Source organism: Phyllopteryx taeniolatus, chromosome 12, assembly GCF_024500385.1.
Source record: "Phyllopteryx taeniolatus isolate TA_2022b chromosome 12, UOR_Ptae_1.2, whole genome shotgun sequence".
NCBI lineage: Eukaryota > Metazoa > Chordata > Actinopteri > Syngnathiformes > Syngnathidae > Phyllopteryx > Phyllopteryx taeniolatus.
In genome coordinates this window covers 18,769,034-18,829,981 of record NC_084513.1, presented here as the reverse complement: position 1 = coordinate 18,829,981, position 60,948 = coordinate 18,769,034, and the positions used below count along the sequence as shown (strand labels likewise).

Genomic DNA, 60,948 nt, shown 5'->3' with positions numbered 1-60,948 from the left:
TAATGGCTTGTTCATAGACATTTTGAGAAATGGGCACCTAGCAAAAATATTTGGTTGTGTGATTTCACGCTTGATGAGTCGGCAGATGCTCCAGACACCCAACCGTTCGTATCCAAGCAATTAAAAAGTCACTTCTCACAATAAGACACCGTTAAGGTGTGAGTGTAGGCCTGAAGCGCTGTGGTTTGTTGCACGATGCTCGTCTTCACGCTTCCTCGGGGCACCTTTGTTTTAACTGACTCAATGAATCAGACTTATCGGTGTGCCTTAATTATGACAATGGGAAAAGCTTTGAGCCGCTCGGAGTGTAGAAATAGACATTCAATGTGTCATTTTCCTCCTGGGATTAATTAATTAAAACTGACATGTTAAAGTCCCATATATACATGGTGCCAATGGAGAAAAAAAAGAGAATAATTACCCCTCCCACCCCCTGAAATGTTTACAATTGACTTTGATAATTCTAAACCATAACTATACCACACAGTTTGATCCCAAACAGTTTCATTTCAAACTCATTTTACAAGATTACCTTTTAAAATAAATGGCTTACCGCTTATTTGATTTAAACAAAAATTTTTTTTTAAAATGCACCTAAAGTGCGAAGGCTTTCCGTGACAACCCAGGCTGCACTTGGCTCCTCTCCAACATACTTCTTTCAGTTGAAATGTATCGCTTCAACATACTTCCTTGCATTACAGTAGTTGCATGTATAGTCCAGTCAGTTGACAAGTGCGACCTTCCCAGCAAGATAGAGAAACGAATGTGGGCTGATTTCTTCTCTTTTCTCCCTGTAAATGGAACATACATTCCTCTCGTCTCAAGTGCAGCAGGCATCTTGTGTCTCTGCATGTGCAACAAGCACCGGCCTTCACGTCAGCCTTTCTATCAAACGCCCTCTTCTCCTGCCAGAAGAAGGGCCCTATCATTTGTCTGGCTCGCTCACCGCCCCAGCGGCTCAATGCAAGGAAGCATGATCACACGTGCCCATGAACTATCCCTCAACCACAGCCCTCCTTATTTTCTCCCGAATTGATTTTTACATTTGAGTTTGCTGTTATTTCCTGATAGATTGCTGTCTTTGGGGGGGCTGACAGAGCTGCAGGCGAGATTATTTGGGTTGCAACTCTGAGAAATGAGATTCCCAATCACTGCTGCAGCCCGCACACACACACACACACACACACACACACACACACACGGGCTTTTACAGTGACGGAGATGAGAAAGGCCTTTGCTGCCATTTCCAGACTTCACAGGCACTTTGGACTATATAAATGCGACGTGACACTGAAGACGCAATCAGGGAATGGTGGCCGTGCGCGTCGTTTCCCTTTTGATCTTTCGTGTCTTTTTTGGGCCACGGAGAGAAATAATTAAGCAGGTGGCAGATGTGCTCGTCCTGAGTGGCGAAAGTGTGGCAGGCGAGAGTGGCCCCCGCACACCGAAAAGCGATGACATGGCGATGTGTGACAGCTGAGATAGGGGGTCTGCTCCACCCACTTCGATCTATAATCCAGCATGTCCATTAAATCCGCCGAGACCGCAATCAAGCATGAGCAAGAATATCTCCTCCTGGCCAGCTCCACGTCCACGTATCGATGCCTCGTGGAGAAGAGGAACGTATCAACGAGATTTTATTGGGCGAGCTGACAAATTTAAAGAGTCGACACATGATTTTCAACTCAGGAGGCTTGTGTCAAAATAGCTGGGGGTGTTTATTTGACAGGAGCAAAACCACACAGTGGACTTCCTGTGCTCTGCGCTGACCTATCAAATCACTGCAGCCACCTCCTGCGGCTAAGTAAATACAGTCCAACATTTGGATTCCTAGGTTGGAGTTATACTGCAGGTAAAAGTCAACAATTACTGTCTATATATGATGTTTTTACATGTAAGTTGTGTGGAAATGATATTGACCTTGATATGAACATTTCAAATCATGGTTACAAGTGACCAAAAAACAACATTGCTAAAAGAAATGTCTTGAAATTGTAAATGGCTACAGCTGAAATGAATTTGCATAGACCACACAAATTCAACTTGAAATTACCAAGATTGCCCCTTTCGCGCTTGACTTTTTGGATTCCCTTCGTTCATGGTAATTATCTTGAATACATTTTTCATCTGCAGTCTTACAAATGCCAAAATGCGCCCACACTGCTTTAGTCCTCTTAAAGGAAAAAATATCGCCGCATCACCTTTCTGTCATGTAGACTGAAAACATTTGGCTTTGACATCAAAAGATGATTATGAGACGTGACGAGCTTTTTTTAAATTGTATTTTTGAATGTAAAGTGCCGTGGAAAAGTATTGGCCCCCTTCTCAAATTCTTAGATTTTTGCAAAGTTTCCCTTAGTGATTTAATTTATGAAGGAAAACATATAATCAAAGTTAACTGGACATGTGAAAAAGTAACTACCTCCTTGTCAAATCATGAATTAATTGTGAGTAATCACAACTTTTGGTTGATTTTCACTGATCACACCCAAGCCAGAATACCTTCAGACCTGTTCAATCAAGAAATCACTTTAAAAAAAAAACCTGTCCCGACAATATAAAGTCGAACAAAAGATCTAAAAAAGCTGCAACAAAATGACACAATCTACAGGAATTCCAAAACAGTCGTGAAATAAAGTAATTCCAGCAAATCATAGGGAGATTTTTTGCACAATTTGCTGACTGGCTCACTAATCATTATTTACGTAACACATGATGGAAGCGGCAAAACAAACTCTTAAAAGCCTACATAAAACCTTGTCTGCCAGTTTTACGAAAGATGCAACAAAAACTGATTGGTGATTGATGCAGCAAGATAATGACCCTCAACACAAATGAAACTAAAACAAATGAGTTGATCAGGGGTGAGAAGTTCTAAACTGGCCAAGTCAATCTCCAGACTAAAACCCTACAGAACATTTTAGCTACTGCACACTGCCTAAGGAACAAAAAAGTTTGTCAAGGGAAAGAAATGCAGTTTTTTAGTTAATACCCAGAATGAAACCCCCACAGCATTTATTTTAATGACTGAATGAAATGAAAGAGCTGCTGCGAAAAGTCTGAAAATGTAAATGTTTAAAAAAAAAAAAAAAAAAAAAGTTTGGCAATTAACACAGCATTGATGCAGTTATTGCGAGCAAAGTCTTTGCAACAAAAATATGAAGTCTTATTCACCTTCATCTATTTTAAGTCTGTGTCCAAGATTAAAGACAGTAAATCTGTTTCATTGCTTTTGCTGACCTAAAAATGTTTTATTACAAACAATGCTATCTCGTAAATTCCAATCCAGATGTAAATAGCTGGGAATAAAACGTCGAATGGTTCATCTTTTGACATCAAACCCAAATGTATTAAATCTACAGCCGAACTAAAGGATTTTCAAATACTTTGAAGGGGATCTTATTTTCTTCAGGCATTACATTTGTGTGTTGTACTTTTTATTGTTTGAATGGTAAAGCAGAGAATCATTTTCCAGGCATCCCTTCTGCTTTTGACACTCCGTCCTCCCGAGTTATTTTGGTCTATGTCACGAGACAAACGGGGCATAAATTGTAAGGATCAGGGAGAACGTGAGGAGCTCCGTGATCACGTTCCCTTGCACTGTCAACACGGATAGAAACACTGATGTATGCGCGGATGATCTCTTCCCACATCTTCTGCTGTGGGACGCTTGGCGAGGCTTTCATTGAAAATGAATGACTACCAGCTGCTTCTGTCGCTTGCGAATGTTTGCATGCGCAGTAAACATTGTGGAGGGGTGGGGACATGAATTTATGCGGCTGAATGTGATATTCTTTAGGGGGTGTTGTGGTATTTAAACATGTATTAAGGCTGTGGAACTAGAACTGACAGAAGGGCTGAGGGTTCCAAAAGTTACCAAGTTTGGAGTTTGACATCAGAACACACAAGCCTGCAAAGCCCCTCTGTGGACCTCATTTGAGCCAGCATCAAAGGATCAACTACGTACTGTACATGTCTTTTGCCTCTTCCTTTGGCTTTGTGTGACAGTTATTCCAAAAAGAGAGAACCCATCCACTGGAAGTTACCATGAAGTAAGGGACTCCCATTCTTTGTAGAAACTTGCAGTGTCCAAGTACTTTTGTCCAAGCAGTGTTTTATCCATCTTGAGCTTATTCAGGGTCGGGTCGCGGGAAGCAGGGGAGCCCAAACTTTCCCTCTCCCCAGCCACTTCGTCCAGCACTTCCGGGGGTATCCCGAGGCATTCTCGGGCCAGCTGGGAGATATAGTCCCCTCAACGTGTCCTGGGTCGTTTTCGGGGCGGTGGGACGTGCCGGGATGGATAAGAACAAGATGCCCGAGCCACCTCATCTGGCTCCTCTCAATGCGGAGGAGCAGGGGCTCAACTCTGAGCCCCTCCCGATTGACTCAGTTTCCCACCCTATCTCTAAGGTGGAGCTGTCTGTCACTTAAAACTAAAATTTGAGCTACAAGACAGTTCTAGAGAGGGCTTATTTCTTTCACAGATCATTTTACTAATGTGATGCTGTCAGGTTTATACTGACAGTTTTAATAAATATGACAAAAAGTGATGGTGTTTTATTATATATAAAAAGTTCAATTAAATAATTTCCCGAGGCACACCTGATGGTCTCTCATGAGTCACGAGGCACTAATGTTCTGAGGGTCGGTGGTTGGAAATCTCCGATTGGGGCTCAAATTCGAAGTTGCAGGAAGAAAAAAAGAAAGAAATCCCTCGTTGCAGTTTGTCAAAGAACGAGCACTGGAATTTGCTTAAAATGACTGCATCAAACCAAAATAAACATCTTCATCTTCAATTTTGGGCATGGGTCCTTGAGACTTTCTTGCTTCGGTTCATGAGAGATGTACTGGCCTAATTTTGTGTGGATTTGTGAAAGTGGTGCAATTATTTCTTTCTTTCTTGATTTCTACTCAATCAATCAGTCACGCTTAATGCCTCTGGTTAACTGCGTCCTCTTTCTCCTTCCTTGATGCTGTCGTGTGTGGGAGGGGACAGACAGCATGTTGGTGCCTCATTAAAACATGTTAAACGACGCAAACAAATCATGTCAAACCGCTGACCCAGTAAACAGCGGACGCTTTTGTGGTCGGCTGAGCGTGACGGTTTGAACCAGCGACATAATGAGAGTCGAAGACAAGTGCGTGCACGTGGACAAGTTCCCTCCACTCATTTTAAGCGGTGAACAAGCTACCGTTGTCTCTTTAGGGCCATCATGCAGCAAACATCATAAATGTGGTTAAAACGCAAACGAGAGATTTAAGCGGAACAATTCAGGTCAATGATAAAAACACTTTAAAGGCTTAATGTGGAATCGCAGGGGATTATTTTATTCTTCTTTATTACTCTTTCAGACAGGAAAATGTTCCTCGCAGCTTTGTTTTTTTTCTCTTTTTTTTTTAATAGGCCATGAAGTGTCTTGGCGCTCTCCAGTGACCTATATAGAGAAACACTCGCAATAACATTGTATGTCAGCCGCCTAACTGAGAATATTCTTCGTGTGCTCGCGCAGTCCACTCAAGCAATTCTTCTGCCTTAATCGCTTGTTTTCGTGGACGCGCGCCAACACATTCCTAGCCAAGGTCATTCCTCGCCGGCCAAGTACAAGTCGGAGTTTTCAAAAGAGAGCCGGATGCAATTAACAATGGACTGCTTCTGCTCGCTGTGTGTCTATTGTTCCTCGGGGTGCTTCAGCTTGTCTGCCGTGGCGCAGCTAGCAACCTACGGTGCACTCACACACTACAACATTACCTACACCTACACAATCCAATAACATCCAATCCAAGAACTGTGTGAAGAAAAACTACACGTGCGTGATGGTAGATGACCGCGGCGAGCAACTGACAATTGCTTGTGGCAGTACTGTAACATCCCACCACTGTGAAATTATCCAATTAAAAATAATTGGTCCAAAGATTACAACCTATTTACTACAAATAACATATCTCTGTTCATCTATCTATGCCAGTGATGTATAGTGACAAGCAGAGCAAGTAACTGCTCTTCCACTAGATGGCAGAAGGTACAGTTAACCTGTGCATCTGCCGCCATTCATACAACAGAATAACAGCTTTGTGTTCAACTAAACAAGGCTGCATTCCACACTAAAAGCGGCAGAGAGCACAATGCACTTAAATAGAGCGGCTTCAAGATCCAGAAATGCGCACCAGGAGTATCTTTGACCCCAGCTAGCTGCGGTTTGTTACTTGGAGCATTTGGTGCGAAAATTGGAAAGTTTGAAGATCAAGATAAAAGACTTTGGAAGTAACTAAAGTATCTAGAACAGGGATCACCAACTTCTTTGAAACTACAAATTACTTATATTTACATTTTTTCGACACAGTTGGCAACGCAGTCCCCCCCCCCCCCCCCCCCCCCCCACGCACTATTCCAAAAATTTCAAAGCAAATTTGTACATCAAATACCAGCAAAATTAAACTCAGACACCACATTAAAGTTTTACTATAGTCCTTGTAAAAGGAGACAGGCCTACTGGGAGTAGCTGAAGTTATTATTATTATATTTTTTTTGTACCAAAATGTTATTTTCCGAGTAAATACATTTTATAGAGGAAATACTTATTTTGTGATAAAAAATATGCCCTGGTCAGAAAACAATGTAACTCTTTAACCATTCTTACAGACCAAAATACGTAGATTTTTATTCTCGCACACCCTCCACAATCATAACCCTGATCTAGAGGACTGTTGCTTTCCAAAAGGCTTGCATAATTTAAAAGTTTTTGCCATTGACACAAGGACAAGGAATTATGTACGACTAAATTCTTGTTGTTTAACTTAATGTAGATAACCGAAGCAGTGAATAAAATGAGCCCATTCAAGACTGCAACACATTGATTCAGGTGTGGTGTCTTCCATGGATCTGGTGTCCACCTTAAAACAATCTTAATTGACATTTTAATTATCGCCTCCAACAGAAGAAGCTCTAGTCGATCTTATGCTGACAACCTGCGGAACAGCCGTAGCCTGCGGTGTGGTTCGGTTCACTTTAAAGACAAACATTTGAGAGTTTTTCATGACTTCTCAGCTGGTCGAAAGGCTATTGTATAAAATAAGTTCATCACACAATACAGTGGTTTTTCGAGATACGATCTTTTTTTTTTTTGCTTTGACTTACGAGCAAAACTTTGACGTACTAGCGCTGTATGGTGGCAGTGAACGCAACTCGCTTCACAACAAGCAGAAGTTTGGCAGATGGTGAACGATTCTTCAAGAAAGAGGCTTCAAGTTGTTTATTGCCACTCCCAGTTCAAGTTTACTGTCAAACTAAACACAAAACAAAGCAAATGACATGCTTATTTAAAACAGCTTTGCCTTAGTAAAGTCCGTTTAGCTTAATGCTAACAAACAAAGCAAAACGCCATAGCCGGGCTAATGGATAGCATAGGTGTTGCGGTGTTATAACCCTTCGAGCAATGGATATTTGAGCAACGGTGGAGCAACACATCAAGACAGGGAGTATAACAATACTCACAGACATATATTCTTTGTCTTCTGCGATGAATGACTAATATTTCTGTAGCTTACTGAAGAATTATGACCATCTACATGTATAGTGATTTCCTGAGGATTGCTATCATTTTAGCCCTGGTCTGTGTCTCTGGTCCGTGGTCCAGCTCCCGTTTACATTTGAGCTGATCTAACCTCTTCAAGCAGTTGCAAAGGGGCTCGTTTGGTATGCAGCAGAGTTCTGATGACGGTGTTGACACTTGGATCAAAACAAAGGAACTGCAGCCTGTGAAGTGTAAACACTAAGTGAGTTCACTATTTTAGTATTTCCGGATGTTTGCATGTGATGTGATGAGGGTATCCACTCTAGCCAGATGAAAGTGTTTCCATAAGATTCCGTGATGTTGCCATTTGTGAAGGTTGAGACATATTACTACTGTAGTAAGCCAGAACATGTTCTCACTCTTAACAACAGACACTTGGACGGCGTCCTTTTACCGAGGGCGATTCATCATAGGTGGTAATTACAGTCACCGGTGACACATTGATGGATAATGACGACAGCGGCACCTTCGTCTATAAAAATCTTCCGACCGCTGAGCTGCAATATTTACTGCAGGCTCTCACAAGGCGACTTTGCTCCCAGCCGTATTGTGCGGCATTTCCGATCAAAAGGTAAGCTGGGACAATTCATTTTATAATTGCCTTGTGATCACCGGAGCAAGTTTCTTTGCTCCCAAACTCCCCGACGCTCTGATGCTAATTACTCCCGTTCCTAACCCAGCGCTGGCAAACGCATCTGAAGGCCGTAGACAATGTGGGCCATCGCGCTACTTCTTTGTCTGGGAAATGTTCTCATTAGCGGCGAGGCCGGTGATCAACATTCTCAGCCTGCCGCTGGTGTACAACTCTCCGAGATGGACAAACACAGATCCAAGAGCTGTGCGAGACCCCCTCCTATGTGCGCCCACTCGGCGGGAATCCGGGATACCTTCAAGTACCTCAATACGGCCATCTCTTTAGTGGTTTTTGTGCTGGGAATTGTGGGAAATTCGCTTCTGCTGAGCATCATTCACAGGAACAAATGCATGAGGAGCTGTGGTGATGCCCTGATTGCAAGTCTAGCTCTAGGAGACCTCCTCCATATTGTGGTGGACGTCCCAGTCAACACCTACAGGGTGAGTTATTCGCCTCACGACATGCAATTACAAGGCCGACATAATGCGACGCCTTATCGGCCTTCTCCGCACACGTTCTATTCATCCCAGGCTTATCTCAAATTGATTGTTATTACAGCGAACACATATTGTGTGCTCTTTTTTTTTTTCTCTCTCCCATATGTAGCTCATGGCAAAAGATTGGCCCTTTGGCTCGGTGCTGTGCAAGCTGGTGCCCTTCATCCAGAACACCTCAGTTGGGGTTATCGTGTTGAGTTTGTGTGCGCTGAGTGCTGACAGGTGAGGAGATAAGAATGTGCTGTGGTTAGGGTTGATAAAAAAATCATGTTTAAAAAAAAAAAAAAAAAGTTTTAATTCAAGTTCATTCGGTAATGTCAATGAATTAGTCAATGGAATTCCTGTGCAGTTTTACTAGTATATATACAGTACTACATACCAGAACGAGTTGTAATACAAGCAGTGGCGTGCAGAGAGGAGGGGCATCCAATCAGGCAGGTAAACAAAATACTGTTTTCCAAATTCCAGCGTAGATCATGAAATCAATTTTGGGAGGCTCACCACACAACCGAGCCAGTGGTTAGCCAATTCTGTCCAGAGAAAATGGTATCTTCCAATTAGGGATGTAGAAGTATTTCTACTCTATATTATTCAGCTGTGAGAAGTTTATTTCATGCTGCTGTAATGTTTGGTGAACTATTCACACCACCGGAAGTAGTCGGGTAAAAAAATCATAGACTGTGACCAGGCAGGAATAAACCCCGATGAAGTGTGCAAAGAATTTATCATTGATCATTTATAGCACAAGATTGAATGTATTTTATCACAATGGCTGCTACCACCGTTGAAGTGGATAAGTGACCGCTTTTGCAATGTATAAACGAGCAACGTTCAGCACCATCGACTCCGTGATTGCCTTCGACTGGGCTCCTTTCTTGTCACAAGGAAAACTGTGAAATAATTCTAATAAATTGTCTGTGTCTTAGCGAGAATTTTTCCTTCTGTGCTACTCGCTTTGGTTTCAACAATCTTGCAACATACTTTGCAGCGGAATGTCTGTTGCTATTTGTCGGACACTGCAAACCCAAACCAATTCCAAATGACTGACCAAACTGTGCCTCTTTCGTATACATGTACTAACTAACCCCTCTCTTTTTGCCGCCATGTCTTCAGTGTAAAAAGTGCGCGGAGAATCCATTTTTACAAAAATTAAAAACCATTTATCAAAGAAATCGATTCATCGGCCAGCGCTTCGTCACACTACATTTTGCTAGTTTTTAATGCAATATGTCCGTGGGAACGCATAACTTTCCAATCCATACAGGCCTACTAATAATGTGCAGGTCAATTGCACGGAATTACCGGTGGGAATCAGTGTAAAATACTTTCATGATATGAAGATGTAACAGAAATGAAATATGGTTTATCCATCTGTCACCGGGCTTGGGATCATATTACATCATACGTGTCCTTTGCTTGCTTTTTGGTCACGACTGTACTTGGATGTGCCTCCGTCAGTCTTTACTCTGTATTTCCGTTAACGTTGTCAGCCAAATTGAACGATAGTGACTGTATACAGGATGCTATTGTACGGACTAAAATCACTAAATACAACTGAAATATTGTGATATTATTATGAGGCCATACTACTGAGCCCAAATCACAACATCGGATGTGCTTTCAACCTCTAAATTGTTGGTAGTGTATAAAGTTGGAAGAAACCACATTAAATGTCTTTTTTTCATTTCGCAAGTTGTGAAAGGTCATTTTCAAAAGCGAAACTAATAAAAACGTATCTGAGGTCTTCAATGTCACAGGAGCAACTCACCAACCTGGATTTAATAAGCACTGAAAAAGAATTTCTTACCGTTGTGGAAATTGGAAATCACAGTTGAAGTGACAGGAGAAAGTATCATTTGGATTTAAGAACCTAATCAAACGTAATTGAATGATATTTAAGTTGAATAACTTGTTTATTTAAAGGTTCATCTTTTCTCATATTTCTCAAGAGATAGGCACCAAGCCCTGCAAACAAGTAGCAGCAATATGTGTTTATCATTTATGCCCACACAAACATGTTTGTAAATGCCTTTAGATGCCAAAAGGTGGCAGTAAAACAGTTTTTTTCTTCTTCTTTCGATTAGACAAGGTCAGGGCCTGAACAAAAATAAGCTTCTCCCCTCGATGTAACATTGTTGCTCGGCACCAAGATGACATCAGATGATGCCAGAGGAATATTTTCATTATAGACATGTTTTTGGCCTGAGCATAAAAACAGCGAATAGCTGAATATAGGTTGCCCCCCCCCCTACAAAATCATGAATTTGCGACTGCCGAAACACGATATACTGTACTTCGCTATATGAGTCTACGGGCTGTTCAAACGAGCTTTGACGTATCACTGAACATGTTATCAAACGTTATAAGGCCTTCCCCTAAAAGGGCTGAAAGCAGAAAAATGCGTGTCGTAGGTACTTCGCTATTGTTTGTCGGCAACGGCTCAAAGACCCCCGAGCGTACGTGTGGACGTCCCTCATATGGCTCCCCTCCATCACGCTGGCCGCACCCGAGCTTGTTGGCTTCGGCGTGATAAATGTGGACTACAAAGAGCGACATCTGAGGATTTGCCTGCTCCATCCGGTGCAGAGCACACCGTTTATGCAGGTGACCTGATGCAAGCCGCCAGTAACAAGCCGCCTTTGATGTTACTTCCTAATCCATTCATGTACTACATTACTGTGAAAAACCACTGGCTTTGCTTTTTTAATGATACTTCTCACAGCAGGTATTTGGTCAATAGTAACAGTAACTAGCAACATTTATTTCCCCTGTTTAAATCAAAAGCAAACAAAACGTCCCATTTCACAGTTTTAAGATATACGTAGGAGATGTAATTAAAAAAAAGCATTTACTTGGTTCAAGCACTGCACACAACTCTGAAAAGTAAAATTTGCACTTCAATAGATCCTTAACTTATGTGATTTATGGTGCTGATGGCAATGGCACAGCTGTTATTTTCCTTATGAAATCATTTAATTATTCTTTACTCTGTTCAAGCCATGCACAAAACTCTGAACAGTAACAGGAGCACAAGTGCTATTGTAAACCTTAACTTAAGCACACAATCCAGAAAAGTAAAAGTAGCATAAACCAAATACTGGTATGCTGACTGGTCTACCAATATTTGAAATCCTTGGATTAGGTGATTTAGGGCCACTATTTTAGGAATACTTAAACAATGTGGTTTATAGCCACTGACAATTGCAGAGCTGTTATGCTCTTTATTATAAGCACTTCCGGCCCGTTTTCCTGCAGGTTAAATAAAGTACAGCACGCAACTCTGAACAGTAATGTTAGCACAACTGGTAGTGCTCCGGGGAACATTTACTTTCTTAAGTTAGGTGATTTATGGTCACTTTGGGAATGGCCTAACTATTATTCTCCTGATCATAAACACATCAACGCAAGTGCTAAGTGGTAAGATGGCCTGTCCTGGCTGGTCCACTGATATTATGCATCTCAGTTCTCCTCGTTTCAAACTTTCCCGTTCACGCAATAGACACAAGTCTGAACGGTGACATTAGTACAACTACTCGTGCTGACATGAGGCTTGGCATCGCTTTTCTGGAGCCTTCCTTACATTATGTGATTTATAGTCACTATAGGAAACGCAAGTCTGCCTTCGTCCTCACTAGAAGCAAAAATACTTCAGCAATATGATTATATGATACCGTTTCTAGTTAAAGTATAACATGTTTGATCTTCACTGCTCGAGTATGCTCATTTCCTGCCTCGTTTGATGAGCAGTTGTATAAAGCTGTGAAGGACTGGTGGCTCTTCAGCTTCTACTTCTGCATGCCACTGGCTTTGACCGCCATCTTCTACGTGCTAATGGCCCGGACGATGCTGAAAAACAAAGACAAAGCATTGATACACGGGTATGTGCGTATTTACTCCTGTCAACTTTACTATCGATTCTTAAAAAAAAAAAAGTTGTGTTTTCAGAGGCGAGGCGTGTCAAGGACCGTTTTGTGCTTGGTTCTTATGTTTGCCGTCTGCTGGTTGCCACTCTACCTCAGCAGAATCTTGACGTCAAGCATATACGATGAGAACGATCCAAACAGGTGCCAGCTACTAAGGTGAGTTTAAACCAGATACCATTTTATATCGTGATCGTTGGCTATACTGTACTCTGAATCTTCACTGTTTCAGTGTCTTTCTTGTGCTGAATTATGTTGGCATCAATCTGGCGTCCCTCAACTCATGCCTCACCCCCGTGGCCTTGTTCGTAGTCCGCGAAAGATTTCAAACCTGTTTTAAGGTGACATACTATCTTCTTCCTCCAACTGATGTGCCTGGAAAGATTTCTTTCTACGTAGACTGCAACAAAAAACAAAACAAAACAAAAAACCACTGGGGGAAAAACAGTCAAAAATGTATTGCACTTTTGGTTAAATTAAATATGGTTTTTATTAGCTTGCAACTCTTTTCTTGGAATGTTTTATTAGTACTATTGATTTGGCAGAATTTTTTTTCATATTTTTCATAATACTGCATAAAGACTTTATTCTAAAAAAAAGTCCAACTTTACCCTTTTAGTGTTACAACTATTATATATTCGCATTTTATTTTCACAGTAGGCTTATAAGACTTCATTCTTGTAAAATTGCTACTTTGTCATATACAACTTTGTGCTCATAACATTAAAATCTTTTTCTCATAATATTGCAACTTTATTCCGTTAAGGCATTATTGTTGTAAAATCACAATTTTATTTTGATAAAATGAAAACTTTTTCTGAGTGAAATTGTTACTTTAATTTCATAATGTTATTACTTTTTGTGAATTTCAACTTTTTTTCTTGTGCTATTACCACATTCATTTTGAGACTTCATTCTGAAAATGTTTTTATTCTTCTTAGATTATTCTTGTAAAAGTTATTCTAAAAATTACAACTTTTTTTCTGATTAAATTATTTATTCTTATCATATTATGACTTCTTTCCCTTTGTAAAATAATCTGCTTAAGTGATTGATTCATTGATTTATTTATTCTCATTTCATAAGTAATACACACACACACACACACACACACACATACATATACTGTGTGTGTATATATTCTTATAATTAAGACTATTTTCGTAGTGTTAATATTTTAACTGCAACTTTATTGATTTTAGAATATTACTTTATTCTCAAAGAAATGGCAGCTTTATTCTTCTATGACAATTTATATCAGAATATTACATAATTTTTGTAATATTAAGCCTTTAAAAATAGCAATATCATTCTTCAAATTCTATGTCTATTTGTTGCACTTTTAATTGGAATATTTTGTCAATTAAATGGTTCTAATTGATCCCAAAATGTCTTTAAATATCTGAGAGATGTTTAGTGTTTCTCAGCATCGTGAAAGGAAAAACATTTGTTGCTAGGGAACATAAATTCTGTCTGATTCTTTGCGCGCTGTCGTTCAATGTCAGCCATGTTTCTGTGTGCTTCTTTGTATCTTTGTTTGGATCGGATTTATAAGGCCTTTTTTATATGGCGCTGTGATATAAAACTGCTTTTGATTTATGCAGCTTTTTCGCACAAAGAAGTCCGGCAAGCATTAAAAGTGCTTTGAAAATGTGAAATGCAGCACTTTGGATTGTAAATCCAGTGTGAACTGTCGTCGCCTTTTGCCTTTATTTGATATTTGATTCATGGATGTTTACCATCGGAGTAGAACAGAAACGCATCACACCGAGGGTCGTTTCTGATATGTTGTCCTAAATAAGGTGAGAAAAATAATACAAACACATTTGTTGTAGTGCAGCACTAAACCTGTGCATCAGTTTCATACATCCTCTGTATTGTACTAGCTCTCATTAGACAGCCCAGACGTGCCTGAAGAAGTGGCCGCTGAGTGTACATTCCTCCTCTCAGCCTGTACACATTGAGTCATGTCCATAAAATGGACTGCAGACAGCAGTGAGCAAGCACCCAGGGGTGCAATAAGTGAAAATGGTCTGGAAAACCATTGTGAGAGGGAAGATGAAAAAAAACATCAGCAGATAGCCTCACAGCAATTTTCAAGGGACATATTTTCAAAGCTTTTATTTTATATAGCTTTAAAAAAAAAAAAAAGGAAAAAGGAATTCACGTGTTATGATACTTTTTACTGGCTGAAGATGCTCGCTTCCTGCTAGTAGTCTCCAATGATGTACACTCAACATTAGGTGTACATTATAAACACCTCTCAGTATTAAGTAGTGCAAAATACAAACTGGATTTACTCTGCAGGTCCAAGTGCCCAATTCCTATATCCAACATATTTTACTTTATAATTATGACTCTGTATTTCCATGTCTATTTTAAGTGTCACAAATGCAATACAACTGCATGTGTACACCCCTTACTGCACGGAAGTACCTTCTCAAGCGTCAACAGCAGGCTCGGACAACATGGGCATGCTAATGGAAGTTGCTCGACACACCATGGGCACTTCATTCAAAATGATTTTCTTTTGTGTCTCCTCTTCCTTCGTCTCATCAGATTTCCTCTTGTTTCTTTTCTTTCGACATCAGCAAAAAGTGAATGGACCAATGAGCAAACACTGCGTGAAGGCAGTGCTCGTGGGAGTTTTAGTGTTGTTTTGTCAAGCCCTGGTTGATATTAAAAGTGGTGAACTTCTTTTACACTAAAGAATGCTTTTAAGAAATGTGTTGGACATTGGACTCACAGTGCGAAACAAAAGATAAATGTTCCACCACAGCCAATTCGATTAGCTTTGCATTACGACGATTTTGTCAAAGCGCCTTCATGAGACTCAGACTTGGAATGATTCAATCAGCAATCATTCCTCACTCAGCTATGGAAGGGCCTCAGCTCTATGTCATTTCTATCTGCAATCATGGAAGAAGATTATTGGCCATGTCATCAACCATAGGCTGGCATTCCGGGAGGCTGCCAGTATCACCGTGTGCGCCGGCATTTCCAACGACGAGGTCCACTGTACATCTCCGTCATTGGTCCCTACAACACGCAAAGCCTCATCAGCTTCCTAAATTCACTGCGGCACAGGCTGATTCCACCTAGAGAGTATTTCATCATTTGGGGCAATGTTGCATTCCACTGTTCCCGCCTTGTGAACAAATGGTCCATCCAGTATGACATTGCAGTTGCTGCCTGCATTCACCTCTTTCCCGAATCCCATTGAAGAATTCTTCTCACCACTATCCTTACCAGGAGATCTCTCTGCTGGCTGCAAAAAAAAAATGCAGGTTGTCTGACAATAGATGCGGAAGCCTGTCGGGGATGGATAAGACATGCCAGAAGAGTCTTTCCAAGGCGGATCGGAAAAGAGGACATCCAATGCGATGTGGATAAAAACCTGTAGCATCACGCTCAGTTGCTGGTGGGCTAGTTGTTGTTTAGTTTTTCTACTGGATATTTCCAGCCATAGCTTGGTTTTGATTTTATGTTTGATTGTTTTTAATTTACAGTTTTGCATTTGTGAGTTGGAGTTTGCCAAAAGCAAGCAATAAATATACAGTACTTGCTATCAAAAATGTGTTTCTGTGTCTGGATTCCATTTTCCACATTACAGTATTACCTCGTTTATTGCGGCGGGTTAGGTTACGGACCAAGTCCAAACCTTAGGCAGTGGTCCTCAGTCGGAAAAGGGTGGAGTGTCCTGTCCAGGTCGGCCAGGAGATTCTGTCCCAAGTGGAGGAGTTGATGTATCTCGGGGTCTTGAAAATGGTGGGAGATTGACACATGTATTGCTGCGCTCTGCATTGTGGTGTGTTGTGGTAAAGAAGGAGCTAAACTGAAAAGCGAATGTCTGAATTTGTTTTTCAATCCATGTTCCCACCCTCACACAAGAAGAAAATAACAGATAGTGTACAAGCGGCCAAAATGAGATTCCTCCACTCGGAGTAGCGCCACTGCTCCTCCACATCGAGAGAAGCCAGAAGCGGTGCCTCAGGCATCAGGTTAGGGTGCCCCCTGACCGCCTCCCTAGCGAGGTGTTTCGGGCATGTCTCACTGGGATTAGACCCCGGTGACGACCCAGGACGTCTCCTGGCCGGCCTGGGAACGCCTCGGGAGGCGGGAAGTCCGGGTTTCCCTGCTTAGACTGCTGCCCCCTGTGATCCTACCACGGATAAGCGGAAGACAATTGATAGATGGAAATATATTTGGTATATTATTTGATTGTTAAAATGAACTATTTTACATACATCATTAACCTCATTTACACGGATCATGCCCATGTTTGTCTGTTTTAAAAACAAATTTGTTTTTGTCGCGTGTGGTTCTCCAGGCGTGCCTTTGTAGCTGGCGTCAGCCTCTGGACGAAGTTCTTCCTGACGACCCTCGGAAAAGTCTGAGGGATCGAACCGCCGAGTAGAGCGGCTGATTGCCTGGCCGAGAGGACGCCTCGCTGTGCCAACAACTCGCACAAGACACTGCAAGCGGGCATCGCGTGTACTCTCGTATTCCTCTCAGTATACGGAGGCTATTCAAGGCATTTATCAGGGCTGCGTTGCAAATTTATGGATGACAGCTACAACTACAACTGTCTGGGCTATCTTGATACCATCAGATACCATCGAAATCATTAGGGCACTCGCAATCCAAGAGTGGAATAAAATGGAATCTGAAAAAAAAGTTTATTACAAGACCAAAGTCTGCGATTGGCTGGCAACCAGTTCAGGGTGTACCCCGCCTCCTGCCCGATGACGGCTGGGATAGTCTCCAGCACGCCCGCGACCCTAGTGAGGAAAAGCGGCTCAGAAAATGGATGGATGGATGGATGGATGGATGGACAAGACCAAAGTTTGCAATTTCACAAGAATAAAATAGATTTTCTCTCTCTCTCTCTCTCTCTCTCTCTCTCTCTCTCTCTCTCTTGAGAGAGAATAACGTCCTACGTTTAGGTAATAAGTCACAATTCTTAATGAGAATGGTTGTAGTTAAGAAAGATTAAAAAATGTGATATAACAAGAATAGGTTTGTTATTCGGAGAAAAAGGTTGTAATTTTAAAAGAATAAAGTTGTAATATTACCAGAAAAAAATGCAATTTTAGAATAGCTCTTCCTTTTTCTATAGAATAGTAATAGTTGTAATATGCAAAAAAAATAGTAATAGGTTTGTGAGGAATTATTTTAGTAGTTTCAGTGGCTACAAAAAAGTCGTCACACCCCTGTTCAAATGCCATTTTTTTGTGATCTAAAAAATAAGGCGGCACGGTGTACGACTGGTTAGAGCGTCTGCCTCACAGTTCTGAGGTCCGGGGTTCAATCCCCGGCCCCGCCTGTGTGGAGTTTGCATGTTCTCCCCGTGCCTGCGTGGGTTTTCTCCGGGCACTCCGGTTTCCTCCCACATCCCAAAAACATGCATGCTAGGTTAATTGAAGACTCTAAATTGCCCGTAGGTGTGAAGGTGAGTACGAATGGTTGTTTGTTTCTATGTGCCCTGCGATTGGCTGGTAACCAGTTTGGGTGTACCCGCCTGCTGCCCGATGATAGCTGGGATAGGCTGCAGCTCGCTCGCGACCCTTGTGAGGATAAGCGGCTCAGAAAATGGATGGATGGAAAAAAATAATAAGATAAATAATTTCAAAACCTTTTTCCACCAATAATGAGACCTTTAATCTGTACAACTTCATTGGAGGGGAAGCATCATTTTGAAGGGGAAATGAAAAACAAATAAACAACTGAGATGCAGTTGCACAAGTGTGCACGCCCTCTTGTTACTGGGGAATGTCGCCATGTTCAGAATTAGCCGATCACATTCAAACTCATGTTAGATGGTAGTCAGCACACGCCTGCCGCCATTTATCGTGTTTCTCATGAACCCTAAATGAAGTTCAGATGTTCTAGTAGGCGTTTCCTTACATTTCTGTTGTCATGGTTTACAGTTCACGCCGTTTTGCAGAGAACTACCACAACATCGTCATCAGTCAGAAAAAGGATACGAGATAATTATCGAGGCCTTAAATAAAGACAGTCATCATTGAGGGGGGGAAAAGTAAATAAAATACATTTGGAATATTTATTTATTTATTTTTAGGGAAGGTTATTAGAATTCAATATGACCTCAGCTTCCTGGTCCATCTTATGTCAGACACCATCCAAAGTCAATCGTTGACTTGCTTTCCTCCCTGAGAGTTTGCCAATAACCCTCTAAATGCAAAGACTGGGCATTCACGAAAAGTGTCAGCTGTGGCAGGGAGGATAAATGAGAGCATTTTGCAGCATTGATACAATACAGGGCAAACAATAACAGAAAACACGGCGCGATTAGAATCAGCAATTTAATTCTCCTTCCCTTTTGTCGACTCCTGGCGAGCACGCTGGCGGAATGCGAGAATCTTTTCAAAGGGCTCAACTTTTAATTGCCGTGGTGACTGACTGACACAGCATTAACGCTCTTATTTGCGCTCACCCCGTCTGTGACAGCGAGACCTATCAGGTGCTGACGTCTAACCCCCCCACCTACCCATCCTCAAACCCCCCTGCACACATCCATCTCTGCTCCTGACCTCATTCTGTCATCTGCGCTCTCCCTCCCCCCTTTCCACTCGCAGGTCTTTCATAAAGTGTCTCCCAGCATTACACATTTAACAATGCATTAAAAATAGGACGCCATCAATCAGTCATTGCGCGGCGGGCGGAGACGCCATCGACTTGTGCGGCACAACAACGTGAAGGGGCCGTCAGGGACATAATTCAGGATTTCCTGTCTTGCATACTACTGAAACGCTCCCATACACTACTGAAACGCCTTAATAAACACAACTGAAATGCTCTCATATACACTTCTGAAACGCTTTCACACACGACTGAAATGCTTGTACACACCCTACTGAATTTTTGTGCTCACATACACAATTGAAACACTCATGCACACTACTGAGAATTTCTTATACACATTACGTACATTAAGTATAAAGTATATTGATATGAGTGTGAGCATTTCAGGACATGTGTGAGAATGTTAGCGTGTAAGTGAGTGAAAAAAAAAATCAGTTTATGCCCGTGAGAGCTTTTCAGTTGTGTGGGTGAGGAAAAAAAATCAGTAGGTTGTGAGAGCATTTCATTAGTATTTATAATATTGTTTCAGTAGTGTATGATAGTGTTTCAATAGTGTGTGAGAGCATTTCAGTAGTGTGTTAGCGCAAAAAAAAAAAAAAGTAGCGTAGCGTATATCAGGGCATTTCAGTCCTGTTATGGGAGCATTTTAACTCTTTATGTGTGCACAAAATATACAAAAAAAAAGGTGTGTGTGAACGGCAATCCTGAATTATGCCTCTAACGACCCCTCATAACAACGCATGCTCTTGCCCTTGCATCGCCACGTACATAAAGCAGGAATAATATTCACATAGGTGGTCGAGGGCGTGACGAGATTAACGGTGATGGGTGCCAGGCTAACGTCGCGGCCAAACGAGTGATATGAGAGTCGTGGCGCCTGATATACGATTGAGACTCGCTCCGATATGATATAATGGCTGCAAGTGAGTCGAGGGCCAACGTCAGGGCACGCCGTGTGAACACCGATTCCAGGTTGCTCGCTGCCAAAGCACGTCGCCGTATAAGAAAGACTGCCTATTTGACATTGTTATTGTGTGTGGGAGCTGGATGCATGCTTAATACGGAATAATGGCTAGCTACATGGATACAAGAGGTAGTGAATGAACGACTGCTTTTACCATTTTACATGCATCAATCCTATATACAGTAGAACCTTGACTTATGATTTTAATATGTTCCATGATTAAGCCGGTAACTGAATTTCTAATCAATCAATCCTTAATGTTTGACTGTCTTTGCTGGATGGATCACAGAATCGGCTTGATTCTTGATCTTTTGGTGAATTAAGAAGCGAAAATAGATGTGCGCCATAAAAATGTGTAATTGAATGTTGCTAACCTCCCTGCTGGTGCCAAATGAAAGCGTCTACTGTTGTTGTTTGTGAATGCAGCCCAATGGGGGGCACAAGCCAATGCAAACTGTAGGCCGGTCCCAAGCCCGGATAAATGCAGAGGGTTGCGTCAGGAAGAGCATCCGGCTTAAAACTTTGCCAAACAAATATGAGCATTCATCCAAAGAATTCCATACCGGATCGGTCATGGCCCGGGTTAACAATGTCCGCCACCGGCGGCGTCAACCTGCAGGGCGCTGGTGGAAATTCAGCTACTGTGGGTCAAAGTCGAAGAAGAAGAGGTGGAAAGCGGGTTCTTCGTCAGAAAGAGAAGAGGAAAGCACAGATCCTAGAACTGAATGTGGGGATTTTGAATGTTGGGACTATGACAGGAAACTCTCGGGCGTTGGTTGACATGATGATTAGGAGAGAGGTTGATATATTGTGTGTCCAGGAGACCAGGTGGAAAGGCAGTAAGGCTAGACGTTTATGGGCGGGGTTTAAATTATTTTACCATGGTGTAGATTGGAAGAGAAATGGAGTCGGGGTTATTTTAAAAGAAGAGTTGGCTAAGAATGTCTTGGAGGTGAAAAGAGTATCAGATCGAGTGATGAGGCTGAAACTTGAAATTGAGGGTGTTATGTATCATGTGAGTAGTGGTTATGCCCCACAGGTAGGATGTGACCTAGAGGTGAAAGAGAAATTCTGGAAGGAGCAAGACGAAGTAGTTCTGAGCATCGAGAGAGTCGTGATTGGTGCAGATTGTAATGGACATGTTGGTGAAGGAAATAGGGGTGATGAAGAAGTGATCCAAGAAGTACGGCATCCAGGAAAGGAACTTGGAGGGACAGATGGTGGGAGACTTTGCAAAAAGGATGAAAATGGCTGTAGTGAATGCTTTTTTCCAGAAGAGGCAGGAACATAGGGTGACCTACAAGAGCGGAGGTAGAAGCACGCAGGTGGATTACATCTTGTGCAGACGATGTAATCTGAAGGAGGTTACCAACTGTAAGGTAGTGGTAGGGGAGAGTGTGGCTAGACAGCATAGGATGGTGGTGTGTAAGATGACTCTGGTGGTGGGGAGGAAAATTAGGAAGACAAAGGCAGAGCAGAGAACCATGTGGTGGAAGCTGAGACAGGATGAGTGTTGTGCGGCTTTTTGCGTGAGACAGGCTCTCGGTGGACAGGAGGAGCTTCCAGAAGACTGGACCACTGCAGCCAAGGTGATCAGAGAGGCAGGCAGGAGAGTACTTGGTGGTGGCAGGAAAGGAGAGAAGGAGACTTGGTGGTGGAAGCTCACAGTACAGGAAATCATTCAAGGAAAAAGGTTAGCTAAGAACAAGTGGGACACTGAGAGGACCAAGGAGAGGCGAAAGGAATACATTGAGATGCGACATAGGGCAAAGGTAGAGGTGGCAAAGGCCAAACAAGAGGCATATGATGACATGTATGCCAGGTTGGACAATAAAGAAGGAGAAAATGATCTATACAGGTTGGCCAGACAGAGGGATGGAGATGGGAAGGATGTGTAGCAGGTTAGGGTGATTAAGGATAGAGATGGAAATATGTTGACTGGTGCCAGTAGTGTGCTAGATAGATGGAAAGAATACTTCAAGGAGTTGATGAATGAGGAAAATGAGAGAGAAGGGAGAGTAGAAGAGGCAAGTGTGGTGGACCAAGAAGTGGCAATGATTAGTAAGGGGGAAGTTAGAAAGCCATTAAAGAGGATGAAAAATGGAAAGGCAGTTGGTCCTGATGACATTCCTGTGGAGGTATGGAAGCATCTAGGAGAGGTGGCTGTGGAGTTTTTGACCAGCTTGTTCAATATAATTCTAGCGCGTGAGAAGATCCCTGAGGAGGGATGGGGTGATGTGCAGAGCTGTGGGAACTATAGAGGAATAAAGTTGATGAGCCACACAATGAAGTTATGGGAAAGAGTAGTGGAGGCTAGACTCAGGACACAAGTGAGTACTTGCGAGCAACAGTATGGCTTCATGCCTGGAAAGAGTACCACAGATGCATTATTTGCCTTGAGGATGTTGATGGAAAAGTACAGAGAAGGTCAGAAGCAGCTACATTGTGTCTTTGTAGATCTAGAGAAAGCCTATGACAGAGTACCCAGAGAGGAACTGTGGTACTGCATGCAGAAGTCTGGAGTGGCAGAGAAGTATGTTAGAATAATGCAGGACATGTACGAGGGCAGCAGAACAGTGGTGAGGTGTGCTGTAAGTGTGATGGACGAATTTAAGGTGGAGGTGGGACTGCATCAGGGATCATCCTTGAGCCCTTCCTGTTTGCAGTGGTGATGGATAGGCTGACAGATGAGGTTAGACTGGAATCCCCGTGGACGTTGATGTTTGCAGATGACATTGTGATCTGCAGTGAAAGCAGGGAGCAGGTGGAGGAACAGTTAGAACGATGGATGAATGAAGATTAGCCAAAGTAAGACAATATATGTGCATGAATGAGAGGGGTGGTGGGGGAAGAGTGAGGCTACAGGGAGAAGAGAAAGCAAGGGTGGAGGACTTTACATACTTGGGGTTAACCGTCCAGAGCAATGGTGAGTGTGGTCAGGAAGTGAAGAAACGTGTCCAAGCAGGTTGGAACGGGTGGAGGAAGGTGTGAGGTGTGTTATGTGACAGAAGAGTCTCTGCTAGGATGAAGGGCAAAGTTTATAAAACAGTGGTGAGGCCAGCCATGATGTACGGATTAGAGACAGTGGCACTGAAGAGACAACAGGAAGTAGAGGTGAAGGTGGCGGAAATGAAGATGTTGAGGTTTGCTCTCGGAGTGACCAGGTTGGATAAAATTAGAAATGAGCTCATCAGTGGGACAGCCAAGGTTCGATGTTTTGTAGACAAAGTGAGAGAGACCAGACTTGGATGATTTGGACACGTCCAGAGGAGAAATAGTGAGTATACTGGTAGAAGGATGATGAGGATGGAGCTGCCAGGCAAGAGAGCTAGAGGAAGACCAAAAAGAAGGTTGATGGATGTCGTGACGGAAGACATGAGGGCAGTTGGTGTGGGACAACCCCAAAGGAAAAGAAGAAGACTGTTGTTGTTTGTGATTTAAAGATCCAAAAATATGTTCCAAAAATCCGTTTCAAGAGAACAGAGACAGTGCATCGCACATTGCGGCCCACACACGCGTCTTTCCCGCTGCGCCACAAAAGGCGCGCACCTCGTTGCTGTCTACAAGGCACGACATCACTGCGACTTTGAGCCTTTGACTCAACAAAATCGGCGGGCGTAATAGTGACTTCTATTGTCTCGTTCACTTTGATGTCAGTTTGTGCCACTGAACATGAGGATTGTTTTACAAGCATATCTGTCAATCATGGACTTACAAATAGATAGCATAATACACACACAAAACAACTGAAGTTGAAAGAATTGTTTTCATAGGTTAAACATCAGATAATGTTAGAAGTAGCTCTGAAATACTCACAGCAAACGACACACTAGCCCAGGGGTCCATAACATGTGGCTCCAGAGCCACAATTCTAAATTTGAAGGGGGGGGGGGGGGGGGGGGGGGGTGTTCAAAATATGCGCCCATGTGCAACAACTAGTGCCAAGATTTGAGCTATTCGACCTCCAGTAGGCAAACCATTGATAAAGCCAAGTAAAGAAAAGTTTCTGAAGAAAACACGTTTAATGCTTCGTGCAACATGAACGCTAGTAAAAACAAACGTCGCTCACGCCTCAAGGGTAACAATTTATACTCAATCGTGTGTGAAAATGAAGATGACTACAAACCCTGACGTGCCGATGCAGTACACTGGGGTTCAGGAGTAAAAAATAGCATGGTAAAACCAGGTAAAACTAATGTTTTAATTGGCTATTATTGTGAAAATATATTTTTTGTATTGTTAGCCTCAGGTAAATAGTCCTTTTTTTTAAATACAAGTTGAAGAACTATAAAAGAATCAGGTGCCATTCTTGTTTTGCATTTTTGCTTGGATAATTTAAGTTTGCTTTTATTTTCATGAATATGAGAAGGACTCAAATAGACATTGACTTTTTTTTTTTTAAGTTAGCTTTAACCATGTCTTTTTTTCAGCGTTCCAAAAGGTTTTGTTACATGAAGAAATAAAATTTCAAATTCTCTTTAGCAGTTATTTGGTTTCATAAATGCAGCACACTATCGTGTTTTATACATACAGGAAACGCAACTAAATATGCAGTGTTATCCTGACTTTAAATGTCAAAAGGGTTTTGTGGCTCCTGTGCTAGAGCTGCTGCGAACAATGCCCAAGCCATTCAACCTGTAGCTAACAATTACAGCTAACAGTAGCATTGCCACTAAAAATACTCAATCGAGCAACTAATAACGTGATATCCAGCTAACCTCCATTACTTTCACAGGCAAAAACACACTAGACAGTACACCTGTGGCTAGCCCTGGGTGCTAATTTTAGCGGTGGGACCAAAATACTAATTATGAACTAGCCAGTCAGCTTTTGCTAGACACACTGCAATACACTGCAACATAGCGTCGCTGTTTACCTGTTTACTATTGCTAGCTGCTAACTGTAGCATTGACACTAAAATACTCAGTTCTCACAACTAATGAGAAACTCGCCAGTCAATTTATGCCAGCCCTTGTGTCATAAGCTAAACAGTGTTGAATGACGTTAAACATTGCACATGCTAATGTACTGTAAATGCAGGCAGATAAGCTTCAAACGGCAGTGACACAATGATGCTGCAGTGACGTATAGCGCACCACTGTGGGGAGGGCGCGACAGTCTCAGACCCCCTTTGGTAATCTGGAGGCTCCCCTACGGTGCTGCCCAGACTGTGGATTTAATTAAACAGTGTGAAATTAATTAATCAGCAGGGTGTCAGGTAAAAGAACTCATCACTGAAACGGCTCGCAAAAGCGCGACAAGCATTTAAAGTGTGCTGACGGTTATTAATTTGCAGCACGCGTCGTATGATAGTTTTCCTATAGTGAGATTAAAATGCTTGGTGGGGGGGAAAAAAATAGTCCACCATAAAAATCAAAGTGTAAACCTGTGTTTGATCTGTTCTATCAATTAATTAAAAAATGGGGAGTTGTGTATAATAATGTGGTGCAAATGAGATGGAGATGAGATAAAATATTCATTTTGTTATCAGGGAATCAGCCTGCAGGGATTTTTTTTTGGCTCCACTCCTGCTCAAAATGGTGTCCATATGGCAATGTTGTACGTATAGTTTTTGCAGGGAGATTGGTGCGATGCCTCGTGGCGTTGGAGGAGGCTGCCTGGCTGTGACAAACTGTTGCAGGGATGTGACGTGAGATAATGAGGCTGTTGTAAGCCTTAAGAATGGAGCCGGCCCCCGGGGCGACCCATCTACAAGTAAGCGCCCGAGCTTGCTCACTATATATTTATATTAAAAAAAAACAATTAAATGCATTGACTTCACAAACTCCATCACAACTTTTGCTTTCATGTGACAAAACCTCTTGACATTGCTTCCCACCCCTTCTCCACGAAACTTTTGCAGTTGTGTCGTCTCAAGGCAGCTCCACTTTGAGGTATTTGTAGCCTCTTCCAAGCACCCCACTGGAGGATCATGTGATCTTGGGTTCTGACGGCGTATTTGATGGCGAACCTGTGCTGCACTTCCTGTAGCGACGCCGAGGTCTTTGGAAAATAAATTAATGGAAATGCACAGGGAGGTTTTTCCTCTTTTTTTTTTAATCGTTTCATGCCAATGATCTTGTGGTGCTTTGTTAATACTGTAAAAAAAAAAAAAAAAAAAGTGGTCTAGTTATACTAAAACCCGAAATGAATCATTCCCTGGACACATTTTGAGTTACAAAAGACTATGAGGACCACGCTAAAATAAATTTTACTGCTACAATAAAATCATGAGGTTCAAATCCTATCCTATGTTAATTTTGGCCAATTTCACATTTTTTCACTAATTGATGCTGTTGGTAGGTCAGTCCTCACGGGTTCTGTTATTTTGACCAGTTTAAAATGTTAAATGGCTTGGTCTATTTGCAATGTTATCGGCTCAACAAACATGGTGGTTTTTTTTTTGGTTTCCTGAAAAGTGATGGTCTTGGAGACGCAAGGATTTCTGAGACCAGCAGTATGTTCCTGTGGCGTGGCGTCTTTGCGCCGAAATGCACAAGTGCAGTCAGTGAAAGAGGTGATCAATCTTTGCCGGAAACCTCTCAAAATGTCCACACTCAATTTCACTTATGTCTATAATTATCTTCACGGCAATTACTGTAGCCTCTTCCTAGACAATCACACCATGTTTTTGTGGTTCAATTAAAAAATAAATAAATAAATACAGTACTGTGTAACGTATGTGGAGCCACAAAATCCAATACAGGTTCTCAGGTACTCATTTGCTTGGTGTGCTTCCTTTCGCTCAACGTCAGCTGGGATAGGCACAAGCTCACCCATGACCCAAATGAGAACAAGCGCTATAGAAAATGGATAGAAGGATTGTACGTTGACATCTGCCGTTGTTTGGCTGAAGCCTCTGCCACTTTACTCAATGAAAAGCATGTGTTAAAAAAAAAAAAAAAACTTTGCACGTCCAATGTAGAGCAACAGCACACTACACATTTTCTATTTATGTGGAGCTGATTGGAGCACATGAAGCAAAACAATCCCGCTGTGGCTGCTGCACACAGAGAATTGCTATAATGTTTCATTACACAGGGAGCGTAATCCCACTACCACTACTCCGACTACTGCTAATGCCACAGTTTAATTGGAGAGCGCTTTGTGTTTGTTTGCATGTTGCCAACGTGCTTGATGATTTTTGGCGCGGATACTCATACTGCGACCTCTCGGGCAATTATTTTTGGAAGGCAACCTTTCTTTCTCTCTGTCTTTGCCCTCAAACAAATATGCCAAACAATAAGTTTACCTGACATTTATACTGCTGTAGCATACAAGATTTTATGTAATAGTTGCAAAATTATCAGAATCAGAATCATCTTTATTTGCCAAGTATGTCCAAAACACACAAGGAATTTGTCTCCGGTAGTTGGAGCCGCTCTAGTACAACAGTACTAGAGCACTCCGGCTCCCACCTTTCAATTTACAGAACACTTTGGAGACATAAAGACATTGACAAAAAACAACAACAAACAACAATTGTGCAAAAAGATGCAGAGTCCTCTAGCACTTAGAGCAGTTCGAATGGCTAATATCGCAATAGTCCGGTGCAATGACCATTGTGCAAAGGGCACTGAGACTTCAAGGAGTGTATGCGGTTTAAAGTGACGAGTAGTGCGATAATCTGGGACAATGGTTGTGCAAATGTTACAGATACTCCTCAATCAGTGTGCAAATGGAGCAGATGCTATATGAAACCTTTGGAATTTTGATCTAAGTCACAACAACAGACAAACAGTCTGCTAAAATCACACAAACAATTTTATTTTTCATTGGACAAACTACGTCAACATTCAGAGTGCAAGGTAGAAAAATGTGAACCCCTGGGCCAGTGTCTCCCAACCTTTATTGAGCCAAGGCAATCATTTCACATTTGGGAAAAACTTACAACTCCCCACCAAACCAAAATGTCACAAAAAGTATAGATATTGAAAGAATGATGAACTCATCTCTCACAAATGTACTTACATTGTGTCCTGTTTAATTGAATGCTGATAGAATTGCAAGAAGCCACGACTCATTCTTTTGTGTGAATGGCAACAGTAGACACAGAAGTTTATTGAACCTTTTGCCATTTCATGGAAGAGCATTTTCTGCCTGTCACTATACATCGCCAGTAGAGATAGATGAACAAAAATGTTTGCAATTAATAATGATTTTCAGACAAATCTATTCAATTTGGCTAGTTTCCTGTGGTACCGCCAATGCTCTCTCACGACACAATAATCTGCCACGGAAGCCTGGTTAGTAAAAACTGGCTTTGGTTTTTTGGACTTCTTTAACAGCTAATGAAAGTCAGGAGTCAGCCAAACTAGAGTCCAATCAATGTGACAAGATTGCAGGTGCTGGTTAAAGTCACACTGCCCTATAAAAAATATGCACAAGGAGGGAAGAGTGCTTAAACGAAAGACATTTTCAAAGTTTGGGATCATTTCACACAAAATAAAAGTGGCTAACGGCTTAGCCAGTTAACAGCCAGCCAACACCCTCAACAGACGAGGCACCGCCTTTTAAAGACACATGCAATCAGTCAAAGTTGGCAACAGATACTACAATACTGTAGAACGTGAGGATGGTGAGCCAAAGTGGACAAAAATATGACCTGTATGAGCGGCCATTAGGGACATTATTCAGGATTAGCTCTCACACTTACTATTCAAATGGTTTCACACACACACAAACTACTGAAAGGCTCTCATAAACACAACTCAAACACTCTCATACGCACGGGTCCTGCCCTCATAAGGACTACTCAAACACTCTCATTAACACTACTCAAACACTCTCATTAACACTACTCATATGCGTTCACACAAGCACGTCAATCACTTTCTCGCACACATCACTGGCATTCACGAGGTCATGTCAATCATGCTCACACACACGTCGATTATGCTCAGACATGAATAGTGTGAATCTTTTATTAGGTAGTTCAATTCAAAAAGTGAAATTATAGAGATGAACTGCACACTGCACACACTCAGAGTGAAGTATTTTGATGATTATAGCGCATAGCAAATAAAAAAAATCCCCCCCAAATTGAGAAACTAAAATGTAACGTCAAACGAAATAGTGAATTAATTCAAGAAATAAAGTCATTTTTAAGTTAGAAATTAGGCTGGAATTTGTCCTCTGAAAAGTACTTCAGTGTTTAATCACTCTATGAGTACTGAAGAAAAACTTTTCAACTATATTCTAATTTATTGAGATGTACCTATATTAAAAAAAGTTATGAAATATTTGACTCTGAGTGTGTGTAGTCTGGAGTGCATATCTATGACACGAGTTTCACTACGACAATTAAATTCCTTCATTCCCTTTGGCCACCTCATTAGGTACACCGGCGCAGGGGATCTTAAACGCGACAATCTGGCTATCCTGCCTGCAATGAACTGTATACGTTTCAGATTGTAAAACAGCGGTGTTGAAACTCTGTCTTGAGTCCAGGAGTAAACTGTTGTACTTTATGGCTGTTGGTCAATGCCATATTTTATTTTGAAACCACTTCCTTTTCAACTCCTATAAATACACGCTCACATATATATGTCAAACGTCTGCACACATACAGCTCAAATAAACTCGCATAAACCTGTCAAATCTATTCACATACCATCCTCAAATCCATTCATAAAATATGCTCAGATCCTTTCACATTTCCATCTCAAATGTTCGCATACATGCTTGTGAAAAAAACAAATCTTGGGAGATTTAATTTAAGATAGATAGATAGACAGACAGACAGATAGATAGGTAGATAGATAGACAGACAGACAGACAGACAGACAGATAGACAGATAGATGGATAGATAGATAGATAGATAGATAGATAGATAGATAGATAGATAGATAGGATAAGCAGTATATAAATTGGATGGATACAACCAGCTGATATTTATAATGGGTTAAATAGTACATATTATTATTACTGTATAGTAATTGGTTAAAGTACATTATGCTTAGAAGAGCACAAAGTGCTTCCAACTCAATAAGACATTCACCTTGATGTAAAGCAGTCTTCCAGTATGTACAAGGAAGTCTTGTCTGTGACAAGAAGAATTAAGAATTAATCTATCTATCTCTCTATCTCTCTATCTATCTATCTATCTATCTATCTATCTATCTATCTATCTATCTATCTATCTATCTATCAAATCTTAAAATAAATCTCCCAAGATTTTTTTTTTTTCCCACAAGCATGTATGCGAACATTTGAGATGGAAATGTGAAAGGATCTGAGTATATTTTATGAATGGATTTGAGGATGGTATGTGAATAGATTTGACATGTTTATGCGAGCTTATTTGAGCTGTATGTGTGCAGACGTTTGACATGAGTATGTCAGCGTGTATTTATAGGAGTTGAAAAGGAAGTGGTTTCAAAATAAATTATGGCATTGACCAACAGCCATAAAGTACAATAGTAAGCCTAACTTAAGCAGTAGCATTACATAGCATTATACTGTATAGTCCATACATATATATTTTTAATGTATATATGTCATATACTTGTTGATTATTGTGTTACAATAACGCTTTTCCTCATTGATTTAAAATTGCTGCTTTTAATGTGTAAGTGCTGTAGGATATGACATAATGGTCGGCCAATCAGAAGCCGTGTCGTGTATGATTTAGGGCTAGGCTGGCTCGTCTATCAAGAGCGAGACGCCATTAATTGGACGCGGATGCTGCCGAACAAATGGGCCTTTCAGGCTAAAGCGCAGTGGACGTGTGTTTAATCCTGGACTCAAGACAGAGGTTCAACACCGCTGCGTTACAATCTGAAACGTACACGGTTCGTTGCAGGCAGGTTGGCCGGATAGTCGCGTTTAAGATCCTCTGCACCGGTATACCTAATGAGGTGGCCAAAGGCAATGAAGGAATTTAATTGTCGTAATCAAACTCGTGTCATAGATATGCACTCCAGACTACACACACTCAGTGTCAAATATTTCATGACTTTTTTAAATATAGGTTCATCTCAATAAATTAGAATATAGTTGAAAAGTTTTTCTTCAGTACTTATAGTGATTAAACACTGTGAAGTACTTTTCAGAGCGCAAATTCCAGCCTAATTTGTACATTAAAAAGCACTTTATTTCTTGAATTAATTCACTATTTCATTTGACGTTATATTTTAGTTTCTCAATATGGGGATTTTTAAAAAACTTGCTATGTACTATAATCATCAAAATAATACATGCTTTAAATATGAAATACTTCACTCTGAGTGTGTGCAGTGTGCAGTTCAGCTCTATAATTTCCCTTTTTGAATTGAACTACCTAATAAAAGACTTACACTATTCACGAGTGAGCATAATCGACGTGTGCGTGAGCATGATTGACATGAACTTGTGAATGCCAGTGATGTGTGCGAGAATGTGATTGACGTGCTCGCGTGAACACATTTGAGGAGTGTTAATGAAAGTGTTTGAGTAGTCCTTATGAGAGCAAGATTCGTGCGTATGGGAGTGTTTGAGCAGTGTTAATGAGAGTGTTTGAGCAGTGTTAATGAGAGTATTTGAGTAGTGTTAATAAGAGTGTTTGAGTTGTCCTTATGAGAGCAAGACTTGTGCATATGAGAGTGTTTGAGTTGTGTTTTATGTTTAAGTAGTTTGTGTGTGTGTGAAAGCATTTGAATGGTAAGTGTGATAGCTAATCCTGAATAATGTCCCTAACAGCCCCTCATAACCTGCACCTCACATGCATATACAGTATTTTGCTACTACCTGTATATACATGAAGCTTAAAACATAAAATAATAATAAATAATTTAACAAATATATGGTTGCTACTTTGCGGCTTTTGTTTATCATTGGGGTGATCTGGAACGTAACCCTCACGATAAAGGATGGCTAACTGTAACTGTAAACAATTGCATTGTTTGTCGTAGTGAGGCGGCTCAGTGTTAAGCATTAGCGTGACAGCAGTTGTCACACAGGACCTTGTATACTGCACTCCGTGCTTTTGCTGTGTGCAATTTCTCTTGCAAGGTTAAAGAACACTTTTTGTGTTTCCCACTAATGTTGAAAAACATTGAGACAACAGTGCACTTAAACTGTATTTGCACATGCGACAAAAACAATCATATAGCATATACAACCTGTACATACAGTGTATATATTGTATAATCTATAATCCTGTATGAATGTGTATGCCGCATTATACCCAAGGTGCAGATGTATACTGTATATCCAGGCAACAATTGTGTTACGTGGCTGAGCAGCATTATTGCCTTCACCGCGTGAAGAAGACATTATTGACACTTGGCTCCAACGTGCCCAAAAGTTTGCATACTAATTGTCGAGCATGAGAGAAAACTGAAGGGAGGAAAGGGGAGAATGAGAGTCTCGAGTGGGCTCTGCTGCAGATGTTCTCGAAAGTACAAAGAGCTGCAAATGTCAGACTCATTGGCTGGGCGGCAAGCGGTCACTCAACCATGGGATTAAAAGCATTTAAGCCTTGTATCACCCCCATCTCCTTTTTTTTCATTTTGGCCCATTCAGGGGAGAAGGAAATGGAACAATCACTCGTGTTTGGGTGTTTATTGGTGGTGCATGCGCGTGTGCATGCGTGTGTGTGTGTTGCCGGCATCTCTGAATGTACCGCAGAGCTTTCTTGCAAAAAAAGATAACATAATGAGAAAAGCCTAAAAGGGTTTCTGTGTTGTAGTTAAGGTGCAAAATGGACTGTCAGTAGTGTTTTTTTTTTCCATTCATGTCTGGATGTAATGGAAAACATGCAATCAAATGTCGTCCGTCGTGACTAGCAGAGTGCTTCACTTCACACTTCTAATGCCTCCTGGTCAACAGCAGGCATATTTATGGGCAGCTATTGACGTTTTTATGGGGACCTCAAGGGAGCGTAGGGGGACCTTGATTAGAGCGTGGCACAAAATAAATCCAGCACAAGAGGCATTCCGAGTGGCTTTTTAATTCAGTTGTCACAGCGGCAGCGTCCCCCGCCTGCGTTTTCTTGTTTCACAGTGATGAAAACGCAGGTGGAGAGTTGAGCAAATTCCGCCCGCCGCCACAGACTATTTTTCCTTTTTTTCTTTTTTTTTTTTTTGCTTCTGCTCAATTCGCACACAAGTGGAGGTTTGCAGTGTGGCCGCTGGGCACAGTGGGTCAGTGCTCACAAAGCTCTGTTTGTTCGGCGGGCCTGCGGGGCTGCCTGGGTAAGCTTGGCTCCAGAGGGAAGCACCGTCTCACACGCTGAGCACGCTCTCTAACGCATTCATCTCCTCTCCTCAATAGGGGTTTATATGTCTCCTCTTATGAGGCGAAGAAGGGAAAACAAGACTTTTTGCAAACAAGGCCTCGGGATAACAGATTCCACTGTTGTTGCTCCCTCTTTTGTTTGAATGCCATTTTTCACTCGTTGCTAGTGGTGAAATGGTGGGCTTTTTGTGTGTTGTTGTTGTTGGTTTTGTTCCGTCTTTCTTTGTGCTTTTCATCTGCTTTTGTCTTGTGCAGACGTGCGGCTTTGTCTTGTGCCGCCGTATCAACATATTCCGAGAAGGCGGGAGACAGTGCCGAGATGAGGAAAATAGCTGACAGCAACAGGCACCAAACGCGACATGAGACCTGAGAGGTGCCGATGGATTGTTCATTTAGTTTTTAGAAGCGGTGAGCAGATCTTTTTCACGGACAAGTCTACCTTTAGAGATTTTCAAATTATTATTCAGTCAGGGCAGCACGGACGCCTAGTGATCAGCAATCCTGCCTCACAGTTGTCAGGTTCTGAGTTCGAAGCTCTGCTCAGGCCTTTGTTTGTACTGTTTGCATCTTCTGCCTGACACTTTACGTGGGCACTCCGGCTCCCACCTTTCAAAAACATGCATGTTAATTAAAGACTAACTTAGTGCGAATGTGGGCGTGAGTGAATGATTTTTTTGTCTGTATGTTCCCTGCGATTGTTTGGTGACCAGTCCAGGGTCGACCCTCCCTCCTGCCTAATGGCAGCTAGGATTGGCTCCAGCCCACTCGCTACCCTAAGGAGGGCAAGTCTCATACAAAAATGGATGAATGTATACCTCAGTAAGCATGTAGTCTTCCATCTGTTTGTGCTTTTTGACCATAAGGGGTACTGCCTAAAGATGTAGACTTCTATTTTAGCCTCTTATGCTAGCTGCTAGGTAGACACCACCTAGCTAGCTGCCATATGCTTATCACCTTATTATTGTCTATAGGTGTGAATGTGAATGGTTGTTCGTCTAAGTGTACTCTGTGATTGGCCGGCTGTAATACTACGTAGCTACAGTTTGGGGCCTGCACTTTCAGGACTGCACTTTCAGAAACCTTGAGGCATCAGGACCCTCTTTTTAGCCACATTGCCAACTAGTGACTGGAGGGTGCAATAAACTAACATTCTATTTATCCAACTTAAAATGTTTAAAAGGTTAATTTCACCCAAATATGACTAACTACTGTATGTTTACCACAGTTCTTTCCATAGGGTTAGGTTAGAGTTCGGGTTTAGGCCATCAAAGTGGTCACCCAATCGGTAGGTGACGGTGTTTTGAGAAAAAAAAAAGGGTTCTGAAACTGCGGTCCTGAAAGTCCGGTTATGAAACGGTGGTCTTGAAAGTCCGGTCTTGAAAGTACGGTCCTGAAAGTGCAGCTCTGAAAGTACGGTCCTGAAATTGCGGTCCTGAAGGTACAGTCCCGAACGTGTGGTCCTGAACATGCGGTCCTGAGCGTGCGGTCCTGAAAGTGCGGCCCTGAAAGGGTGGTCCTGAAAGGGCGGTCTTGAAAGTGTGGTCCTCAAAGTGCGGTCCTAAACATACAGTCCTGAAAGTGTGGTTCTGAAATTGCGGTGCTGAAAGTGCAGAATCCGGCCTGCAGCTCTACCTTACTCAGCTGGTGACCAGTCCAGGGTGTACGCCGGCTCTTGCCCAAAGTCATCTGGGAAAGGCTCCAGCTCACCCGTGTCCCTAATGGGAACAAGCACTATAGAAAATGAATGTATTGATACCTCAGTCAGCATGTAGTATTCCGTCTGTCTGTGCTGTTTGAAAAGAATGAGCTGTGAGTCAAGCTGTAGACTGCTCTGTTAGCTCCTTGCATGAACTTCGAGCTGTCCTCTTGTGATGAAAATGTTGAGTGTTTTGTGACTGTGATTGTTCTTCAACACTACAATAGAGCAACCCTCAAGTTCAGATTGCCCTCGTTTGGCCATGGCATGTCTTCACATTCTTGAACACCTCTCAGTGCGATCCCCTCGCATCACTCAGGTCCGAAAGGCACTGTTGTCGTGGCCGACTGCAATCTGCAGTCCACATATAAGTCGGTGATTGAAGGGAGCAGTGTGACACGCAGCGGGATGATTTAGTTTAATGACCATGGCAGTGACAGTGCTGTGATGGAAATTGGACTCCCCCTGCAAATTTACAAGACTGGAGGCTACTTCAGGGGGCTCTTTTGGCGGCTGCCATCCGGCGCACGAGCCATCAGGAGGTCCTGGATATGTCACGCTTGTCACCTTCCTTTAAGTGCATGTGCAGACGTGGGAGAGGGATTAATATTATATAGCCTACGGAAGCACAGAGGATGTCTTATCAGCGGCGCAGATGTGATAAGCACCTCTTCCCCCATGAAAAAACCTGCACAAATCTCCCGCAGAAGAGACAAGCATCTCTTTGTACCGTTTCCTCACACTGCTGAGTTTCAATGCGCCTCTACGTGTTGGCAGATATGATGCAATTTCACATCTGTTGTAGTTTGATGTGTCTGGTTCACACTGTGTAAAATCATCCTGATCGCAACACGGCTTCCCTCAATTATTTAGAGAGGTGGCATATGGCTTTAGAGATAGTAATCAGATTTGTTTTGATTTTTTTTTTTTTTTTTTTTGTCGCAGCTTTTCAGAATACCCTAAAAGCTCCAATAACGGCGATGCAATAAAAGCCTGTGATCACATTAATCGGCCACTCAGCATCCACACCCTCTTCTCCTTTCACCGGAGCGAAGAACAGGAAAAGGTTTAATCAAAATGTCATTCGTATAGAAATATTTTCCATCATCGCCGCAACACTCATCTCACATTAGTTCACATCAATACAGATGTCAGCGTGCACAAATTGCATTGCCTTCAAACACATTGGGAGCTGTGAATGCAAGACGCGGCAGACCTTGCTGTCACTTTAGTTTTATCAGAGGAGCATAGAGTGGAACGATGGAAACATGTGACACACAAAAACACATTAAGGGCAGCCAAAACTCAAATGACAATTTATTGAAGATGCTGCACTCACAAAAGCTACACGATGCTACACAGATGCCTTCCAGTGTGCTGCATAGTACATTAAGGCTCTACAATAATACATACAATGGCGAATTGTGGGCACTGTTCACTGTGTGTCGATTAGTGCATACAAAAAAGAACTACTGCTTCCATCTGCTGACATTAAAATAGATTTTAGAAATGGTGTTTCCCTCAAGTTGCGCATGAATGCTGAGAGATGCTACGGCTAAGCTAAAATGTTACAAAAATAAATGACGGTGGTTAGTACATCATGGCATATCACAGCCAACACTGGTCTCGGTCTTAAATGTGATTATTCAAAATTAAACCTTAATTCCTCTTCAAATTCCTCATTATTTCATTTTTTATTGTTTTATTTCAGTGTCACACATACTAAACATTGAACAGCCATCCTGTTGTTTACAGTTACTTGAAATAGGCCGCACAAAAATAACCAGGGGGCAGTGAACCACCTGGCGCTTCATCAAGTCATTATTATCTGATCACAGGTAGCAGACTGCTCTGGTAAATTTCCATTAAAAGTATAGATACAGGTACATTTTATGCTGCTGCTTGCAAGCTGCAATTACTTTGAAAAATGTTTAATACTTTGGGGAAACAAATAAGGCAAATTCACTGAAGGAGAGGTCATAAAAAGTCTTTAATTTGACTCCTTACACCAGCGGATACCCTGATATCGGCTAAGACCAGCATAGGCATGACATCGCACTAAAGTGATTGGACGCTTTGTAAATGCAATGATTTTCCGATGATGCTTTGACATCTTTGCTTGTTTGCATTCATTGCTTGCCGAAATTATTTGGCCCAAACCCCTGGAAGCGAACCAGTGCACTAAGACATTAAATAGTTACTAAAATTTGATGTTGAAAATAACTTTCTAGAAAATGTGCTCGAAGGAACAAGCTGTTTTTTTAAAAAAAAAACAATATTAGAATGACTCGTCCTAATGGCACAATGATGAATTGTATATTTATTCATTTATTTTTATTTGTTTCTATGCAGGTCCACGAAAATATGTTTATCTTAAAATGACTCCATGGTGCAAAAGAGTTGAGGACCGGTGATCTAGAAAATGGCTCCAAATATGTATACATTCATAAGCACAGTATTCTGAGTAATTTACTTTTATTGGATTTTTTTTCATACAGAATAAAAATAAATAAATAAATAAAATAAAAAATAAAAACAAGCATGATCCCACATTAGATGGCGCAGCAATTTAGTGTCAGTGATCAGGACACACACGCTTGTATAAAATTATTTGGCCTTTATGCACGCATATAAATGATTGTTTCTCAGCATTCACACAATTACTATCACATTATGCTTCCCAGTTAACGCGCCGTCATTCTTTGCATGTCCTGCTTGCAAGTAGTTCTCTGCTAGTAAGTTGACAGTCTAAGTGAAAAAGAAAGTGGAGCTGCAGACAAGCGAAAGGTTTCGAGACCTTTAGGGTCTTTGGTGCATTGCGTGTGCGCCTACACGATGCCCAAGATGCGTGCCACCCACCAGCGACAGGGCATAATGACTCTGCAAGCTACCTGGCACCCTCTGTAGTTGTACGGCCAGGGCCAGTGGCCGCGCAGAGGCTCGCATATTCTCTGACAGTGCGTGTAGCCGCGTTGGCATTCGGCGCAGCAGATCCCCTGGTGGTCCAGCATGGAGTCAAAGGTCACAGCGCCTCCGTCGCCGTCGCCGGCGCCAGCGACGGGCCCGGTGCCTCCGCCGCGCTGCAAGTTTTGCAAGCGGTGTTAATTTTGATGAGCGATCTCTTTTAAAATTCATGCTCATTTGCAATTTAGATCGTCTGAAGAAAAAAAAAAAAAGTCCAAAGCTCTCATCCGGCCAAACATGTGACTGGGGTTCTCTTAGGCAATATGAATTTTTATAAGCAATGGGAGTTTTGGCCTCACTTTTATAAGTTCAACAACTTAGGGTGAGCAGCTTTTGTCCGGCTGACCTGCGTTTATGGCTGCTGACGCCACACCCTCACCTACTCCGTGCTAACTTAAGATACTAAACACCACACTTTTATGCTCTATAAAACTGTCCTTAGTTTTTTCCTTGTCAGCACTACTTTCTGTTGTTAATATTTTTCTGTCTACTGATTATCTCCATCCTACGGGCTTATTTTCTTTCCACCTACCTACCAAGCATCCATCCATTCCATCTTCTCATTCTGTATCCAAGGTTGTTTCAATAACACAGTTATTTCTTTTACGACATTCTTTGTAACAAGACAAAACACGTGCAAAGCAATCATGTGTAAAAGAGTTGAAGTTTTAAAGGTTGGTGTTGCTGCAGGGCTCGGTAAACGCCTCTTGATGGCTCATGTAAAATTCAGGAGCGTCGAAGCTTCGTTTTCATTACGACGTGCTCTACTCACATGGTAAGGGTTCTCGGGGTTGAATCCCGATCCCACATCTGACTGAAGCCCTTCCTCTCCTCCATGTTCCCCCAATTTGGAGGAGTCCTCCTTTCCCGTCACCTCCAACACCTCCACGCGGGACTGCCGCTTGGCCCGCTGCGAGTCCCTCCTCCTCCTCTTCCTCTTCATCCCATCTGTCAGGGCAGCCACAAGAGGCGAGAGTATTGGGTCAGTGTTCACGAGACGCCCGCCGTGTCCTACCGAGTGCAATCCTACATGGGCCCGAACCTCCTCAGATGTGGTGAATTATTTAATTAGCAGCAGTGATATGAAGTGTCCCTGCATATTTCATAAATATTCTTTATTTTTTTTTCATACAATACATAAGGCTTTGTTAGTATTCAGTTGACATGTGTTTCACTCATTTCTGTGACTGGCACAAGTGTGTTGACATATAGCGTAAGCAAGGCAGTACAACAACTGAGACCTGAGTAAACCACTGGCAGCTTCAAAATGGTGAGCTGCCAACCACTTATGTAGGCCTTCAAACCACCAACAATGCTACAGTACAAACACATAAATTGTTTGTGATTCCATTGATTCCATTTCAGCAGACGACGCAAGATAGATCACCACAAATGTGCATAATATTATTGCTGGTTGACATTTGAGTCAATTAGTGAGATTCACATCATACTAAAAAGTCACGTCAGTCATTGCGTATATGAATGCGCATCATTTATCACACTTCGGATAGTGTCAGTTGTCAATATCTGATGTCGCTACTGTACTAAGAGATAACGATGTGATATGTTGTATTACAGTATGTAGCGTTCACAGCACATATTCCGAAAAGCCAGTACAAGATTGGTCATGATTTACATAAAGAAATTAAAAGACGGATTTTTAATTACAGACTGCTTTAATTATAGTGTTACCTTGAAGTCAGTAAGTATGCCGTCCATAATGCCATTCATTGTTTACAGACTCTATTGCTATTGTCCCGACTGAGACAGTTAATTGTTTTATTAGGATAGAATTGATGTTTCTAAACTGGGTTAATAAATGTTTTTTTTTTTTATCAGGAAGATCAAATGGATTTATAACGTTTGGGAAAAGAGTTCTTCTGTGCCGCGAAGTTCAAAGACGTGGTAATGTGTGAGGTTGGCATATTGTGAGCAATCGATGCACCTGGGTCAACCTCTTTTCACACAGGATTAATGCCGCATCTTTGGCTTTTTCCCTTGACGTCTGAAAAGACGATGATGTTTTGGACGAGCAGTACAGTCGGAACAAAAAAATATCCACCAAAAGTTACTGTGAAATGAGCAGACTACATTCGAAGCAGCGTCCAAGTACTTTTTTCCAGCGTTACCGAGCTCCGTTCTTGATTTTATTTCGGTAAGTTGTTATTTCCTATTTTTGTTCAATTGTCTTGACAGAGTGGTTATTGACCAACTTGAAGATATGATTTCATTTGGATTTTTTTATTTTTATAACTCGTGTCTTACATTTGAGCCAATCTGTTATTGTTTGACAAGAACTGAGTGACTATGTCGACTTCTAAGTCAGTTTCTTGCGCTACCCACCGAGTCACTTTACAGATTGGAAGGTGGTCTGACTTATTAAATGCCAAATAATATAACGATTTAGTGGGACACTTCCCTCAATGCAGACTTCCACTGGGATAAACTATGAAAGACTTTTGAAATAGACCAAAGTGTGCCACATCAGGTCAGTTTTTCCCCAGACTTTGGAATGCTGTGTGTCACTTTATGAAAGCAAACCTTTGGGAATGAGCGGTTGGAGCCAGTAAATAGGTAGCTCTCCGCACAGAGCCAAAATCTTGCGGCTCAAGAAAGCGATGTCCTTCAGCGGCTGCTCTGAAGAAACCCAGACGAGGAGCTCATCATCAAACCTCACTGGCATGCCTTCGTCAGTCTGCCAGGAGAAGCAGAAGCGCTCTCTGGGAAAAGCCGGCAGGACTGAAAAGTGACTGATAAAAAGTGGAAACTGTGACATTCAGGAGAAAACAGTGTGCATATACCAGGTCAGACATCAGCGAGTCTTTGTTGTCAGCTCCCAGAGGAGGAAGGTTGCCTTTGATTTGGGATTTTATATAACACTTGTCTCCCCCGAAGAATCGGATTGCAGTTATTCCCTGCGCCAAATCACAGAGACGCCATGTTTACACTCACAGCTGCGCGAAAGCACACAGACTGAACGTCGGCTCAACCTTTTTCACAACGGGACAAAAGTCGCTCACGCTTTGAAAGTCCCGAATCTCCACGGCCTCCTCGTCTCCGCTGCCCGTTTTGAACCTCTCCACGTTGTCGCCGGAATCGATTTCCACGAAGCCCTCCGTCACCTCCCCGTTGATGTTCATGCTGTAATGAGCGCTGTACACCTGTGAGCGTTCCGCACAGGACGTTAAACGACTCATTAGTCGAGTGGGAAGCTGGTAAAAGTGCAACGGGGCAGGGAAACAAGCGCGGTGCCGCTTTTACTTTCATCACGTTGGCTTCATTCAAGAAGTCCTGTTTGCTTTGTGCTCAGCAGGAAGCGAGCGCGGGGTGCCGCGGGGGGATCTTTGCCTTACAGGTGAGCTCATTAAGAAGCGAGTCAATACGGAAATATGCGGTGGGCTCGGAAGCATTTGATGTGCTTTCATAAACACGTTTGCATTAAGGTGATTGACAGGCCGGCCTCATTATATTTTTCCTCATAACACAACGTTGCAATGATAAAAATTCTATTCTGTCTGTCATTGTTGGCCTGGGACACGCGCTTCACAACCGAAGCGCCAATAGATGATTACAAGGCCGTTGTCGTGTCTTTGCAGCAGCGCGTACGTTTAGGCTACTACAACGCTACTGCGTCCAGCTGAGTGGCATTGCTTGAATACGACATCAGTCCGGAACGGTGATCTTAGTGGTTAGCGCGTCTGCCACACAGTCGAGCGGTCCTGGATTCAAATCTCGGTTTCGGCCATGCTGTGGGGAGTTTGCGCGTTCTCTCCGTGCTTGGGTTATCTACGGGTACTTTGGCCACTTCCCATATTCCCCCCCAAAAAAAAACATGCATTTTAAGTTTTTTGAAGACGCTAAAATGTATTTACCTGTGAATGTGAGTGTATGCGGGTGTTTGCCGACATGCGCACTGTGACTGGCCGGCAACCAATCAGAGTGAGCCCCGCCTCTCGGACAAAGTCACTTGTTATAGGCTCTGCCTCACCCACAAGGAGAAGCGCGACAGAATGGATGGATATTTTTTTTTCTCCCTTTGTGGTTTAGGAACATTTTGTTTTCAGTCACTTAATTTGGAAATGTTCCGATATGTCCTTGCAGTTTGTGGGGATGCTTGCATATTTCAGTGTTGTTTTTGCGAGTCAAACGCGAAAGCAACGATTAACGGGTCCTTTCAACCCTTTTCCAAATTCTGAGAATGAACATCACATTTTAATGCAATCCTCCACCCAGATTAGATGGCGTTGCAATTTCACGGCACCCATCTGTCTAGGATAAATATTTCTGATTCATTTGGGCCAATCGCGCCTAGTAGGAGTTCGTCAAAGTATGAGGCCTGGGACTGGCCCAAAATGGCTGCTTTAAACCAAAATGGCTGACTTCCTGTTCATTTTCAGTACTTGTCCACCAAATTTTGTGTCAATCTATGAAACTAGTGTCAGTGGCACTAGAATCCACTCATTTTCACCAGGATACATGTGCTTGCAAGAATTTTTGACATATGCTTGCATGAATGTTGGAGTTTTTGGGCATGTTTTGGCCAAATCCCTTCATCGAAAGAATAAAAATAAACAGAAATTCGGTAGCTTGGTGCCCTAAAAAGCTTCTAGCTCCTCATAAACAGACCTTAAGACTTGAGTCATTGTAGTGGTTTAGAGTGGGCTGGCAGCACCCGCGAAAAGTCAAGGATTTGCCCCCGAACAAAAAGATTCGCGTGTCGCTTCTGTTTGCTTTTTTTTTTCTTCACACTCTTCGAGCTTTGAGCAGAGTTGAAGTGGATGAAAACAAGACTGGCGTGTTTGCGTGTCGTGCGTCACGTCAACGTCATTTCACGTGGAAAATTCTCATCGCTGGATTCTGTTTTTTCTGTGACCCTAACATGCATGTTTTTTGAAAACTAGGAGAAAACCCAAGTGAGCAGTCAAACTTCCAAAATACGCATACAGCGGTCAGTTTTCAAATTCAATCCAAGAACCTCAGAAATGTGCGTCAAGGGTGCTAACTACAAACTCATTGTGCAAACTCACTGAAATAATGATTTAAAAAATAAAAATAAAAATCCGAATACTACTACACTATTAAGTCAATGCAAACACATTTGATATCCAATGGGCTCACATATGGTTGAATGTTTTCTAATGTAAGCATACTTTAATGGTTTCCCAACCTTTACTCAGCCAGGACATATATTTTACATTAGAAAAATCTCCCGTAACACCAAACAAAATTGTCATAAAAGGGAATACACGGGTAATCATCTACTTACATAGATGAACAAAGATACTACAGTTTTACTAAATAATTACCTTAATTATAATAACATTAGTGAAACTGAATCATTTAAGAATCACCACTTTAAACTACAATTACAGTCGCCGTTGTTAAGATATTTGTCCCCCTCCCCCAATGCAAAGCACCTTCCTCGAGTATTCCGGTTTCGGGTCTTACCTTAACTTTGTCATGATAGAAATCACACTTACGTTCCTCTCGTTTTCCTTCCTGAGGAGGAGAGAGGCCACGGAGGCGCAGAGCATCAACACGGCGCCGACGGAGAGAGCCACAGCTCCATATCGCAGCAGCCCACCGCTCACTGTGGGAGTTTTGACCTTTGCAGAATTCAAAAGAACCAAGTGAGACACATTAGTCAGTGCCCAACACCTGCAGCGTAATACCCCCCAAAACTCCAGTTTGTCTTACCTGATGTGTGAAAGGCTCAAAACGACCACTTTGTTGAGTTTTTTGGTGTTCTTCCATTGCCACCCTGCAATTCGTTCACCCTGAAAACTCTTCTGCTTCTCTTTGGAGACTCCCACTGTGCTCCAAGGTTCTTTTTTGACGGGTCAGTGTGAATGACGTGCAAAGGAATTCTTTCCCTCTTGATGTTACCTGTGGGGGTGTCATGCAGTGGTGCCAAACCAAAACCACTTTTTGTGTGTGTGTGTGTGTGTGGGGAAAAAAAGGTCTGAACTGAGTGATAAATATCAGCACTGTGGAGATGGAAAGCCTGTTTTAGTTTGTGTGCTCCAGTGTGATTAATGCTGCCTTTATCCTCTTAATAGTTTAATGAGCTCCGTGATCCGCAGCGCTGTGTCGTCGCGTCGGCACGCACAATCAAACACAAGCGCGGGGCTTAATTCATGAAGGTTGCGCTGGGAAAGCCAGCTCGGTGGTTGGGGCGAGTCACATGATCTCAAATGATCTTCAAATGGAAAAAAAGCACGGGGTGGGGGAGGTGGGGGAAACAAACAAGCTAAGAGAGTCAAATATGCAGTGCTGCTGTTGCTTGGAAACAGATTGAACCTCATTTTCTGGATAATTGGTATGCTGGAAGGCAATCCGAAAGGTGATGGAGTTATTTGACCTTTGGAGGAAAAAAAAAAGTATGCAATTGTGAAGCGCATTTGATCAACAACGCAGTATTTGCATGCAAATTGAAGGCAGCACACAGAATGACTATGACACTGTCTTATATGCATGTTATCAGTTTAGCACAAGGCCTCATTTTGGACGCAGATGAGGTTATTTAGCCGCTTCTCACAGCCATTTTCTAGGGTTGCACACCAAAAGTAATGAACTGCAATGATTGGGAAATGGGCATATTGAAAATGAATAAATAAAGAATTCTATGAATGAGTTATTACAGAAATAAAACATTATAGCATTTGTCATGACTCATCAGTTGAGAATTCAGTAGGATATTTTTTTTAATTACAAAAATATAATGTGCATGTTGAGTAGAGATGAAGTTTCTTTCAAGGTCTCTATCGCCTTGGAACTTTTGGCAAATTATCGCATTTTTGCAGTAAATTATATACTTTTAAGAATGCATGTCAGCAATATTTGTGAAATCAAATTATTTTGGTGGGGTCTCTTCCCACTATGGTTTAGTAGGATTCTGTGCAAAAAGTAATGTAGAGTAATGATTGAGAAATTGACATATTTGAGGAGTTTGGGGTTTCTATTGTCATTCGGGGTTTGAGACTTTCATGTCTAATAAAAAAGAAAATAACAATAATGATCTGAATTTGAGGCGGCACGGTGGCCGACTGGTTAGAGCGTTAGCCTCACTGTTCTGAGGACCCGGGTTCAATCCCTGGCCCCGCCTGTGTGGAGTTTGCATGTTCTCCCCGTGCCTGCGTGGGTTTTCTCCGGGCACTCTGGTTTCCTCCCACATCCCAAAAACATGCATTAATTGGAGACTCTAAATTGCCCGTAGGTGTGAATGTGTGCGTGAATGGTTGTTTGTTTCTATGTGCCCTGCGATTGGCTGGCAACCAGTTCAGGGTGTACCCCGCCTCCTGCCCGATGACAGCTGGGATAGGCTCCAGCACGCCCGCGACCCTAGTGAGGAGAAGCGGCTCAGAAAATGGATGGATGGATGGATCTGAATTTGAATTAATGGCAAATTACAGCATTTTTGTAGCAAAATGTATTTTTTAGAGCAGCGTCTCTGCTTTCTATTGGTCATTTAAATGTAGAACATTAAGTGAATGAATGCTTGCTATGGACTTTTTGCATCAATATGTATGGTTTGTGACAGCCATGTTTGTGGAATGAGATGAGGTTATTTAGATGGAGCCTCTTCTCACTATAATTTAGTAGCTTTATGTACAAAAAGTAGTTAATAGGGCTGATTAGGTCCACCATCCGGCGTCTCAGGAGGGGGAAGCAGTGCACCACAAACACTGTGTATAGTGGGGATGGGGCGCTGCTGACATTGACTCGGGACGTTGTGAGTCGGTGGGGAGAATACTTCGAAGACCTCCTCAATTCCACCGACACGCCTTCCCATGAGGAAGCAGAGTCTGGGGTCTCTGAGGTGGGCTCTCCTATCTCTGGGGTTGAGGTCACCGAGGTGGTTAAAAAGCTCCTCGGTGGCAAGGCCCTGGGGGTGGATGAGATTCGCCCGGAGTTCCTAAAGGCTCTGGATGTTGTGGGGCTGTCCTGGTTGACACACCTCTGCAAGATCACGTGGACATCGGGGACAGTGCCTCTGGATTGACAGACTGGGGTGGTGTTCCCCCTTTTTAAGAAGGGGAACCTCAGGGTGTGTTCCAACTACAGGGGGATCACACTCCTCAGTCTCCCTGGTAAGGTCTATTCAGGGGTGCTGGAGAGGAGGGTCGGTCGGGAAGTCAAATCTCAGATTCAGGAGGAGCAGTATGGTTTTCGTCCTGGCCGTGGAACAGTGGACCAGCTCTACACCCTCGGCAGGGTCTTCTAGGGTGCATGGGAGTTTGCGCAACCAGTCTACATGTGTTTTGTGGACTTGGAGAAGGTGTTCGACCGTGTCCCTCGGGGGGGGGGGGGGGGGGGGGGGGTATGGGCTGTTTGGTCCCTGTACGACCTGAGTCAGAGTTTGGTCTGCATATCCGGTAATAGGTCGGACTCGTTTCCGGTGAGGGTTGGACTCTGCCAAGGCTGCCCTTTGTCACAGATTATGTTCATAACTTTTATGGTCAGAATTTCAAGGCGCAGCTGAGGCGTAGAGGGGGTCCGGTTTGGTGGCCTCAGTGTGAAGCGGCTGGAATGAGAATCAGCACCTCCAAATCTGAGACCATGGTCCTCAGTCGGAAAAGGGTTGCGTGTCCTCTCCAGGTCAGGGATGAGATCCTGCCCCAAGTGGAGGAGTTCAAGTATCTTGGGGTCTTGTTCACGAGTCAGGGAAGAATGGAACGGGAGATCGACAGGCAGATCGGTGCAGCGTCTGCAGTGATGCGGACTTTGTATCGATCCGTTGTGGTAAAGAAGGAGCTAAGCCCAAAGGAAAAACGTAAACAGTGATATACACCTTTTAAGGTTTGGGATTGTATTTATCAATTCAATGTAATTTTTCGTGCAACATGTCAGGAAAACGGCAGCCCACTGTGCTAACCGACTGGTTAGCACACATCTGCCTCACAATTCGAAAACTACTACACCATTGCACATCAATTGCCTCACAATTCTGAGGACCGGGCTTCAAATCCGGGCTTCTCCTGTGTGGAGTTTGCATGTTGTCCCCGTGCCTGCGTGGGTTTTCTTCGTGGGTTTTCCTCCCACATCCCAAAAACATGCAGGGTAGGTTAATTGACGACTCTAAATTGCCCGTAGGTGTGAATGTGAGTGTGAATGGTTGTTTGTTACTATGTGACCTGCGATTGGCTGGCAACCGGTTCAGGGTGTATGATAGCTGGGATAGGCTCCAGCACCGATATATATATATATATATATATATATATATATATATATATATATATATATATATAAGCGAATAAATAATTATATAATTGAATGTTGCCAGAGCAGCATGTCCATCACTCCAGATGATAATTTTGAAGGATTTTGTACAAAATGTAATGTACTAAATTTTAAATGAATGTTTTTTTGTTAATTAAAAAAAAAATATATAGATTTTATTTTTACTGCAGTGGGGCAGCCATATTTGTAGAATATTTTTGTGGCATTTTAAACAAGTTCAATGATCCGCTTGTTCTTCTATTTCTGAAATCCATCAGATAAAATGATATCCCGGAAGAAGAAAAATTATTGAACACTAAGACAACATTCTTTTTCACTCTTTATTTGTGCAACAACGTGAACAAGAAAGAAAGAAAATAATACCACTAACATTGTTCATATTGATTGTTTTTCACAGCAGAAGAGCCCCTCGATGCCCCATGTCCCTTTTAAATAACACATGCTCTTGAAAAGTCTTAATAAAAGTCATCATTTACACTGAAGCCTTATGAAAAATATATTATTAATGTACAAAATCTTGCATATTACACATGATCTTACACGTAAGATAGGCCAACAGACAAATGACGTAGAACCACTCACAACACAGTCGAGTCAGTTAAGAGGTACTGTACAATGCAACGTTTTTAAGAGTTTGTATACTCTGGGATGGAGATCTCGTCTGTTTCCTGTATTCTGGCCGGTGTGGGCGGCCCGACGAGGATGTAATCGAACTCCTGGTGTTGGACCTTTTCGTACACGCTTTGCAGGCCGTTGCCTTTGGGCACGTGCGACGGATAGTAGTGTTCCCTCCTGCCGTCCCGAGGAAGCGAAGCCGTCTTGGAGAAGGTCGAGAGGTTGGACCCGGACGCCATGCTGGTGTTGGGCCTGCTGGCCGACGGGCTCCAGCATCTATCCGAGTGCCCCAGCACTTTGCACTCGCTGGTGCAAGCCCACAGAGCTGCGGGGACAACCACATTCATTGTTTGACCTTGACGCAAGATAACTGCCGCGTCGCTGTGATGCTCACCGTTTGTGGGGGGCGAGTCTTTTTTGTGCACGTCCCCGCTTATGTCGGAATCGCTGTCGTTAAAGTCGCTGTCCCCTTTGCCGCTGTCCTTGCCGCTGATGTGCGGATCCCTCGCTGAGATGGTTGTGAACGAATTACCCTTCCATATTGTTATCGGTCGCACTGCTTCCTTCCCGTAGCCGGGTAGAGTGGAGTAGCCCTGAAAGTCACAAGAGGGAAGAAATGAGGCGAGATAAATGGCAAGAAACACTTTCACCAGGTTAGAAATGCAAAGACGCTGGTGAGCTGGAGTTGAACCCAGCTGTGGTGCACCGTGGACTGGTTGCCAGCCAATCACAATCAATTAGTGTGGCTAATGAACCGCGACGCTATTAGTGACAATATCCAATGATCCATCCATCTATTTTCATTACAGCTTGGGGAGCGTTCAGCCTATCCCGGCTGACCCTGAAAGACAGACTACACCGTGGTTGGGTGAATGTGACTTGCTTATCCCATGACTGACTCACCTTTAATTTGCCCTCCATGACCCCGTTGTTCGGCTCAAAGGCGCCCGCCGCCGGGTGCCCGTCCTCGCAAGTCATCTCTACTGCGTTGTTGGCGGCCACGGGCGGCTGCTCGGGGAAGGGGCGTGGCTCGAAGGCTTTGCCCGCGTGGCCTCCGATCAACGCGTCCACGCGAGCGCTCTCGGCGCTCTCGGCCTTTTTGGGCGCCTCCTCTCGCTCGTCGTAGCCCTCCCTCGTCTCCTTCCTGCGGCGGCTGCAAATGGTTGTGATGAGAATGATAGCCAGCAGGAGAAGGGAGCAGCTCCCCGCCAGGACGATGATGACGGCGACGGACGTGTCCCACTCAAATAAATACTCGCTGCCGTCCTGGGCGGACGAGGGCAGGCTGGGCACGGTGCCCTCGATGAAATTGAAGTGTATGATGGCCGTGGAGGTCAGCGAAGGGGAGCCGTTGTCACTGACCGACACCACCACTTTGACATTGTCAGCGAGGTCGTACGTCAGCTGTCGGCTCACGTGCACCTTCCCTGTGTCTTTGTCTACAGAGAAGCCCAGGAGCCCCCCTTCCGTTATCTTGTAGGACAACTGCGCGTTCAGGCCCTCGTCCGCGTCTGTGGCCTTGATGTGCGTAACCACGTAACCCGCAGGGGCGTCTTTCGGCAGGAAAACATCCGCGGAGCCTTTGTAAAGAGGCGGCTCGACGATAGAAGGCTCGTTGTCGTTCTGATCGACTATTTTTAAGCGGATGACAGCCGTGCTCTGCAGCTGCGGGAAGCCGCCGTCGCTGGCTTGAACGTGTACGTCCAGCTGCCTCATGACCTCGTAGTTGAAACTGCGTAGCGCGTAGATGGACCCCGACACCGAATTGAGCGAGACAAAAGTGTTCACGGGGGACCCCATGATCAGACTGTCCACGAGTCTGTAGGTGATTTTGCCATTGTGGGCCAAATCGGCGTCCGCGGCCTCCACGGTGGCGAGGTAGGCGCCGGGGGCGTTGTTCTCCGCCACAGACACCTCGTACACGGGCTTGGTGAAGTGCGGGGCGTTGTCGTTCTCGTCGCTGATTCGGATGGTGTACTGGGTGATCTTTCTGAGAGGGGGTGACCCGAAGTCCTCGGCCATGACCGTCAGGTTGTACTCGCTGATCTTCTCGCGGTCTAAGGGGGCCGCCGTCACGATCACGTAGCTGTCCTCGTAGGCTTGCCGTAGTTTAAAGTGGTCGTGGCCGTACAGGGTGCAGTGGACTTGGCTGTTCACCCCGGAGTCCCTGTCCGAGGTGGTGACCAGAGCCACCAGGCTGTCCTTTTCCGCCGCCTCGCTGATGTGTGCTGTGCCCGTGGTGATGGAGGTCATGGGCGTGATGCTGATGCCCGGCGAGTTGTCGTTGACGTCACTGACGTGAATGACGATTTTGCACGCCGAGGGGGTCGGGTTGGGGCCCAGGTCGCTGGCCTGCACGTCCAGCTCGTACGTACGCTTGTCCTCAAAGTCCACCGGGCTCCTGAGCGTCAGGCGGCCTGATTTGTTATCCACGTGGAAAAGATCCCGGATCTGGTGAGAAACCTGCTTCCCGAAACCGTACACCACCTCGCCGTTGGGACCCTCGTCGGCATCCACGGCGTTCAGGTCCAGGATCACGCTGCCGACCGGCGCGTCCTCCGGCAAACTCACCGAGAAACTGTTCTGATCGAAAACCGGACTGTTGTCGTTAAAGTCCGTCACTCGGACAGTTATCTCGGTTGAGCCGGACCTGGACGGGTTCCCGCCGTCTACGGCCGTCAGATCCAAGGAAAAAGAGGCCTGGGTCTCTCTGTCGAGCTCCTTCATCAGTACCAATTCTGCATATTTAACCCCGTCCGCTCTCAGGAGGACATCGATGGTGAAGTGACTGTTGACCGAAATCTGATAGCTTTGGATGTAGTTGGAGCCCACATCGGCGTCCGCGGCCGGGTCCAGGGGAACACGAGAGCCCACGGCTGCCTTCTCGGAGATCTCCACCACAGACTCGGCGCTGGGAAACGCCGGCGAGTTGTCGTTGACGTCTTTTACTTCCACCTCGACGTGGATCAATCTGTACCGCTCTTTGGAGAAATTCACCACATCGAAAGTGACGAGACACTGTGGAGTGTGTCGGCACATTCTCTCGCGGTCCATCCGCTCGCCGACGCTCAGCTGCCCGTCGCTCTCCCTCACCCGGATGAACGAGTCGTTAAACTGCCTCATCATCCTAAAATTGGTCCTGGAGGAGTGGGGCAGGCTCAAGGACATGTCCTTGGCCAGGTTTCCGATCACCGTTCCCGCCGCCTCCTCCTCGTTGCACTGGTAGCGGATCGTATTCCCCTCGGTCCGGCCCAGAGAGGCGCAGAGAAAAGGATGAAAGGAGAGCACAAATATCCACCAGTGGCAATAAGTCATCAACAGCATCTTGATAGCATCCATCCAGACGGCGGAGAGAGAGCGAGAGAGAGAGAGAGAGAAAGAAAGAAAGAAAGAAAGAAAGAAAGAAAGAAAGAAAGAAAGAGAAAGAAAGAGAAAGAAAGAAAGCGGTCCGCGTCTGGAGCCAACTGGCCGCGCACTGAGACTGAGAGCGGGGGGGGGACGAAAGTAACTTTGCGCCTTTACGCACACGCAGCAGACAGTCGCGCACACGCGTGGCGACGCGCCTCCGACACCTCTGGATTCTGCACTGGCGGGGTTGGGAGCACTCGGCGCGCTAATAACACCAAGTGTGGCCAATCCGCGTCTTTAGAATTATATATTTATATGCGAGGAAGGCACACGCGCACGCGCACGCGCGCGCGAGCCTCTTGTTGGGGCGCACACGGAGGCAATTTGAAGACGAGCGCAATCGTGCTTTGTGATACTTTCTAGCGCCGTTTATCGCCATGTTGCAGCCTTTGTTTACCGGGGAAAAAGGCATTTCTTCTCTCTTTTGATGTGCACTTATTGTTTTCAGCACCACAATGTGTGTGCGCGCGCGCGCTTGTTTATTGACGACTGATGCTCTGGAGATGTTTTTTTTTCTCACTTCTCTCTAAAATGATAACATTAGCTGCAGATTGCCAAAGAAAAAGGAATCATTGGAGAGCAAGTTAATACATTGCAACATATCATATCAACAACCTCCGGGCACCGTACACATTTTAAGCCACTTTGAGCACTTTGAAAAGTGATATATAGTGACTATAACGAATGCCTTAACTTAGGAGTTATTTTTTTATTATTATTTTTTTTTTTTTAGTTATGAGCTGTTGCTGGGTCAATTTTGCCAAAATTTGAGTTTCGAGCGAGCTTCATATATGCCAAGGCTCCAGTGAAGTGGAAAAAAAAAAAGGAGGATCCACATTCAACATGCACTTGCAGCCTATTGAACAGGACAAACCGTCACTCACTAGGCCACGCCTCTTAAAGGCACATGTCACACACAAATACTACAGTGCGTGTGTGTGTGTCACTTTCAGATTCATAGTACTTTCTAAAAGTAGTTTTTAATACAGTGCTATTTGTCTTTGTCAATTCAAAACATAAATTATTTTTATTGGTGCTGGAACGGATTAATGGCATTTTGACTCTTGTCAATGGGGAAAATTGTAATTAAAAAGCCCATTATTACGAAGTAGTGGTTCAATTCCAAAATCAATATTGTATGACCGAACTTCATCCAATTCAATTCTTCAATCCTAAAATTTTAGTTTTATTGAGTTAGTCATTCGTTGGGTGTGCGTCTGACTTTATAATTCCTGCTCACTCTCCTCATCCTGTCAAGTCAAGTTTATTTGTGTAGCCCTTAATTACAAAAGAGTCTCAAAGGGATTCGCAGGCCTACAGGCCCCTGATCTAAACCCCCAGGCGGGCAAGGAAAAACTCAAAAACCCAAAGCAAGAAACGTTGACACAGGGTCTTGAGGGTTGTGAGGCATCAGTGCCAAACACACAACGCCTGCGATGATCCCCTCGCACAGTAAAATCTTTCTCGGCCTTCTTATGGCGGGGGGAGAGGTTGACTTCTACTGCGTTATGTTCTTAAATAAAGAAAATATGTGCATTTGATTAGAGCGTCAGCCTCACAGTTCTGAGGACCCGGGTTCAATCCCCGGCCCCGCCTGTGTGGAGTTTGCATGTTCTCCCCGTGCCTGCGTGGGTTTTCTCCGGGCACTCCGGTTTCCTCCCACATCCCAAAAACATGCATGAATTGGAGACTCTAAATTGCCTGTAGGCATGACTGTGAGTGCGAATGGTTGTTTGTTCCTCTGTGCCCTGCGATTGGCTGGCAACCAGTTCAGGGTGTACCCCGCCTCCTGCCCGATGACAGCTGGGATAGGCTCCAGCACGCCCGCGACCCTAGTGAGGAGAAGCGGCTCAGAAAATGGATGGATGGATGGATGTGCATTTGAATGCAAGGTCAGGAAAAGTCAAAAGACAGAAAATGTTCACGTTTTTCGCACTTTGGAAAGCGCAGCTTGATTGTTCAATGCAATATTTTGTAAAAATACAATTTAAAAAACTTTGGATATCAGATAATAGTATGTTAAACATTGTCGTATACAATAAGAACTTTAATAGTTGAAATGCATGCACTGTCATTTTATGAAACTACTCAAAGCTGCCCACTTCCAAATGCTTGTACTGTGTCCGATTTTTATGACTGTCAATTTCCATGTGCCTGTAAAAAGTGACACATAACCCATATGGCTTTTCATTGCCACACATGCACAGATGCCCAAATTGTCCGTAACGTCCCGAGAGCGTCAACACCAGACAGTGACAACACAGAAGTGAACAATAATAAATAAATAACACACATATTAAACATTACATGTTACAAGGTTGCATGTTTGGTTTGGCTGTGCTGACTCTTCTACCCATTGGTTTAAATGTTGGTAACATGTAATGTTGGACACAACTCAAGTGTATGGTATTGAGCATCGCGAATACACAGCCTCTGCTTTCGCTGCAGTTTAGATTTACGCTACGCTCACATTGGCACATATCACATACATATCTGATTTTCCCCTCCCCCCCCACTTTTGGAAGAGGCCTGATTCCAAAGTTCAAGCTATCAGATTCTATGCATTTTCTTCACTTTAATGCTGACACGACGCACATCCCAATTGTGCCATTTGAGAGCAAAATTTTTTTTTTAAAAAAGAATTAAATTGTATCACTTGAAACTCAACTTTGAGTGCAAGCAGAGAACTCCAACTATACGTAAAAGCAGCAAGAAAAACAAGAAGAAAAGTTTCCGTCGGGAAGACGTCGCAAACAAAGTCCGACACGCAGCTCCCTGTCACGAGACTAAATAGGTGCGTAGCTGAAAACTAGCCATTTACGGTATTTTTAAGGGTAGAGTAATGTTTGTAGATGTTTATAATTGTTTGAAACACCATTAAAGTGTTTTGGGATTATAGTTGTTGGTCTATTTATGGTCTAAACTATCAGTACAATTATAACTAAAATGACATCACATTTAGAGGGTGCCAATTATTTGCGGAAATTTGCAAAAATTCCGACCTGGCTCAGTACATCTCCCCTGCTACTATAATTTTTTTGCTATTTGCCAATTTTTTGAAAATATATGTGAGCGAGCCGTTCTGCACTTCTGCCTCACCGTTCCGTAACAGTGGAGCTCATTTACATAATAACCGCCCCCACACAGAGTTGCTCCTCCCATGACTTGATCATCTCGGCTGGGCAAAGATCCAGAGCCACTTTAAAGTGATGGCTGTACTCAACGATTTGAAACGCTTTCATGCGTAAAAAAACCCATATCCCCATTGGGTGCGACGCCCCATTATGTCAAAGCCAAAAGGTAAGCAGAGCTGCATTGAATTTTGTTGGATGCACAGATTACCATTAGCTTCTGATAAAAGGGGTGTATGTGTGTTTGGTCATGTGTCCAACTGAAGTGCTGCCTTCATGAGTAAAAAAAAGTTTTTATTGTCATTGAAGTCGCTGTAGTCATAAAGCCAGGGCTCCGCCCCTGGTTTCCATGGTAACAACAGCCAGACTTGACATCCTTACAATGCCCAAAACAAATACTGCATTATGCAGCCAAGGAAACATTCCCACATCAGATGTGATAGTCTTGCATGCGCAGGTCCTGAATCCAAGCACGAAAACTAGCCGTGTTGGTGTAATGCTGCAGTTGAATAAAACTAAGTGCAAGTTCCACGTGACACAGGTCGGGGCGAGGCCACGCTGTGGTGGGCGCATGAAAATCGGCAACGGCCTTTGCACACAGACAATTCTACAATGGAAGAACATGAATGCTGAGCGCTGAACCCTCTCTGCTCAGTCAACGTGAATTTGAACACAACAAAACATTACATAATGACATCATCCTTGAACAGTGCCACAAAGTTGCAATCTTTATAGTTTTTATTCCAGAAGTGGAATGTGTGTGTGTGTGTGTGTGTGTGTGTCGGCTGGTCATTAGAATTAATGATGAGTAAAATGGACTCCTTTATCGCTGCTGTCTCATTTTATGATGCACTTCCGGTTTAGGGCGCAAAGATGTTTCCCCATTGACTCTCGTTAGAAGTTTGATATGTGCTCTAGGCCGTTTTGTAATGCAAATATAATTTCCGAGGTAGGGTGTTGAATTCCACCATCCGTTAGCCTTCGAGTCAGACTCATAATTTGGGTCAGTCTTGTCTCCAGGCACCATTTTATGCCTGTGATTACTGTTATGTTGTCTGTCTACATGTGTTGCGCCACTGTTTGTGTTCATATATCTATTACGTAAAGGGTTATAACACCGTGACAACGATGCTATTTGTTCGCCCTTCTATGAAATATTGTATTTTGCTATCATTAAGCTAAACGGACTGTCGTAAGGGTAAGCCACGTGGTTGTTTTATATGCATAATAATGTTTAGTTTGACTCTAAACTTCCACTGGGTATGCAAATAAACAGCTTGACCCTATTGTTGACCGTCCCCGGGTGGCCACACCCACCGAGGCATAAATAGGGAGGCTCCACAACCTAGAATTTAGAACTGAAGAGGCCTTTTGGGTTCAAAGTAAAACGTCTTCAACAAACAAGAACAGTCCGGTTGTTTCGATTCAACTTCTGCGGATTTCCGCGAATTGGCAATCGGAGAGCCTGCACAGAAATTAGTTGTGAATGTAATGTAATTTGGATAAGTGTTTGTAAATTGGGCATCCTAGCTCAGGTCATTCAAGTATACACCATCATATCTGGGAAATACACAGATATTCTGTCAAATATTTTTTTGCTCAACCTCCTCCATTATTTTTTGCTCTATTTTGTACTTTTGTCAGAGAGATGAATTGAAAGGAATGACAAGCACAAAGCATTCTTTGTGTGTTTTTTTTTTTACCACCTCAGTCTCTGCTTATTTGCCACCCATTTTTATTCGTACGCCTTTATTTTCCTCACGTCTAAATCTTCGGCTGCTATACATCTTAATGAAAAGATGTTGAGGATGACAGATTGTGTCCATTTGGCTGCGAGTGATCTGCCATCAGTCACGGCGTGTGCACACTTCACCACGTAAGACAAAGACTTTGACAATAATGAAGTGAAACGTTGGGAAAAGCCCACAGAGGCACAGTGAAGTGGAAAAGGATGCAGCTGACAGCGGCGTGTTGGAGCCGCGTTACGCTCGCAATCTTCGTGCTCCTCAAAGAAAATATCACACTGGGAAGAAAATGTTTTGGAATAGCATGTCACCGTAGCACAGTACGACCCTGAATGTCATCAATTTATCACCCATATATCACCGGTACAGAGGACTAGGTTGTAAATATTATTTCGAGACGGACGTCAGTGTCATTCGGAGTAGTATATTGTGCCACAATGTCGGGCTTCTTAAACAGAAAATGAGTTGAGACTGAATTAGCAGCACCTCTGCTGGCTGCAGCCAAGCAATGCACTCCATTTTGGCTCATTTGTATGCGTAATCAAAAATCAACTTCACACAAACGACTGAATTCTGAACAACCAGTTAATTATACCCATTCCTCCTATACATAGACTCATTTACAAAGTTTATACTGTATATATATATATATATATATATATATATATATTTGTTTTATTATCCAAATGAATTGTTTTCTGTTTTTCACCTGCCCATAACTGAAATTTCTCCATGCAGGAAGATGCTATTTATGTGTTTGTATTTAGATGTGGTGAAGCAGCATGTGGCTCATGACCCAACGTTATCATAACAGATTGATTTTGTTCATTTCAAGAAAGCGGAGAGATTGTTCAGAGCAGACGTACAAGCTCTTCTGACTAAGAAGGCATCTGCTGTTGTACTTAACCCGAAGAACCAGAACCTCATGCTACTTCGAAAGACAAAAACATTATTCGATCACATGTGACGTGTCGAACTTCCATATATAGTTGTAAACAAACAATAGCGCACACACAAACACAGGGAAAAACACTACCTACTCGGTTGTTAGAGGTAATTATATAAAGCTTAACAGTGGGCAAACGTTAAGAGGCGATGATGTTGTCATGTTTCATATTCGGTGCATTCCCTTGGCAGCACTAATCGACAACGTGTAGTACAGACATCAAATTCTCACCCGGCAACACACGTCTCCACGTAAAATGGGTTTATCCCCGAATGATCTACGCTTGATACAACGAGACAGTGAGACACGAACGGGAGGTGATTGCGGAAGCATGTTAAAAACTGACAACCGATCCTTCAACATCATTGTAATATTTGGATCACCTTATTTTGCCACATGAGAAAAGCTACACCTATTGATATCATCTTTTCTATTTCTACCTGTGTGTTTCACCGTCACAGATCTCCTTCATTCCTTCCTTTAATAATTTCTTCAGCAAAGAATTGACTGCAAGGCGAACTGTCCTTGCATCATGCTCTTGAATGCACCATAAAGACTACAGCCCACAGGAAGGACTGTTAATTCTCCTGTAAGAGCAAATACCTCTGCGTAGCAGCGAGGGGCATTGGTCCATGCGTACGGTTCGAAAATGGAATAGATATTGATTAAAAAAACAACAACAACAACAACAAAAAGCAGATAGGTTGCAGGTATTTCTTTCGCTCCCATTCGTTTCTTTTGTTAGTCTCTTGTTACGGATAAACACGAGCTTCAGGTCGCGTCCTAATTGGCTATCGCTCTTTTTCGCGTCACACGCTTATGGATATTTTCATTGTATTTATTAATTGTAGTAATTAAATGCTTTTTTTTGTGTTAATGTATTCAGCACATTGTTTCTTTGTATTTTAAAGCCTGACCAGGGACTAAAACTACCAATTTGCTGAAGCTAAACATCTTCAATGCATCGCATATTCCCATTTTTAAAGGCAACAAGGAGCAATGGAAAGGAATACACAACATTTCAGCAACCCAGTATATTAATAACATTTATTACATATAAAATACGCTACCGCTCACTTGGTTTGATGTTATGGTAAGGTTAACAGCGGGCATCGGGGCAGCGGCATGTTGTAGCCTAGATAGTTGAGGTAATTACGTGTCACTTTAATGTTAGACGTTTTGTGTTTCCCCATAATCTTAGTCGTCCTTGTGTTTTGCTCACCTGTTGGTTCTGTTTTTTTTTTTGTTGAAACGCGAGTGTAGGTTGTATTTTGTGTAGTGACTTCTTGCTAGCTTTCATATCATGATGAGCGGCGTGTCGATGGCGAACCATAAGTCAAAGTAGTTTGCCATCTACCAACACTATATACGCGTCCCACGTAAAGTACTTTTGGAAAGATGAAAGCGCTGCTGTGATTGGATGCTGAGATGGCAATTTTGACCTTGTTTTGGCAGTTATTGAGAAAATGATTACCGCTTTGTGGATACCCCGCTTTATATAGCGAGCTGGACTACGCCCACCCACCCCCATATAAAAAAAAAAAAATGATTTCCATGCAAGAAAATAGATTTTCTTTCCACACGCAATGATGAAAAAACACTTCTTTTTTTTTTTTTGCAATTACATGTCACCCATCTGTCTCTTATACATTGTTCAAATTTGGTAGCCATTGCACAGAATGTCAAGGACTTTTCAGGCCTGTTGTTTTAAGACTATTTCTTGTACGTCTGATAGACATGCCTAATAAATGTAACGCTGCTTAGTGAAACGGAATTTTCCAGTAATCACAGGTGATTCTACCAGGCCAATTTTTGGAGGCCATGCCCACAACCGCAATAGTTAATTTACCCCAGGAGAAACACACCTGCAAAATGTTGTGACTAGTGAGGAGAGTAAGCAAAGCAAAGCGAGCAATATATTTGTCCTAAGAATAAAAATGAAAAAATGAAACAATCTCGCCCCCACCTGATTGGACCCTAATTACAGTCATTTTGTAGGTCTTTGTAGGGTGAGTCTTCAATAAACACAATATGCATGTTCTTGGGATGAGGGTGGAAGGCCGAGTACCCAGAGAAAAACCCACACAAGCGTGCAGAGAACATGCAAACAGGACAAAGGGAGGCGGTAAACAAGACTCTAACCCGGAACCTTAGAACTGAAAAAACAGCCGCGCTAACCTTTATCCCGCCACCTGTCATTCCATAGATTCAAAACAATTCCTATGAAACCGACCTGCCAGAGCAAGAGTTGAATGTAATGTACTTTTAATGAAGTAAATAAAAGCGCAGCGTGCATTGCGGATGCTTCATTAAACAGGCTGATAAACAATCGCAGCTTGTTTCACCACCGTTTAAATGCGTATGTTACGTAGGCTGATTTTTACTTTAATGAGAACAGAGGTGATTACAGCTGCGGCGTGGGCGTTCTTTTTCTTTGGATTACATTGAACCGGGTCAAACGGTGCCACCGCCGCCGCCGCCACCGCCGCCACCGCTAGATGGATTATCACACAACAATAGGGCATTATTTCTAACTGGCACTCCGTAGCAGTTGTGTGTTGCGTTTATGATATCTGCATGATTGTTTTAGGATGGAGAGAAGCTATTTAGCAGATGGTGGTGTAAGAATCCATTCTTTGGCGTGAGCCTCATTTGCATATTTACTTTTTGACTCTTGTCTTGCGATCTAAAATGCAGATGTATTTTTTTATGCTATGATGTTCAAGATGAATTGTGACGCCATCTGACAGAAGCGATAATTACACTGTGGGGAGAAAACACTTTACATACTGCAAACCATTAATCAAGTGAATGACTTTATTTTTACTTTCTGCATGCTGCATTATACATTATGCTTCATTATGATCATTGAAGCAATTTATCCAAATGTTTCGATTTGTTCCTGGTATAGTGATCCATCATCAAAATGAACCGTGACGCAAATGGGAAAATTGTGCCAGTGCTTCCAAATCATTCTTATTTAATTGCACTATTTGTAGCGCTTTCCTTGAAAGTTTGTCATATTCCGACACTTCGCTGAGCTAGTTAGGAAGCTAAGCAGCTAATGGAAAATGTAGGCTAATAATAATAATAATAAAAAAAGATCTTTCAAATTTACAGTTGGCCCACAGACACAATTCCACATTTAATGGGATTGTAAATGCATTCCGTTTCAAGGGGTTGCCTTCGCATTTAAAGTTGTTTAATCACAGTGGTCCGTAATACGCCTGAAGAAATGCCATGATAGTCTGCGTTTGTGGAGGGCACTCTGCTGCACGCTCTCTCACTGCGATTAGAACTCAGCAGCATATTACAGTGGGGCTCGGCTCAATTGAATATCGCTCTATTGGGAGCACGCTCGCCTTAAAGAACTCAATATTCCAGCTCTTTAAGGTGCCACAATTCTTTCTTTTTGCACATCTGTCTCCCACTTATGTGTCACTACATTGGCCTTCAATACTACTTTTTTTTTCCCCCTGCACTTATAATTCTTTAGTGTGCAGGGTTAGGTTTGTATAAGCAATTCTTTTATTTACGTAATACAAATCCTATACAAATGCACCTCTATATGAACATTAACACCACTATAGAAGTGTGTGCACCTACTGTATATGCATTGCTCTTCACATATGCCGCTGCATGTGCAAAGCCCCAGCTAGCTCATTTGTGAGCAATTAGGGGGACTTTTTCTTGCTTGAGGAAATGGCAACATGCTCTCAAAAGGAGCCGAGACTTGAGGCCGTGCCGCCCCAGCACCAAATAACAGAGAACAGCTGAATTATGAGCATCAGG

At 43.0% G+C, this 60,948-nt stretch overlaps 3 protein-coding genes across 18 annotated transcripts; 1 reads left to right on the top strand and 2 right to left on the bottom strand.

Annotated features, from left to right (window-relative positions):
• Nucleotides 1-6,499: 6,499 nt before the first annotated feature.
• Nucleotides 6,500-26,187, top strand: LOC133487093 (endothelin receptor type B-like). Of its 16 annotated transcripts, XR_009791207.1 has the most exons (7): nucleotides 6,504-8,645; nucleotides 8,812-8,924; nucleotides 11,114-11,306; nucleotides 12,450-12,580; nucleotides 12,722-12,781; nucleotides 25,762-25,907; nucleotides 26,056-26,187. XR_009791207.1 is itself a non-coding variant. In XM_061793112.1 (6 exons), the coding sequence occupies exons 2-6, from the start codon at nucleotides 8,283-8,285 to the stop codon at nucleotides 13,189-13,191; spliced, it is 1,338 nt and encodes a 445-aa protein (XP_061649096.1). In that variant the 5' UTR covers nucleotides 6,500-7,773; nucleotides 7,943-8,282; the 3' UTR covers nucleotides 13,192-13,331. The 16 variants fall into 16 exon arrangements, 15 of the variants coding, with proteins under 15 accessions (XP_061649096.1, XP_061649095.1, XP_061649094.1 ...); XM_061793112.1 differs by lacking the exons at nucleotides 25,762-25,907; nucleotides 26,056-26,187 and adding an exon at nucleotides 12,855-13,331 and having other exon boundaries at nucleotides 6,500-7,773; nucleotides 7,943-8,645; nucleotides 12,450-12,781; XM_061793111.1 differs by lacking the exons at nucleotides 25,762-25,907; nucleotides 26,056-26,187 and adding an exon at nucleotides 12,855-13,331 and having other exon boundaries at nucleotides 6,500-8,142; nucleotides 8,252-8,645; nucleotides 12,450-12,781.
• Nucleotides 26,188-36,411: 10,224 nt separating this feature from the next.
• Nucleotides 36,412-43,856, bottom strand: cnmd (chondromodulin). Its single transcript, XM_061792323.1, has 7 exons — nucleotides 43,769-43,856; nucleotides 43,552-43,677; nucleotides 41,092-41,232; nucleotides 40,873-40,986; nucleotides 40,613-40,766; nucleotides 38,844-39,019; nucleotides 36,412-38,187 (listed from the first exon to the last, which is right to left on the bottom strand). The coding sequence occupies exons 1-7, from the start codon at nucleotides 43,823-43,825 to the stop codon at nucleotides 37,936-37,938; spliced, it is 1,020 nt and encodes a 339-aa protein (XP_061648307.1). The 5' UTR covers nucleotides 43,826-43,856; the 3' UTR covers nucleotides 36,412-37,935.
• A 3,761-nt stretch (nucleotides 43,857-47,617) lies between these two features.
• Nucleotides 47,618-51,537, bottom strand: si:ch211-199f5.1 (protocadherin-8). Its single transcript, XM_061793204.1, has 3 exons — nucleotides 48,830-51,537; nucleotides 48,321-48,519; nucleotides 47,618-48,251 (listed from the first exon to the last, which is right to left on the bottom strand). The coding sequence occupies exons 1-3, from the start codon at nucleotides 51,263-51,265 to the stop codon at nucleotides 47,938-47,940; spliced, it is 2,949 nt and encodes a 982-aa protein (XP_061649188.1). The 5' UTR covers nucleotides 51,266-51,537; the 3' UTR covers nucleotides 47,618-47,937.
• Between the last annotated feature and the right edge of the window lie 9,411 nt (nucleotides 51,538-60,948).

Excerpts from the sequence above, each read along its gene's own strand:
- si:ch211-199f5.1 (XM_061793204.1), bottom strand. The coding sequence starts at position 51,265 with ATGGATGCTATCAAGATGCTGTTGATGACTTATTGCCACTGGTGGATA. Across the intron at positions 48,520-48,829 it reads TCATGGAGGGCAAATTAAAG|GGCTACTCCACTCTACCCGG; the intron begins GTGAGTCAGTCA and ends TGTGACTTTCAG. Across the intron at positions 48,252-48,320 it reads AGACTCGCCCCCCACAAACG|CTCTGTGGGCTTGCACCAGC; the intron begins GTGAGCATCACA and ends TTGTCCCCGCAG.
- cnmd (XM_061792323.1), bottom strand. The coding sequence starts at position 43,825 with ATGGAAGAACACCAAAAAACTCAACAAAGTGGTCGTTTTGAGCCTTTC. Across the intron at positions 43,678-43,768 it reads TTGAGCCTTTCACACATCAG|GTCAAAACTCCCACAGTGAG; the intron begins GTAAGACAAACT and ends AATTCTGCAAAG. Across the intron at positions 40,987-41,091 it reads AGATTCGGGACTTTCAAAGC|GGAATAACTGCAATCCGATT; the intron begins GTGAGCGACTTT and ends GATTTGGCGCAG.
- LOC133487093 (XM_061793112.1), top strand. The coding sequence starts at position 8,283 with ATGTGGGCCATCGCGCTACTTCTTTGTCTGGGAAATGTTCTCATTAGC. Across the intron at positions 8,646-8,811 it reads TCCCAGTCAACACCTACAGG|CTCATGGCAAAAGATTGGCC; the intron begins GTGAGTTATTCG and ends TCCCATATGTAG. Across the intron at positions 11,307-12,449 it reads AGAGCACACCGTTTATGCAG|TTGTATAAAGCTGTGAAGGA; the intron begins GTGACCTGATGC and ends TTTGATGAGCAG.